The sequence below is a fragment of the Liolophura sinensis genome, chromosome 10 (assembly GCF_032854445.1).
Source record: "Liolophura sinensis isolate JHLJ2023 chromosome 10, CUHK_Ljap_v2, whole genome shotgun sequence".
NCBI classification, from domain to species: Eukaryota; Metazoa; Mollusca; class Polyplacophora; order Chitonida; family Chitonidae; genus Liolophura; species Liolophura sinensis.
The window spans coordinates 24359339-24431427 of record NC_088304.1 but is presented as its reverse complement, the minus strand read 5'-3'; the positions used below and the strand labels follow the sequence as shown (position 1 = coordinate 24431427).

General features: G+C 41.2%; 1 protein-coding gene across 1 annotated transcript; it reads right to left on the bottom strand.

The window, feature by feature from the left end:
* Positions 1–42645: 42645 nt before the first annotated feature.
* Positions 42646–43513, bottom strand: LOC135477009 (prisilkin-39-like). The gene is made up of 2 exons (XM_064757157.1): positions 43402–43513; positions 42646–42935 (listed from the first exon to the last, which is right to left on the bottom strand). The coding sequence occupies exons 1-2, from the start codon at positions 43511–43513 to the stop codon at positions 42646–42648; spliced, it is 402 nt and encodes a 133-aa protein (XP_064613227.1).
* Between the last annotated feature and the right edge of the window lie 28576 nt (positions 43514–72089).

The following is a 72089-nucleotide window of genomic DNA, read 5'->3' as shown; positions in this document are numbered from 1 at the left end:
TACTGGGACAACTAGCTTGGTGCTACCGACCTCAATCCCAGTGTTTTCATCCAAATTTACTTGTGTTTGACACAAAAATAGCATACAGGTCAATTTTATTTGCCCATACGTAACAAACTGACTGATCGCTTTACATAAAGCTGATCTAATGCATGTATATAGAGTCTTAGTTCTTTCGTAATTTGTGTTGAACGTTCTTTCGCAGTTGGTCTTGCCTTGAAACAGGAACTACGTTATGGTTGACTGAATGCCTGTTTCGAGTCCATAGGTTACGCACAGAATGCCACACTTGAAAGAGCAGGAACAAAGACGGAAATGAATAGATGGCAAGGTAAATCTGAAAGACAGCAAGGCAAAAAAAGACCTTTTGTAAACTTTGCTTCTGTGTTAATGACTGTTAGAGAATATCTTGAGGATTTCTACAAAAGTGACGTCTAATTAGATAAGTTATGCCACCCGTCCCTGAGGGATTGATACTGAATTTTACCCCGGAGAAAGAGAGAATGTTACCGGATAAAATTCAGTATAAAATAACACAGGTCGGGGTAACGCTTTATTTTACATTTTAACTCTTAATGAATCGATTTCATCAATTTTGAAATAGCACGTGAAGTGTCCCATTGAAGTAATCATAATAATTTCAGGACTTCTACCTGTGAACGTATTTTGGCATGTTCGCATCTTTGCTAAATAAAATATCAAAGCGAAAGAAGAATGTTGATATATGTGTGTATAGTATTTTGATTGTGGGGCGGGGTGTTCCGGTAGAAGAGTTTTTAGTTTGCATACGGTGGGTGCGTGGACGGACACTGTAGCCCAGTTGAGCATTCTTATACCTTTGAAGTTTGCCCCGAGCTTTCGGTTTCAGCCTTCTTCTTCTTTTATTTGAAGTATGGCATGATACTGAACTGTGCGTGTTACTCAAACCTGCCCACCTGCCAATCAGTGGTATCTTATACAACCAAATAGAGTAATACGATGAATTCTTTTGAAAGTAGATAGACGATCGCGTCCAGTATTTTCACACGCCATTTCAGCGGGGGCGAAATCTCTGCCTTACTTTAATCGAATGTCCACAGTTTAAACAGAAACCTAGTTCACTGCAATATAAAGCTGCATACCAAATACAAATTATTTATCCGTGGCGGATTGACGTGTCACATTGTTCATTCCGACAAATAAATGAATGCAAAGAGACAATTTCTTCGTAAAAATAACGGCGATTGAATCTTCATGTTAAAAACGTTATTTTCTGTGTGCGAAGAGTGACTAACGGCATCGATAGACAGCTTAATAAAGCAATACAGAAAAGCATGCAACTAACAATCAAATGCAATGTGACCAGAAAACAAGAATGGTATATTTCAGAACCTTTAAGTGTAAATTGCTTTCACTTGTGTACCCTTTCCACACTAGAGTCGTCCAGATAGAACACAAGTCAGCTTTGTCACAGAAATAAAAGAGTAATCTTTTTACCAGGCAGACCATCGTATACCGGTAAATTTCTTCCAACCCTCTGCGGTTATCTGTAGGTTAAAAAAATGCCACTTTATCATCTTGTATTAAATAATAGGTATTTTACATGTACGTATATCCATTATGATGTTGATGGCTCATGGACACTTTATTTTCATCTCGATGCTGAAATTATTGTGACTTGCAAATGGCATGACAAAGCACACAGTTTTGTAGGGAAACTCAAGTGGACTGTGGACCAAGTGTATATGAACATTTACAATCATTGTATGTCGCTGCTCTCAACCAATAGCTGCCCTAAATATGCTGATAATATCAGTGCATGTTTTGCTCTAACTCTGTTTGACATTTGGTGCTATAAGGTATATACCTTGTTATTACTTAAGCATTTATATAAGCAGTCGGGGCGAGGGGTACTCCGTGGCTGAGTTGGTTAGCGTGCTAGAGCAGGGTAATGACCCAGGAGCCTCTCACCAATGCTGTCGCTGTGAGTCCAGCTGTGAGTCCAGCTCATCCTGGCTTCCTCTCCGGCCGTAAGTGAGACGGTCTGGCCTCAACCGGCGGATGGTCGTGGTTCCGTCCCACCATAATGCTGACCGCCGTCGTATAAGTGAAATATTCTTGAGTACGGCATAAAACACCAATCAAATAAATAAATAAATCAAATAAAATACATTGACATGTTGATTGAATGAAATATTGAGCGCGTTTTTACTCCTCTGCCAATTTATCACCTGGGTAATTATGGTAAGGGTCTGGGTCTAGGGAAGTCTATCTGTCTGACTCTGTAGACAATAACTCGCCAAAGTTATGCTGCGTCTGCTCTTCACTTTTGGTGACGAAACCTGTTTTTTTCCATAAACGGTTAGGATAACACCCGACTTGCGGTGAACTGACAAGAGGTCATATTTCACGCGTTAGGTGTGACCATGCTGCATTCCTGTACAATCAGGATTCTGCTGGTGGGCTAAGCATCTCGCGGAAACGGTCCCTTTGCATTGTTTAAAGTAAGTGTATGTTAAATGCAATGACAACATAACAGTTTTGAGTGATTTTAGATTAGTGATGTCTAGTAAGTTGTAACTACATTCACTGCATTTTTTTTACCTAATTCTTCATAAGGCATGGTGCTAGAGGGCGTGGGATTTCCCCATGTTTATACATTTACATGAACAGGACAAAACTCTAACTGACGCAAATTGACAAAAGGCAGTATTTCATCGTTGCGGGCAACCATTTGTCATATAATCACACGGTTGTCGCTGCTTTTCTCTCTGGATATAGATCTGTGTTTTATTTAGCCATGGTTAGCTGTTTTATATTTAGTCAATTGTGCAAAACGTGGTAAGATTTGCATATACAGAAATTATTCCTCCTGAAAACGTGGTTATCTTCTTTCTTACGTAAATTTTATTTCTTCCACGACTAAATAATTACGAAGCAGTCAACTGCAGAACACACAGCCTGTTGTTATGGGGCCTATACAACTCCAGGGTGGTGTTTAATCTTCATTAATTCATTCATTCTCATGCAACTGTCTAAATATCAGCCTGACTTGTCTCCCTTAGACATTCGAGTGGACATATAGGTTACACGAGCGCATTATTATCCTTACTATTTTTCACTTTCACCTTCATCCTCAAAATTTACATCTCCTAACTTCCACATGTTACCATACCCTACCACCACATGCAGCTTGCATTATTTTCTACAACATATCAAAAATGAACCTAGTATGATCAAAATTTTTTTGAAGTGAAGTTATGATATTTTGTTACATTAGTAATGTCCAGAGGATGGGTAGTGAGACTGCGAGAAAGTTTTCAGCTCTGTCCAAAATAGGCAAAATTCAATTAAATTTTGGCTAGGTGAAAAAGTTGCAGTGCAAAATATTTACAGTTATTTATTTGATTGCTGTGGACGTCGTAGTCAAGACTATTTTATTTATACGACGGCGAGTAGCATTATGATAGAAGGAAACCGGACGAGAACCCGGAGGAAACACACGATCATCCGCAGGTTGCTTGAAGACCTTTCCATGTACGGCTGAAGAGGAAGCCATTACGTCCTAGACTTGAACTCACGGCGACCGCATTGGTGGGAGTGTCATAAGTCATTGCGCCGTGCTGACACGCTAACTACCTCGGCCACGGAGGCCCGCTTATGTAACAAGAAGTGAAAATATCTGTGACAGCATTACCCACTTAGTGTTCCTTAACTCTTCATTTCAGAGACAAATCGAGGAACTATTTGCCAATTGCTCGTATGTAAATCTGTAGTTAATCTTATACATGGACCGTTAGAATAAAACCCTAAATTGACAACTGGTCATAATATATATCTCAGATGCGCTTAATTACAATTGTTCACGCAACGTGGCGATTTAATTTAACACGACGAATATACTGCCCCTACCCCGGGTCTCTGGACACTTTTCTGTATTTCCTTAGAAACAAAATTATACTCATTGTAAAACTTAAGAAATGTAGATCCATTAAAATGACTAACCTGTGATTAAGCATTAGCATCAGAAGCTTTACGATATTAATAAACCATGTTTTTCTTTCCTCCAGATTTTGTGTGCCCTATGCATTTCAATCAGAATTCTGGTCAGGCGGTGGTGTTACCACAGCCAATCATAGTACTTTTTAGCCTATAACAGACCCATATCCCATGACCTGTATGCGGCATATAAAGGTAAGATAGTCTGGTCAACGGACTGGTTAATTCTGTCTTAATTACTTTATTGGATTGGTGTTTTACGCCTTTCTTACGAATATTACACTTATATGACGGCGGGCAGCACTATGGTGGGAGGAAACAGGACAGAGCCAGGGGGAAACCCACGACCATCCACAGGTTGCTGGCAGACCTTCACATGTACGGCCGGAGAGGAAGCCAACATGAGCTGTAGACCGAATTGGTGAGAGGCTCCTGGGTCATTGCACCGCATTGGCACGCTAACCACCTTCACCACGGAACCACACCATGTTATCTTAATAATGGAGAGTAGATTTACACATTTGTTGCATTTATTTATTTTTGTCAATGGTGTTTTACGCCGTACTCAAGAATATTTCATTTATACGACCGCGGCCAGCATTATGGTGGGTGGAAACCCGGCAGAGCTGAGGGGTAACCCACTGTAAGTAGCTGGCAGACCTTCCCACCGCAGCATTTACCACCTCTTCTACGGTGGGCGGGAGTAGGCCTGTACAATATTAAGTCGATCACAATATTAAGTTACACTATCGATCAAAGCTAATTAATCTCGTGCACTTCTATAAAACTTAGACACCGTGCAACGGCTACACTTTTTGATGTTATGTTGCCGTGATTGGCGGCGCAGAATCTTTCTGATAAAAATGGCTGATTTTTTGAACAATGTCGCACCCGCCTTTCAGTCGCAGTGATTCCACGAAAAAGCCTGGTTGTCCAAATGAAACCATTTCTCTAGACCCGTCGTTGACCCCTGGAAATACCCATTAAGCACACGACAGACCCAAAAGGGACCGATATTCCTAGTTTTAGCCCTTTTCAGGTTCATGTAAGGTATTTGATGACCTTCAGACAAATACGTTATTATTTCATAACGACCTATACTCTGCAAGAACTAAATAAAAAAGAAAATCAGTCCTTTCTCAAACAGAGGAGTATATCCGTACCTTCCCGTAATATACCACAACTTTACTGGATTCCAAAAATGCATACTTCCTCATACAAACCTCCTATTATTTCGGGGTCAAAAAGCTGTACAACTTGTGTCACTCTTTTCACGAAAGCACTAGATGCTACATCTTGTGCTACCTATATTTGTACCAAGAGCAAAACGTTTTCATCTCTCGTAGACTTTACGACAAAAGAGATTGTTTCAATTTTGAAATTGTAAATTACCCTGACTTGGACAGCAATATACCAAAGGGCCCTGCATATGGCGTGGACATATCTCGCCATATAGCATGCGCTAGATCCTGCGTGTTGTGTGGCGATTTCAATATTACTGCAAACACTAGTGTGTCATTGTTATTGCATCAAACGACTTCACTCCAAGTTTCTTAAGTTTTACACTGAGTATAATTCCTCTTATAAGTAAATGTGGACAGATCGTCCAAGTTTGGCTGGCGCTCTGCTTCATGATTGTGTCTAATTCCACGTGACCCTGGGTCTAGGGATATTATCTTCATCGGTTTTAATTGGTTCATCACTTTGGATATATGGTCTGTTGCAATCAAAGCGCGACTGAGATACATGTTTTATTATCGACAACTTATATTCTACCATGGTAGATGATTTGAATACTGATTTCACTCATTTGGCTATAATATACCTGACATTTATCCAAAATCATTAAAAACTGTTGACTGCTTCCTTTTGCATGATTTCGTCCTATCTTCGCACTTTATTATACTTTCTTAGTTCCTTGGTGGTTTGTGTTAAACGTCGTTTTGGGAATTGGTTTTGCGATTACTGACCTGGAACGTCCTTATTGCTTGACGGCTGGTATACGAGTATCTGTTTCACAAGTTTTCAGTGATATGACGACAAGAAGGCATGAAGTGTATGCGCATAGTCTGTGTATTCTTGTCTTCGAGCCAATGGCGCTAAAGTGCTGCCGCCACCAGACATGTCACCTCACATTATACTGAAATCTGGGACAAACAGTCCAGTCTTCCTAGCTCTAAGCTTTCAGTGCTGAGCGCCAAGCGAGGCAGCAACAAGTACCATATTTATAATCTTTGAGTAGTCTAGACCAGTGAGATCTAACAAATTGCATTTGACATCGCTGCATTTTGTGTACCTTGTTCTGCTTAAACCATCGTGTTAGGGGCGTGTAACTTGCTTCTATTTATGCATTTACATGAACAGTTAGAATAAAAGCCTGATTGAGGTAAACTGACAAGAGGCCGTATTTCACCGGTTACGTGTGACTATTTGTCAGCCATCATACTTTCGCCGCTGCTCTTGTTTTACTCTTTATGTCATAATAATTAGCATAATTGGTTAAAAAAACACCAGTAATTACACCTCACGCCCGCTCCAGAAAGCGCCACTTTTCTACCACCATTCCATACATCGAAGGAGGACACAGCGGATTGACATTTTACATCAACGTGTTGAATCTGTTATATCAAGAACAATTTAACAAAGTAAAGAGACATTCAACTTTTTAAGGAACAATTTGTGGCTGATGCTTTCAAAAGCTTTGCTGGCATCTGAAAACATGCAAACACTGAGATACCACTGGTGACATCAAATTTATGATTTTGACATTGGTCAACAGAGCTACCAGATTTAAGTTAAATCAGTTGAAACTACATATGTTCGTCTCAAACTGTAGCAAAGCTGAAGTGAATATTTCAGATGTTCGCCAGATAGACCTTCAATATTTCCTCTAGATTTATTAAATGTTATGTACGAACTATTGCATGAAAAAGAAGAACACAAAAGACTAACACCTTCATTATACTGTATATGTTTACCCTTGCATGTCAAAGTTCAATAAACGCGTCAACTAGTTCTGCAGTAATGATATAAGGCAAACGAATAAGGAAACGTACCGACAAAAAATCAGTCCGGTAATCTTAAATATTTACACATCCTCAGGTTATGTGTTTCGCAGGATTACCCGCACCTTATGCTAATAATATGTGCGGTTTCCTTATTTGAATGAAATGTTGAGGCCGTTTTTACTCCTCTGCCAATATACCACATGGGTAAGTATGGCAAGGATCTGGATCACGGTGATCTATCAGTCTTTTCCCTGTAAACACTAACTCGCCAAAGTTATGCTACATCCGCTCTTTAGTTTTGGTGAAGAAGTCTTTTTTTTTTTCATAAACGGTTAGGAATAAAACCCACAGTGGGGTAAATGGACAAGAGCTCAGATTTCTCGCGTTAAGTGTGACCATATCGCGTTTCAGTATAAACCAGGATTCTGCTGGTAGGCTAAGCATCTCACAGAAATGGTTCCTTTGCATAGTTTAAAATAAGTGTATTTTAAATGTGATGACAACATTACATTTTGAGAGATTTTAAACTAGTGACGTCTAGTAAGTTGCAACTACATTCACTGCATTTTTTACCTAATTCTACAATTCATTTTATTTATTTATTTGATTGGTGTTTTACGCCGTATTCAAGGATATTTCACTTATACGACGGCGGCCAGCATTACAAATTGGTGTAAAGTAGAGATACTTACTAACCAGAATGTGTAGTATCTAACTGGCGGTAATATTGAATCTGTCTATAGTAAGGGACGTACAGCATTGTGAGTAAAACCATTGCAACGACGACAGTGTGATAGTGATAATGATAATGATAGTGATTGTGAGCCTCGTTTTGCTGTGTGAAATTCATAGACGTTGTCGACGTTAGGAGGCAAGATTACGGCGGTAGGCACAGATTTACGTCCCCTTAACTATAAATCTCTTGTTGTAAAAGCAGAATTCCAACATCGTCGATCCCTTTTTGTCTTCAGGGCATCATGAATAATATATACTTAAAATGTACACCCACTATAGCACCATCGCTTAAACAGAATTACGTAGTAAGATGCAGTTTATTGGATGTCACGGGATTAGAAATACTCTAATGTGTTGTCATCACATTTAATAAGCCATCACATTAAACTAATCCGAAGGGATAAGGCCTCATTTGAGGTAAGTTCCGTCGGCGGAATTCTCGATCATGCAGAAATATTACTGGGGATTATCATAACAGTGTGTGGCACCTGATGATGTATCATCTAGAATTGTCTAAGGTCGACCTGTCATATCGGCTGACCCCGAAGAACGAGGCTGATGTGACAGGCCGACCTCAGACAAGGAGAGCTGATACAAGATCGCTGAACACGCACTTTTATGATAATCTTTTTATCATAAATAAATATGCATGATCCGTGGTCCAATCAGATTTCAACTTAGTTATTGACACTGATAGGAGTCCTACACAGTATGAGATATGGATATGGTCAGAAGTTTTCGGTGTATAGAATAAACTTATTTCACACTAGACGTGGAAGTACTAGGGGAAAGACAAAAACTCCTTGCGCATTCACGTGTTAAGAGTTATCAAGGGAACCATCATTTTGAGGTGTTCCTTTTCGGCTGTAAATGGGAAGGTCTGACAGCAACCTGTGGAGGGTCGTGGGTTTCCCTCGGGCTCTGCCCGGTTTCCTCCCACAATAATGCTGGCCGCTGTCGTATAAGTAAAATATTCTTGAGTACGGCGTAAAACACTAATCAAATAAAAAAATAAATTTTGAGGTGAACTAGACTGGCTTTAACTCATTGGCGAAACAACAACAACATATGCCACATCGATCGGCTGCCCACCTCATTGGCTAGCACCGGTATTACTTGATAGTACGATGACTTTCCGCTGCCCGTTTCAATAAAAGGACATCATCACCGTTCATAACACTGTTTATTGCTGTTGTATAATATAGTGTAAAGGGATAAATCGGATCCGAACGCACATACATTTGCGTCAAAACAAGAAATACACACTTATCCGGGTACTATCAATGGTTAGCTGAAAATGTTGTGAGCGAACTACTCCGGTCGCAATGCCATTGGTCGACGACAGTGTAGATTTCTGAAAACGTTTATATTTGTCAGTAAAACAAAGGTGACAGCGAAGCCTGTAGCATGTAACAACCTCGTTGACAGGAGGATGAGAGAGTACATGGCTAGTTGTGAAAATATACATACAAATTTTATAAACCTCGGAGTAAGAGATATACATCAAAGGAAACGTTGTGTTTGTCTAAAATATACTCAGTGCTATGGAGAAGACTAGCCAAACATAACATTTGACAGCGCGATTCATCAACAGCAAGTCCAGCTCATGCTGGTTTCCTCTGAGAAGTGAGGTCTGCCAGTAGGTTTTCCTCGAGTTCTGCCAGGTTTTCTCCCTCCATAATACTGACCACTTTTCGTAAAAGCGTGAAATATTCTTGAGTTCGGTGTAAAACATCCTTGAAATAAATACTAGTAAATACTGCATTTGCTGCAAGAATTATTGTTATCGGGAACTAAAAAGCACAAAAACTGTCGTAACATCAACCTATTCTGTAAGGACAGGTACACCGGAGGAACTATTTAAAAATAATCAGTCCATTCTCGAACATAGGCGTATATCCGTAGCTTCTCGTAACACCGATTTACTACAGCTTAAGAAACTGCATAAATCATCATACAAAGCTGGCTTTATTTCGTGGTATTAAGAAGCTGTACTATCGAACTTGTATCTACTCTCTTAATAAAAGCGCTAAACGGAGTACGGGAAAACGTACTTTTGTGCAATTTTAAAAGTTCCTGTCGTCACTTATATGTGGATTCTTTAAAAATCCAGACGTCTCACTAAAGAAGTACAGATGCCGTAAAAGGACATCTCTACTGCATATTTCTCTATACTCTTTATAATGCTACTCCTCACAAAGACATAATTAATATTTATATCGGGGTATTTATGTCGGGGTTAAATAAAACTGGTCGCTACATTCACGTCAAAGGCAACAAAGCCTTCTTCAGTTCCACTACATTACCATTCATCGGATGTTTTGTATCTCATCTTGTAGCTCGAATTTCTCATTGATAACATCTGTGTAAAATTTGGGGAGACCATGTGTCAATATGCCCCTCTTTGGGCTGTCCTAAACCTGTTCCCGTATAAATACGACTATATGCAGCAAATGTCAGAGAAAACCTCACCATGCAGGCCCGATCTTTCTCATTACCTAAACGATCCATACAAACGATCTGCTAGATTTTAAAAGTTCACGCATGTATAGTAAAGGCTAAACCCAGCACCTTCTTTTGATATAAAGGAAACCACAGACTCTATCTCCAGATGTAACGTGTAAATTTTAACTGGCCCTATAAATCCAAAACGGTTTTCTCTCTCGCCGACTTTACGACAAAATGGATAGTTTCAGTTTCTTACTGAAATTATCCTTACTTGGACTGCAGTATACAACAGGATCCTTCATCTGTCGTATACTCTGTAGTCTTGTAGCATTTGTTAGATCATGTATCTTATGTGACCATTTCAATCAACGTCACAAAGTACCAATGCAAGAACTTGTGTGTCAACGTTATTCATTCAAAGGCTTTTATTCTGAGTTTCTTAAGTTTTACAGTGAGTATGTTTCCCCAGTAAGTAAATATGAAGAGAGTGTCCACAATCTCGTTCACTGTGCTTCACGATTCTGTCCAATTCAGCTTAATCCGAGGGTATGGGCTGTATATTCATCGTGTTGGATCCATCGTCATATTGGATATATGAACAGCTGCAATCAATGCGCAACTGATATACATATTTTATTACCGGCGACTGATATACATATATTTCAAACAGGTGTACAACCAGACTTGTATCTACTCTCTTAATGAAGGCCATTTTACTGATAGGGGTCAACCAGTCGGTGCACTATGCTCTTAACGGTGAACGCCAGGCAAAGAATTTACATGTTCCTCTTTTAAAGTCTTAGGTGTGACTCGACCCAGGATTGACTCTGGATCTACCGCTCCCGAAGCGGAAGCTCGAACAGCTCGAACAGCTATTCGGGCCGGTGTGCCTGGCTTGACATGCGACATACGTCACTCATCGCTGATTACAACATAATGGAACTACTCATGGATGCATGAATTAATCGTGCCGCGCATCACAATAATTCTTAACACATACAGACTCAATACTGCGGTTTGCACATCTATAAGATAGGATCATACTTCACTGCACATATTTTTCAACCTTACATAAAACTAATACCTCAGATAAAGAAATAAATAAAGGAATTTACATGATGAAAACTCGACTGTATGTTTTTTACCTTCTTCTTCTCATGGAATGAATTTCATATACACCAAAGTTGTATATAAACAGAACCAATAATGAAGTATTTGTCAACAAACATATAAAGTATATAAAGTTATAAAGTTACTACTGGTATTACTCTTTATGTGTTACCCACTTACGTCAACTTAATATGGTATTTATTGTAACAAACCTGGCAGTAAACGATGATACGGTGCTAGCCATCACTTTGTGCCACCGCGGGGCAAGAACAATTTATGGCCTTATCCGGTTTCCATAGTAATAGGACAGTTTTATTGTACTATTGTGGTGAGCCAAGTGCTTGATGAAAATGAATTGTTGCTTAAAAAGTAAAAAATAATAAGTAAATTTACCGGAGTAACGGGTGACCTTCGCTTGTCTGAGAGACATCTAACACACACACACATATATATATATATATATATATATATATATATATATATATATGCATGGAACACTTCAGTATAATGTGACTGGGTGAGGTGTCGTGAATGAGTGAGGTGTCGTGACTGGGCGAGGTGTCGTGACTGGGTGAGTGTCATGTCTGGGGTATTCGGCGTGAAATCTCAGTGGCGGCAGCACTTTTGCGGTGTTGACGCCTCCTGCCACAAGAAAACACAGCGTATGAATACAAGCCTCATGACTCCTCGACGTCATTTTACTGAAAACTTATTAAGTACAACGTAAAACCCAGCCATACATACATACACACACGCGTACACATATATACAGACATACTTGATGGATTTTGGTATGATTGCCCCATACTGAAACTGTAATAACCATAATCTGGGGTAGATCAGAAAACAAAATCTACCAGGCCACGTGACACGTTGGTTTCACACATGTAGACATTGAAGTGTGCTGGTCAGTCTTTTTGTACGGTTAACACCTGTCGCCCAGTTTTTTTAAACAAACCCCAACCTATTGTGTCTATGTGTGGTTGATTCATTGCTATTGCACACAATATCGGATCACCCTCATCGCACTAGTTATCGAACAAGGCATTGCACTCATAATCGCACTGGTCACTTGAGATCGCCACTACCCTATGCCAATCACAGCCAGCAACTTTGAGTCACGAACAGCTGCACAGCATTGTACAGTACCGTAGAACCACTGGGTTGTACCTTCCTGTGTCGGAAGTGAGAAACACTGTTTGAGACATCAAAACCACCTGCATGCGTATGTCACCGCCCTCAACGGTACAACCAAATGGGCTTTGGTATGCTGTAATGTCTCTCACTTATAAGATACTGTATAGGGAGTCCATACCATGTGGCAACCGCCCGTTACAGTAAAATTAAGAATGAATCGTAGCATGGTGTATTGGAGACATACCGGTACTGTTTTTATAACTTTTAGTCATCAACATTTTGTTTGATGGCTATAATGGAATAAATGAATCAACCTACACCTACACCTACAACGATGTCAAAGCATGGGACATGATCGCGTTTAAATATTATTGTGACAGACCTATGCTGTTCACCGCTGTCACAAGTGACACCAAGCTTGCCCACGAGGCTGAGTTTCTATTCTGTTTACCCCTGAGATACTACCGACGCTAATATTATATCATACAGTTACCATAAAAATAGATTGTATTATCAAAATGGATTGTTAAAATGTAAGTCAGCACCTGGCCACTGCAAGACTACCATTCAAAGTATCTTAAACCGGCATCCAATAATTTTTTAGATTTTTTTTCAACATAGTAAAAATTTAGTTAAACTTTGCCTTGACACAGTTTTAGCGCGTACCCAGCAGGACACAGACCCGATTGTAATTCTGTGTATTTTAGGGTATAAAGTCTTTTTTGCTCCATTTTTGGTGTACAGTTGCATGCTTCGTATTAAAATGCTGGAAACTGTCTAAACTTTGAGGAGGTGTGAGCTTTATTGATGAAAGTTTGAAATTCTGGGCGAGAGGACACAAGGTGTGAGGTAGTGATAAGGCTGCGAGTGAAATCCCATTGGCGTTGCTAGGCACGCCTCCCGGCTGCCGGCATGGAAAGGTCCAGATTTTGACGGTCAACCTATGTCAAGATTTTTATTGCTTGTTTCTCACAGACTGAGCAGGAGATTGGCCGTTGGTGAGACAACTCCATAGTGAATTACATAACCAATACTGCTCGTCATAATTAAAATTAATTCATAACCACTATAATCAGTAAATCGATTAGATTCATTAATTAGCTGAAAAAAAGATTTTGGCCAGGTATCAAAATGGCTTATTTTCACTATGCTCATTTCATGGTGTTGTTCCAAGGGACACCTATCTTTAAAGTCGCCCAAAACCAAGAAGGTATCAGGGTTTTCTTTACAAGGCTGTCTTTCAGATTATTAGGAAAGCTCCTCTGAGTCAGTCGAGAGGTTATCAGAACGATAGCATGCGTCAATCAGCATGCGTTCAACTCTCCATTCTTTTCCACAATGATCCAGAACATTTCTCACTATCCTTAAAAAATGGACAAATCTAATCAAGGACCAAAAGTTAAGTATATGTGCTAGATTTACGTAGGTGTACATCGTGACAAGAAAAATTGCTCTAGGGGTTAACTATAATTATATACCAACAGGAAAATCGACTTTATTTTTATTCTCGGGAACAAAGTACGAAACAACTCTCAATATGTCTCCACCATATTACTCAAAATGCCGATATGATTTCAAAAATTATCAACATGGGTCGGTAATTTTTTTTCTTTCATGATCAGCTCATATCGTCACACAGGACGCAATTGTTTCTGCTCAGCACGGAATGTTTTTGTAATTAAAGCAGGGTTTACCTTCAATTAAGCCATTGTTGCAGATGAAGGCTCAGTTTCTTACAGTTGTAGGGTAATCATACAAAAGAGTAGCATGTACATAAGACAAAAGGATGATATTTTATTTTTGATAACCCACTAAAAAGTTGCAAGAGTGATTATGTGGAGAAAACGTGTTGTTTTTGTGCTGGTGTAAATATATATCGTTATACGTTAAGGCGTTTTTTAACTGCATGTTATATTAAGAATTACTTTAATGTTTTACATCATGCCATGTTTTAAATGCCCTTCAAAGTGACCAAAGAGATGTAAACAAACTTCATTATTAAAAGACTGTTCAAGGTAGCCATCAAATAATGTTTGACTGATTAGGTAAAATGTGCTATTACTTTTTCTCCACTGAAGGTAAACATGAAAGTTTCAACCAGCCTTGACGTAGTTTTTAAAATGTTTGTTCTTTGTCTATTATGCAAGGAGTCGTCTCGTAATTATCTTGATATGATATTCTAATATATTAGGGTTCAAAGTTTTCTTCATTTCCTATCATTAAAAAGACCATTTTTTAGGTATCATCTCTGAAATAAATTCAGGGACAAAGCAAGCTGATAGAACGTATGAAAGCAGTAACTATAACAAATTTGGACTTATTCCGCTTCTAGATTCGGACGAGAAATTGTCTACGGAACCTTCCACACCTTTGAGGAACAGCATTCAGGTACAGTAGATTCGTTCTAATTGTTTACGACGCTTAATATGTACAAGGGAGGATCCTGTAAAGTCAGTAATTTCCACGAATTTGTGAGATAGAAGGAATAGTACTATTTTATTTATTTATTTACTTATTTGCTTAGTGTTTTACGCCATACTCCAAAACATTTCACTTAAACGAAGGCGGCCAGGATGATCGTGGGTCGAAAGCGAACCTGGGAGAAACACACGGCTATCCGTAGGTTTTGCAGTTTTCCCCACGTACCGCCGATGATGATGCCAGCATGAGCAGTACTTGAACTCACAGATACCGCATTGGATAGAGGCTTGTGGGTCATTGCGCCTGACTGGTGCTCAAAGCACCTTTGCTATTGTGGCGATTTTGCTAGAGACAGTATATTATTTCATATAATTGCATGGGAGGTTAGGGGTTAATTTTCTGCCTTGTCCATAACGTAGACACAGGTTTGACCTGTAGAATGTAAATTTTTATGGGTTAGACATATCCTTTAATTAAATTAGAATTTTTGTGGAATATTTTGAAATATATATATATATTTTTTTTAACATATAGAGACAGGGTATTTTATGCACTCATGAGAGCAAGTTGTTTTTGGCGCCTTAATATAACTTTTGAAGGACACAGTTTCCGTGGACCCCTGTCCTTTCCAACGTAAGAATTTTAACACTTGATGACTTAATTAGAACACCATATTTCACGTATAATACACTGACATGTTGAAGGAGTTTCTCTCCAAGCTTGGTGATCAGATATTGTTTGACTAGGTTGCAAACAACAGCTTTTTTTAGCGACCTTAAGTTTGGCGAAACATCCGCCATTGTTAATATTTTGAAGTGACAAATTCGAGTAGAGTTTCCATTACTTTTGGACATATTCTTGCTGTAACAAACCACGTACGGCATCTTTCCAGTTAAAACAACATTTGTACTCACTGACTGTGGCATGATTTTGGCATGAAACGTCCTTTATACCAAGTTTAAGACACTAAATCATTTTTTGTGGTTGTTGTTGTTGCTTCGCCGCGCACGATCGTCGTTCACGGTGAACTGCCGCTAGACGAGGTTGTCTACTTTACGACATCCTTTAGTGCTAAACTCATATTGAAGAGTTTCAAAAGGGGCATTAACTTGTATTTGCGAAAGTAAATAGTTTCACTCCACAGGCTCATCTTCTTTCTACCTATAAGTTATTGTTCATCTTTCCATTATTAAGAGAAAAAAAATGTGCCATGACATTAGATACGCATGTACATGTATAGTATTTCTATACACAGATGTTGTTACTTTGGTATTAGCCAATCAGTGCTCTGAGTACCATCCTTGGTACTCATGAATATTTATGAGCGTATACTATAAATACTGGGCAAATTCCCACTTTTAGTCCCAGATGATCTCGGACCACCGTCGTGTTAACATCTAAATTTCCACCTAGTTAGCTTTCTAAGGCAGGTATTTTACATGTATATAAGCAGTGTAAAGTGGTAGCTAGATAAGTTGTCAGCACTGAAGTGGGATTTCAGCTTTAGAGCATACCTAGAGACAGTGGGACTGCTAGTTCCAAATTGTGACACAAGTGTTCCCAGGCTGTGGGACTGACTTTCCCAGGCTGTGAGACTGATATTCCCAACCATGATTGAGACAGTATATCTCAATAGTTTGTCACTGGGATTTTCTGGACCAAAATTTTATAATTCCCAAGTATGAGCTGAAACATTTATACTGGGAGAATTTGTGCATAAGTGCCCCTGAGCAATCGTGGGACTGGGATTCCCAGTTTCGGCACAGTGAGACGCCGAGTCCCAGAATTTGGAACTCGTTTTCCCAAGTTATTACTGGACCAATTCTGGAACTGTTACTCCCAGAGAAGACCTGAAAGTATTATTTACTGATAATGTCCCCACACATGGCTGACATATTGTCTATATAACACCAGTAGGACATACCACTATCACAGCAGCACTAGGTTTAATACCTCCCTGAGATATCCTTAACACAGTTATCTGAACCATCTGAAGTACAGATGTTGTGCTTGTACACAGTACTGCCACTTTTACATATATATATATTAACATACTCCTGTCACTCTATTTTAATAAAACTGTTGCTGCTGTTTGTTGAACCTTAAAAATCGGACTTTTCTTGGTTGTTCGAAGTTCAGAGCTAACTAGTGGTTTTCCCAAACATACTACTGAATGACACGGACTGACCGAGCTGACATTCAAAAGAATCCAGAGTAGCGAACGTCTCCAGCAGTATACAGATATTGTTCCAGAGTTCGACACTGGGTGATTCACGCTACCAATATTGTGCTTTCCCCTGTAGTAAATGGTGTGATTTAGAACTGGGATATCTGTATCGTTAAGAAGATATATATATAAAAACAAATCGCTACACTATGGAGGGCACATGTTAACATTTTAGACGTCATAAATATTTGAACACGCGACAAGTTTGGCAAGGTCTCAATCAGGTGATCTTAGGTTTATTGATATTTCATTTATTTGATTTGTTTCCTTATTACACGTATAAAGCAGCGTCAAGACTATTTCATAAACCGCGATCAGATGATGCGGTGCTTCACAGCTACTGGTGAAAGGCTCCTGGGTCATTTTAACGAATAAGGGCCTGTTTTGTTATACTCAACTCGAGACAATTTTTTTCATTCTTGTGTACAGCCAACCATGAACAAGGTTTTATTCGCTGCGGGACTATTGATCCTGTTAGCCAGTCATCTGATGGCAGTGAGCCTGGCTGCATTGGAAGACGCAAAGGATGCCGGGACTGTTCACGATATTGTAAAGCGGGGTAAGTTCCAATTACCAGTTTTATAGCCCACTTATATTTCTTTTTGTACCTATTAATAAAAATTGTGTGTGTGTGTGTGTATGTCCTCTCGAAGACTTAAAGCGTAAAGAGTAAAACCAGAACGGCGACGGCCGTGTGATAACTGGTAAATGGCCAATAACTGATCGCTGGAATACGGCGTTTCGCCGACGACCGGGACAATTGATCCTGTTAGCCAGTCATCTGATGGCAGTGAGCCTGACTGCAATGGAAAACGCAAAGGATGCCGGGAATGTTCACGATATTGTAAAGCGGGGTAAGTTCCAATTACCAGTTTTATCGCCCACTTATATGATGGTTGCTTTTCGATCGAGGATTATTTACAAAACCTGTTTACAAATTTTAAAAATGATATTTCTTTTTGTATGTATCATTAAAAATTGTGTATGTGTGTGTGTGTGTTGTGTGTGTTGTGTGTGTGTGTGTCCTCTGGATTCTGTCTGATATTTCTTCAAATTGTATGTTTCTTTGATATGGTTTATTGATCCTAATGAGAAGTTTTCATCAATTAATGATTCATGCATAATAAATCACAGATTGATTCTACAATATAATATAATATAATATAATATAATATAATATAATATAATATAATATAATATAATATAATATAATATAATATAATATAATATAATATAATATAATATAATATAATATAATATAATATAATATAATATAATATAATATAATATAATATAATATAATATAATATAATATAATATAATATAATTAAAGATTTAAAGCGTAAAGAGTAAAACCAGAACAGCGACGACAGTGTGATAATTTGCAAATGCTCACAAATGAGCGCTGGAATATGACCTTTTGTCCATTTACAGTTAAGGTTAGGGTTCAGTTAAATTTTTGTTTAACTGTTCATGTAAATGCGTAAGTAGTGGCATATTACATGCCCATACCGGACCATAGCTTAAACGAAATTAGGCTATATATTCTGGACCAGAGACGTCTAGTAAATTGAGATTAACATCACTGCACTTTTGGGTTTGTTTTCACCTAAGTCTGGTTAAGCCATGGTTGCTACTATTTATGCATTTACATGAACAGATAGAGTAAAACCTTGACTGAGGTATATTGACAAGAGACCGTATTTCTCTGGGTACGTGTGTCCATTTGTCAGCTACAACACTGGTCGCTGCTCTGGTTTTACTCCGTATGCTGTACCTCTATCACACTGTGGTCGGTGCTCTGGTTTTACTCTCTATGCTGTGCGTCTTTTACGCTGTCGTCGGTGTACTGGTTTTACTCTCTATGCTGAGCATCTATCATACTGACGTCGCTGTTCTGGTTTTACTCCCTAAGCTGTACGTCTTTCATGCTGTCGTCGCTGCTCTGGTTTTACTCTCTATGCAGTGCGTCTTTTACGCTGTCGTCGCTGTTCTGGTTTTATTCTCTATGCTGTATGTCTGTTACACTGTGATCACTGCTCTGGTTATACTCTCTGTGCTGTATGTCTATCACACTGTCGTCGCTGCACTGGTTTCACTCTGTACGCTGTTAGTATTTAAATATGATGCATGTCTTTTAAATTACAACACTGGTTGCTTGTAATGCTTGTGACGTATGGTTTTACTTTCAGCTATTTTCCACAGCAACCAAGACTACTGTTCGTACTACAGAAACCTGTACTACGGATACTGTTATTACCGCTAAGAGTAACAAGGGACCAAGCAACGAAATACAGTAGATCTGAACCGCAGTGGCTACTTATGGAGCAAAACCGACAAAACGACATCGCCTTCTTAAAACAGAAATAAAGCTTACGTCGAAGTTAAATGTACCCAGGAGAATGTTCGATTTAATTGTAATTCTACAACATTATAATGTCAGAGCAATAAAAAGGCGTGTATTGGCTTATTTGTGTCTTGATGTATGTTTGTCTAGCTTTGCCGAGGTTGATTTAGGCTATACATACAGACCTACCTGGCTTTCACTATTCGAATCCATAAATTTGACCAGCATCGTAAAAATGGAAAATTATAAAATGCGGAGCAATTTATTTTTGTTTGGCTATTTAATTGTTGTTTTACACCTTATAAACTCAACAATATTTCACTTATACGCCTATAATACGGTAGCCAGAGCTAAGGTTGTGGGAAACCGGGCAGAGATGTAGGGCGTTAGCGAAGACTGAAATAAATAAATAAATAAATAAATAAGTAAATAAAAAAAAAAAATCAACTATACAAGTAGTGGGGGGAGGGAGGGTTCTGGCGCACGCCCCCCTTGGTAAATAGAGGCCCCCAGCCCCTATTCCCGCGAGGTCCAGAAATTCTAGTATACACACTATAGGTTCTGGCGCACGCCCCCATTGGGGCCCTCCCCATAACAAATAGAGGCCCCACCCACCTTTCCCTACATCCCCATAACCACCCCCCCTACCCCTTAGGCGCCTCCCCAGCCAGCCTATGTTTCGTGGGTCGTGGGATATAGCTCAGTCGGCTGACAGAGGTGGGAAAGGCGCTGTGTGTAAGGGGCGTATTCATATACTACATTTACAAGGGGATGTTTGCTAGCTCTAATACGGATTTGGTCTCCTGTATGTGTAGTATATGAATGTGTTACCTGCATATGGCGCCGGGCTCTACGCACTTCTAAGGAATCTCTGCAACTTTCGACAGTTTCGGGGGCAGAGAGACCTTACCAAGGGGTGTTGTAGATGACCGGAGCCCGCTGTTAGGGTGGTGATTAATTGGTAACAGGCTGAGCTATAAACCAGGCCTTTTGCTTTTTTGAACAATGGGTTCGAACCCCACACCGGGCACCAGGCTAGCCAGACACCCGTCCAACTGGACGGGCAATCCAGCCAAAGGGGGTATTTTTGACGGGTAAAATTTTGAATCAACATTTTTACGGCGAGTCCCAGCCCACAGACCAGTACACTGTTTCAAAGTGTATTAATATTATATGTATGTATACTAGATTGTGAATATTTTTCTAACATGTAAGTTTACATATTCATATATGTATTCCGATGACAGAAATGATGTTTGACATGCACTACTGTGCCCAGAGTTAATTTCTCGACATAGATAGTACATGTATTTGAATTGTTTCCTGTTTTTTGTATTTTACAAAGTTTATTTCTACCTACTGTGACTTAGGTGCTCAAAACGTATGGTGCCACTACTATTTTAGTGAGTGACAGTCACAGATTCAGTGGTGATAATTTTGCCTGTTCTCAGTCTCAGATCTATGTATACTATATTCTGATTTGGTTCCGTTGCATGTGAAGTAGTGTAACTGTGAGTGACATGCACCTGCTGTGCCAAATTACCATGCATTTTGATTGTTTTCCCTTTTTGTGTATTTTATTGTTTATTTATTTCTACCTCCTGATTCACAGCATTCACACTTGAACTGCTTCGCCAAATTGCCATTGTTTTCCTTACATCTGTATTGAATTGTGTATTTTACAGTTTCTACCTCCTATTTCACATTTGGTTGTCCAAAGCATAACAGATTGTAACCATACATAGTTTAATATAAAATTTATGTACTCTTTTAGTGATTCGCACTCAGTGTCAGTCATTGGTGGGAAATGTGTGATATATTTGGTGCCCCTCCAAAACAGTCAATTTCTGGGGTCCAACAGTAATACATTATTTCCAGTGATATAATAGCAATTAAAAGGTCTTGTTTTTCAATGATACAGTGGCGATAAAATGTCTCCGGCGGCAGACCCCTTGCTTATTTACGGCGGCCCCCAAACCCCCTGGACGCCCTATTGTCAGATCCTGGCTAATGCCCTGCCACCGGGGCTCTCGAGACATAGCACGGGGGTTGCCCTGGGCACCTCCCCAGAACATCATTCGGAAAGAGCGTTTTTCAGCTCTTGCCGAGCTAGTTTTCGGCCGCGATCTATAAGCTATTTTTTCGTGCTTTCATCGATCTCTACGGCGTTGAATATCTTACGAGACTTAGCGCGTATCTCCTGCTTCAGCTCACAGTAGTTATTGAGCTCCTGAACGACTTGCCTGTACTCTACGTCCGAAATAACACCATCAGATAAGGCCGTAGATACCTGCTCACGGATGCTGTTAAGTTTAGCCTCAACCAACAGCCGTATATCGTTATGTTTCTTGGCCTTTGCGTGAAGTCGGCGGCTAACGAATTTTCCGGCGGCATTTAAGACACCACAAGATAGGGCCGCAGCTTCCATGGCCAAGACTGCAGGGGTTGCAATTATTGTTGTGAGTAGTCCCACACCTGCAACCCCTTGTCCCAAACCGGCCGTGAGCATGGCCGAATCAAGGGCCTCGGCGGCTAAGACACCGCGCCGGTACTTTTTGTACAGGGCCCCGCGGAGATCTCGCTCAGATTCAAGCTGCCTCCGTATTTCGCTGATATACTGCAGGCGATGGGAGTGCGCCACGCCCTCCGGGGGGTTTTCAACCATCGGCGCTGTCGGGGTCAAGGGATGGTCATCCGTCGGCTCTTCATCCGTGATCGCTGGGTACAATCGTCCCATATTGTCCGTCCTACGAATCAACAACGTCGGTAAGCTCTAAATCGTCATCGGGAATACTAACACGAAAGCTTATAAGTTTTATACCGGACTCTAAATAGATGTAATCGAGTTTGGCATCGCTCCCTACAAAGTCCCGTGTATCCTTGAGAGAGCTCCGGATGACTGGGTCGCCATGGGCCGGTAATTTGATCATAAGTCTGAGCTCCTTTCCATTGTGCTCTGCAGGCCACTTTAGTCTCACACCGGTAATCAAGGGGGAACGGCGCTGAGAGGCCGCGCGAAGTATGATGTTGAAGATAAGTATAGATCCAGGGTTTATTTCTAGCATGGACAAAGATATACTTGTTCGCCCTATAAGAAGTGCGGAATCTACACCTTCGCCCGCAGATGGTGCTAAGCCACCTCTTACACCCTTAGCTAGATAACACTTGCTGACTGGTACCCACGACACAAAAGAGGTTCCGGAGTTGAAAACTTTTTTCACCTTGGTTATATCGGCCTGGACCGTCATCGGGGTCACCTTCACATCTATAAAACAATCGGGGTCGCGAGCTCTGGCAAGGACAAAGCAGTCTTCAAAGCGAATTAATGAGAGTTTTTGTTCTTCAATCACCTCAGAAGGCGACCTGCGCTCTTGTTCTACAGAGGATGAGACATCTTGAAGGGAAGCAAACGTGGCAGGTTCTGCTTGCCCCCCCGTAATCTTTTTGCGGCTGTACTTGCCACTTTGAAACTGGAAGGCGTAGATTTTACCTTCCTGGCCTTGAAGTTCGAACTTCGACACATCTGCCAAGTCGCTTAAAGACAAGCACGCAGACCTGGGACCGGCTGCGTCCACCATACTCATTGTATTTCTAGGGTAGCACTGAGGTACTCTACATTAATATACTTGCCGTTTTTGTCTAAAAGTGCCACGGTCAAGTGCGTTATATAGTCGGCGCGCAAGGCTTTGTACTGTGGGTTGGGAAATGAAACCGTCTTCCCGCAGTTTATCCCTTCACCAGTCACGGTGATGGCCTGAAATAGTGTTGAACCGCCACCGAAATCTGAGGTTATTCTCATGTTTTCTTCATCCAAATGCACCGAAGACTTGCTACAGTATGCCGGAAGCGCTGTAGACTTTGTGTATGGCATAGGCCTATATATGGCCCCCAGCGACATGCTTCTGCAGATCGGCCATGTGGCGAACTACAACAACAAAATCGTCGTGGCCACAGAGGACCAGAAGCTAGGCGCCAATGAGGGTGTGAACGCTAAAGTGCCGCCCACTTTGCACAAGCGCGCACCTTCCCACGGGATCGTTGAGCCACAAGAAAGCGTCCCATCACCCACCGCGCGCGTTCAGAATGTTGCTGCCGCCGGAGGCAAACAAGAACCCCTATTTCCAAAGCAAAAGAATCACGATGCGGAGAAGACAGCCATCGTCGTCGCTGGGGTTGGTATCGGCTTACTGCTGCTACGGACTATGCGTTAAATACTTGCGAACAGCCACGAGCATTAGGCCACTTACTACGACGACTAGAGCCCAGACATTATCGGCCAGCCACCCAGCCGCTTTCCCGAGAAGGTTCAGTAGCCAGGACACGATACTGCCAATAATACCCGGAATCACAGCGGCAGCCTTCCAGCCAGCTTGCCAAGGGCGCGCGCCAGAGACTGGAGATGCTTTTTCACCCATTCTTTAAGACCACGCCCGTCGGATGGAGGTGGTGTTGGCTGGATGCCCCCGCCGGACCCGCCAGTCAGCGCCAACTTTATCGCTAGCCCCAGTGTCGAGATCGCCATCCCAATTGCCGTGAGAATGGAGACCACGGTTATTCCCTGCTCCCGGAAGAGGGTGCGGACGCGCTCTTCCAGACTGGTATCCTTGTGTAGGATGCGATCGACCGTCTACTTGATGCGGCGTAATTGCGTGCGTAGGGCTTCCTGCGTTAAAGAGGCTGCTTCGAGCCGGGCCACCCTCTCGTCCTCGAGATTCCTTATCCGGTCAGCGATCCGACGCCGGGAGAATTCAACAGTGACCTCTTCCAACTTCTGTTTTTGTTTTGCGATGTCCTTATCGAGACTTGACAGCTTGGCGAGGCTATTGGCGTGTTCGCCTTCCGAGGTCTGCAGTGCCTTGTCAAGCCCCAGAAGTTCTCGCATGGGAAAAGGAGGGTCGTTTATCGTTTCAAGAGCCCACCCGACCTCACTATCCGTCAAGCTTGTTTCCAGTGTGTGGACAGCTTCAGCGGCCTTTTTCGCTGGTTGGCTTAAATCCTCCAGTTCCATGGTATCTGCCTCGCCGGCCGCTGCACTGAGTTCTGAACTCGCTGTCTCCAGGGCTGCGACTGCTGCCGGATGCAACGATGTCTGTTCTTTTCTTTTCCAGTCTATAAAGCCCAGCCCCCTTCCCCCCTAACAACATTAACAACTCCTTTATTGGCGACTATTGAGAGGGCTAGCGGTTCACCTCTTCGTTTGTTGATGATGTCCAGTGTGGAGTGGGCCGCGAGTCGCAGACGCCCTTGGACAACCTTAAACTTCGTGTAATCGAGAAAGAGGGGGGTAAGGCTGGGATCCACCTTCGCCAAGGCATCGTAATAATCATTCACGGCGGCCTGCTTCAGCTCTTGTTGAAGGTTTCTGGCGGCTGCACCCCGGCTTTGTTGCTCGGGAACATCATAACCTGCAAGGAGAGGGGTCTGTTCGTCGTCGATCTTGTTGTCCTCTTGGGCGTCGTCGAACGCCGGATTATCAAAGTCGAAGTCTGCCATAATCCTCGTATTGAACATTGCAAGGTATACCTTCAATACACACAATGGATGCATACAGACGCAGGCTAAACCCTTTCAGAACACTCCGTAAGCCTCGGGGGGTACAAGGTGTACGGCAGTCCTTGGTCGTCACCAACAACCCGAGTACGATCGACCAGAATCAACAACTCTTGGCCGCTTCCCCAACCTCGGCCGAAATGACGTCATTGTGCCCGGTACCGTGCACTTGGCCTTCTCGATTACGATCAATTCATCCGACCCGAACGCTACAGTGATCGGGAATCTCGGACGCGCAGTAGTCAAGAAAACCACGATCAGAATCACCGGAATGAGGTAATGTCAATCGACGACTCTGATGTGTTTCATTGCTACGGCGACTTATGGCTGACCAAAAACGAACGGCGGAATGCGGCATACCAAGGCATCGGCAGCGAAAACATGCTTAAACTTCGAGTCGAAGCGGAGGACGCAAGTGACGACGATACTGGAGAAAAAGCCATCGCTCGCGCCTTTGGCAGCCGGTTACATCCCGCTAGACTTTGAGCTTCTAGATAGCCACATGCCATTCTACCAGAGTACCTTGGCCGACCGACTGGAGTACGAACTGACGTTCAACGATTACAGTCGGTTCATCCAGGCAACAGACGATGCCGACGCGACTTACACCATCGACAACATCAGCCTGGAGTTCGATATGGTCACCGAAGAGGAGCTCGCTAGACAGATCCGCACCCAGTTTACCGGGGGCGTCTCCATTCTGTATGATCGCGTCCTCCACCACCGAAAGTTTGTGAAGGACAAGTCTGATACTCTCTGGAACTTAAACCTGAACACGCCCGCGAGAGCAATGAAGGGCATCCTCATGCTGTTCGAGACTAAATGAACCCCGTGGAAGAGGAGGTCGGAATCCTTCTACAACACGAAGATCACCAAAGTAGAAGTCACAATAGAAGGGGTCCCCAATCAGCTGTACAGTCAGGGCATTCGGGCATACCTGCAGTGGGACCCTGAGGTGGCCAGGGTCGTTAAAGACTTAGGCCTGGCAGACGTCTCCCTGGAAGAGTTTTTGACGCACAAGCACGCCTTCTGGCTTGACCTTCGGCCAAGCGACGATGACGAGCTGCATGGCAGTGGGAGGCGCGTTCTGAAAGCCAGCGAGGGAATTACGATACAGGTGACAAAAGAGAGAGAGGAGCCCGGCGTGTTGAACGTATATCTCTATGTGATCATGGACGCAAAGCTGCACATCCAGAATGGTAGATTCGTTAGCGCGCTTTATTGATGACGCCCACTGCGCGATTATCTGTGGGCAGACGAACTGCGGCAAAACAGTCTTCGTGCTGTACATGCTTGAGGGGCTTTTCCGCGGTTTCTTTCATCACATTGTGATCCTGTGCCCCACTCTTAACCATAACGAGGCGTACAGGCGGCGATGGATACTGTCTGACCCTGAGGTTTATTGTTTTGATCCCGGCGAGCGGTTCAACGACTGCCTGAGAGCTTTCTGCAGATTGTTCGCCGGGGAGCCCACCCTATACATCATCGATGATTGTAGCGCGTTAGAGGCGATGAAGAAGAAACAAAAAATGCTGTCATTCATGGTTTTCTCGGGCCGTCATGCAAAGCAAAGCGTCTGGGTCCTCACTCAGAAATACAAAGCCGTCCTCAAAGACTTTCGCGAGCAGACAAGGTGGGTGGCTTTATTCCACTGCAAAGATCTGCACTCGTTCAACGAATGCCTGGAGGAGAACCACATCATTGAGGCCGAGAGCAAAAAGGCAGAGATTCGATGGAAGTTCAAGAACAATCCGCATTCTAAGCTCCTGCTAATGACTGATACGCCCGCAACATCTAAGAATATATATTAGGCGTAGTCGCCCCTACATTAATAATGGATACCGACGAGCTTATAGACGATATTCTGGGCGCAGAAGAGGAGGAGGAGGAGGAGGAGAAGCCCAGCCAACAGCCCAGTAAACATGCACAGCAGCTCAGGGATAGGCTGGCGGCACTTGCGGTGGGTGGGCAGGTCAAGCGATATCTGGGAAAAGACGTAACAGGCGCTGAGATCGACGCCATGAGCGACGAAGACGTTGTAAGGCTGAACTCCCGGTACGAGGCTAAGCTCGGTGCGCGGATGGTTGACGGTCTCAGCTGGCTCCTACCAATCTCACCCGAGAATCGACCAATGCTCATGGCACAGCTCGCCACCGACCCATTTGTTGAACAGGCCCTTAGCAGTGCTAGCTGCTGGCCATACTACTGCTATGGTAAGTACTTGGCACCGTTAACCATGGCGCTAACCACTACTGAGCACTGCTCATTTAAACACCACTGCTCTGCTAGAAATGATGATCCAGAGGAACATGAGTACAACGAATCCGGAAGGCCCGAAAGAAGGGGAGGGGGTGACAGCGGATTCTACGAATGACGGCCCTGCGAAGAATCCCAAAAGAGTCGCTGCGGGTCGGGCGGGTGCTGCAGCGAGAAAGGCCAAGGCTGAAAAGCTCAAGGACGAGCTTCGCGAGGCAAAGGCTGCTTTGCTTGGCGCAGCTGATTCCACCAAGAAACAGCCGAAGGAACCGGATTCTACGAAGGAGGGGGGAGCCACATATTTTGCGAAGGAACCGGATTCTACGAATGCACACCAAATCACCCGCTGGGGGGCGCCCCTAGCGTTATTAGGCGTTGGCGGACTTGCAGTGCTTGCAGTGCTCTCTCCTGGCTACTGGGTACGTTCGTCTCGGCCAGATGTTCCTGAAAGGAGCCCTCCCGAAGCTGGAATTAACACCCCGTGACGTCGGCATGGTCATTGTAGATGTAGGCCTGGCCATGTTTTCGAAGGACCTACTTATTAAACAAGGGCTCCTTCCTCCCAATATAATCAAGTAGTAATGGTCTCCATCGCAATGATGATGGGTGACGCCCTTGTAAACGCTTTGGCCTTCAGCGGGAGCAACTATATGTTTTCGATGCTGAGGAGTTCCGGTATAGAGCGGAGGCGCCATGACCGCGCTGTAGGGCAGCTCCAAGCCGCCCAAGAAAAATGGGCCCGAAAGCGCACTGAGCGCTTGGACTGGGTCAATGATGAACTCCGCCGCCAGGGCCACGCTGTCCAAACGTTCCGGGATGTCGACGCTGCAATCTGCGAGTATTCTAGGGTCACGGGCAAAACTCGCGATGCACGCGACGCGCTGCTGGGCTCAGAGCCACAGCTCTCCGATTTCTATGTGCCTAGTGAAGATCAAAAACACTGCGAGATGACTTTCGTCATCTTGCGGATGTGTGTGGTTGGGGGTGTGAGTTACGGAATCGCAAAACTCACCAAGTAATCCGAACTGACTGTGCCGGACTCGCCATCAAGCTCCTCGCCGTATGGCAGGCACGATCTTAGTAGTGAGGTGCTTCTGCGCCGCGACGATTAACATCTTTTTCGTCGCAAATCTCTTAGAGGGCTGCTAGAATACCTTGATGACATGGCTAGTAAGGTGTCTGCTCGCCTGGCAAATATCTACTACAGCCCTCGTGGGTACTGGAAGGGCCGCGCGGCCATCCAGAAACTTGCCACTGCGGCTAAAGTCTCCGAAGATGTGGTCCGGGCCTGGCTGAAAAAGCAGGCTATCTGGCAGATATACCTGCCTCGTCCCCGAAAAATACCGAGGCCTATGTTCGATGTTTCCACGCCCAATGACATCCACCAGGCTGATCTTCTATTTCTACCACATGATCGGCGAGGCAGAAAGATGTATAAGTACGCGCTGACAGTTGTTGATGTCCCTTCTCGCTACAAGGAGGCGGGACCTCTGGCTACTAAAGATTCCAAAGAAGTCGCTGATGCTCTCTCTCGCATTTACAAGCGGGGGCCCCTGAGATGGCCGAAGCCTCTCCAGGTTGACCCTGGGCGCGAGTTTATGGGTGCAGTGAGCCAACTGCTGGCCAAACACGATGTCACAGTCCGCCCAGGCCGTGTGGATATCCACCGAGACCAAGGCATAGTGGAGCGTTTCAACCGTACTCTGGCTGAGCGGCTCTTTGGACATCAGTACGCCCAGGAGATGCGCCTCCCTCCCGAACACCGGTCTACTGAATGGGTAGCTCGGCTGCCCTCTGTTGTGGCCGCTCTGAATAACGAGACAACGAGACTGATCGGTAAAAAGCCGAAAGACGCCATCAAGGCAAAAGGGGTGCCCCATAAGCCTTCCTCGACGGTTCCAGGTCGTCCCGTTGGACTTAATGAGCGGAGGATCCCTGAGGGTGTAGGCGTTCGTTATCTCTATCAGCCTGGAGAGCTGGAGGGCGGCCGCCGTCGCGCGACTGATCCTGTGTGGTCTCTAGAGATATATCAGCTTGGGCTCTCTGTCACAAAGCCTAATGAACCCGTGCTGTACTATCTAGACGATACGTCGGATGGCCCCCGACGTTGATTCGTTCGTGAGGAGTTGCTTGTAGTGCCTCCTGATACTCAGCTTCCCCCGGATGGTGTTCTACGGCGTTAGTAGTTCCTCGAAGAGGATGTCCCATCCTGCCCATCATCCTGCGGGTTCCGCATCTCTATGGCCGTAAGCCAAGGTGTGGACACCATCTTCGGCGATCCAGCGCTTACTATCGAAGGGGGACAGTGAGACCTTATTCAGGTGCTGCCCTTAGATATGGTGGTGCTCTGATCGCAGCACGTCCATACCGTGTCGGAAGATCTTCTCGAAGAGGACCTCTTTGTACTGCTTATGGCGGATGCACTTTTCCACAACTCCTTTTTTCACGCCCTTGGCCTTCTTATTGTTGGCTCCGCCTGCCTCCAGAATGGAGTACATCTTGGGGCGCAGACCCATGTATTCGGCGATCGGCCGCCCCGCGCACTCGTCCTTCATTTTCCCAAAGACCTTCATAATTGCTACGCTGTGCAGGGGATGGTCTTGTGGGTAATCTGAGGTGTCGTACAGGTTTGCATTCTCAACCATATCCCTATAAACATCCTCAGTGTGAATCTCGAGTAGCAGACTATCCGTGTCAGTGTAGAGGAGCTGGCAGCGCTCTCCGTACTGGGCCTTCATGTGGTTGTAGTAGAAGTCGTACATCAGGTGCTTGGAGAGATGTAGAATGCTCATGCCCACGTAGATAGGTCGGTTTAGGATTAGACGGGTCTTGTGCATCTGAATTGCTGCGAGGTCATCATCAAATATGTTTGCCCGTGCGAAGCTCGAGCTGGCTATCAAGCGTCGGAGCTTGTCGTCTTCTCCACAGCGTACCAGCTTGACGTCCACACGCTTCCGGAGGTTCTCCATGGTTTTTCCGAAGACCGAGATGTTCATTAGCTTGTACAGGTCCTTCTCGAATTTACTCGCGGCCGTTTTTCGGTGCTCGGTGTTCATCCTGATATAGGGTTCCCTCCAAGGGCTCTGGGCGAATCTCAGGGTCCGGTGAACCTTTGTCAGGCGCAATCCCAGAGATAGATACAGCTGTAGGTTCCGGTAGTGCATGACGTACTGTTCCTTGTTGCGGATTATGGGGACCAGCTTTTCGACCTCGGTAGGCGCTGTCTTGCCTAGACGGCTGTGCTGATAGTCAGACATCCACTCCTTCTGGACCACCAGACGCTCCGGGGCTAATGGGTAGCTGTTATGTGTGTTATGTAGGTCGGCCGGATACTGTAGGTCGGCCTCGAGGATGTAACCGGAAGGACTGTCGTGGGGGTGGGTAGCAATCGTTTCACCCAGACGCTGCGCGTCACCTACCCACTGGAAGCCGCCCGTTGGAAGAAACTGACTCATAGCCCAGCCATATAGATTATTGGCGTCTAGGTTTTGGATGTAGCTGTTTGGGCTTTCGGGGTTGTATCCCTCCCCCTGTGGATTATTGCCTTTGGCGTATCGCTTACTTACCATGGAGATACCTCCTTGCAACCCCTTCTCAATGAAGAGATGTTGGTCGTAGTCGGTCAACAGCTTCAGCTCTACCCCGGTCTTCTTGAACAGCGCATCCCACGAGAGACCTGGGTGAGCAGGGTCCAATCCATACTGCCGTAAACAAGTCTTCCGGAAGGCCTCAAACACATCAGCCAATAGGAGCACGTCTGTGCGGCAGTAAAGGTCTGTGTAGTCCCCCAGATTGGTGCAGTCAAATGCCTTCCATACCTGTTGAGCGTGGATGTAGTCCTCATTGCTAATGCCTCCGACTTTGAGCTTACTGTAGAAAACCTCTTTGGGTGGGAGGGTGGACTCGTCGAAGCGCTCCCAGGAGTCCATATACTCATAGGGGTAGACACCCTTGCGCATGAGTAGCTTTCGTTTTTCTTCGGCGGGCTCATACCGGGCTGTGATGTGGAAAGCCTCAGGTTTGTTGGCCTCAACCAGATTTTCACGGGAAGTCGGTAAGAATTGAACGCTGTCGATGAAGCGGAGCTGCCCCAGCGAGAAGGAGATGTACTTTTCCGTGTTGTTGGGGATACAGGAGATGCGGCCCTCCACCTTACTTATGGCTTGCATCAGGAGGTAGCTGTCGTAGCCCCGTAGGTTGTGGAAGACTACTGGTAGGGCTGTCTTGGGACCCAGCCGCAACTTTAGGTTCCATGCGTTATGTGCCGCGCCTCTGTACTTGCCCGTGATATGGCAGTGATCGCGCACAGAATCGGCGCCCAGAGGCTTCTCACACACGTCACAGGTTGTGGCGTTGTTGTGGGCCTGCCAGTCTTGGGGAGTCATATTCATGGCTATAGGGTTGGCTAGAACATTTTGATTTCCTGCTCCTCCTGTTGGAGAGCTCTGAGGAAGTGTTCCGTCGCGTTAGGGCCTCTGTATTCCACGTGGCGTTTTGTGTAGCCGTTGCAACGCACCACAACATAGCAGTAACTGCAGGGCTCGTGGTGCTGAGTCTTTTGAGTGCTGCTTTCTGTAGGTGATGGCGGCGGGCCTTCAACCTTTCTGGTTAGAGCCTCGAAGTCGGCATATATGATGAACGGAGCCGGTAGCTGTTTGTGATGACCCTGAAAGATGAACTTGTTCTCCCCCTCCTGGGGCATTTCCACCCTCACCGCCGTCTGGCCAATCCCTCGGCATTCCGGTTTATGCGCCTCGAGCAGATCCTCCCTTGTGTAACCTTGTAGGCAGCGCTCGCAGAAGTTTTTGCGATTTCGATTCTTACTTTCTTGGAACAGGAGACGATCGAGATCTTTTATCCACGTATAATGGAATTTGCCCGCCTTCTCAATCAGCAGCAGATTGATTCGGGGCGTGTCGCCGGGCTTCTTGCTGAGGCGGTGCACGATCACACCCTTGTCCCACCCGAACACGTTGATGGCGAGGTCGTTCTTTTCCTCCACTTTAGGGATCTGAGAGATGGGCGTGGGGGCGTCGATCCCCCCAAAGTCAAGACCATCATTGGTGGGATATTTTGTTGGTCTCTGAGGGTCCCGGGCGGCTGGAAATAAGGCAGATCGGAGTGCCCATCGGAGGCAGTCGTCTTCTTTGTTCTTCACATTGATGACTGCTTTCTTATTACTCACAGCTGCAGGTAGGGGGATGTAGGACCCCCCTCTCGGTGGCTGATACCTTGCAATGTCAAGCCAGAGTGTTTGCACGCTATTGACAACCCACCCTGACCCTCGCTGTGTCCATTTTTCCAGCACCTCCTGGATGGTGGGGAAGGCCTTATCTAGAGCCCCGTCAATGTCGCCAGCCTCTAAGACGAGGCTCCTGTTTGCTGTGGAGTACTGGGCTGGTATACTCTTCACTGCCATCGGCGTTGCCCTTTCGCAGCTGAACCCTGAGGCCTAGTTGGAACTTAACCCCGTTGAGTGCCAGGATCTCTTCTTCTAGCTTCTGGCGAATAATGGCTCGAATTTCTTCTAAGAAGGCTATTGGGTCCGTCCAAACGCCTTCGGGTACGCCCATCTGCCAGGCCCGGAGGAGATTCCTTATAGTCCGGCCGATGTTAGTGAATTCTGGTTCCATTTCGCCCAGTATTCCGCCTAGCAATTCATCCAACTCCTCGTTACTGAGGAGGTTCTTGGCGTCTTGCTTCAACCTTTCATTACTGAGCGAGTTCAACTCAGCCACAGCCGTTTAATGCCTGTCGAGGATCCCCTGCAATTCTTCCAAGGCATTGCGGGACCGTGGGTACTTAGGCCGCACACCTAGGAGTGTCTCAAACCCCTCCCGTAGTGCTCCCGCTTTTTGATGGTGGTTCATTGTACGCGTCTATGTAACTATGCACACGACTCTCTAATTGTAAATTTCTATAGCCGCCAGCCGTTTGAACTCGTCCAAGAAAGCCTTGTGCCTCCACTTCCTTTCTCGCGTCTGGACCCTATTATGTCCGCAGGCCATGCAAAGCCGAAATCGGTTTTTAACGCCCCGACCACAGCGAATACATGGCTGGGTGCCAGGACCCTGCCACAGACGGTATAGGTGACCCCCGCAGTACTCCTCCAGACAACTCTTACCACAGAGCTCCGTGGGGCCGATGAGAAGCCACCTGCAATTATTGTAACCCTTCCGCAAGTTGTATACACGCTTGGTGTAGAAGCATACCAGGTGCGATGGGTATGTCTAATACAGCCCCAGAAGCAGGGAAAGGGGGGGGGGGGGCTCTATTTGTTCTGGCGAGGGCCCCAAGGGGGGGGGGCGTGCGCCAGAACCTATAGTGTGTATACTAGAACTTCTGGACCTCGCCGGGAATAGGGGCTGGGGGCCTCTTTTTACCAAGGGGGGCGTGCGCCAGAACCCTCCCCCCCCTACTACTATACAGATGTGACAGCATCGTTGGTCATGTCAAATGTAAATCTGACAGCATGTATATATGAGGTCATTTCTGTGAGCTCTAGCGATACACCAACAATAATGTTGAGTTCATGTCTTATTGACCACATTCCTCGACAATATCAGATATCTCTGAAAGTGGAGTACGGCACAGTAAGGTGAGCGATTCCTGACCAGAAGGCATTCGATGTGAGAATTCATTCCAGCTGGTCTTGAGGCGTTTTAGGCTGTACTAAGAAATATTTTAGCTCCATGTGGCGTGGGGACAACGTACACAGCCCGGTGTAATTCCACAACCATATTCAGGATGCTGCCAGACCTCACGTACCCCCGGAGAGGAAGCAGGCATGAGTTGGACTTGAATTGGTGAAATGCTCCTGTTGTGTAGTGCTACACTAGCACGATAACCACTCCGCCAAGACATCAGAGCCTTGCGTTACTGTCATTTTTTAGCTACCCACTCTAAATGTTTGTGAAACATTGATGACAATAAGTCCTGAAATACGCTGGTGGAGCCTTATGCACAGTCAAACTGTAGTTATATTCCACTCGTCTTATACACCAATACAGTGCGCATAGTCGAACTGTAGTTTTAGACCACTCGTCTTATAAACCAATGTAGTGTGCACAGTCGAACACAGGAAATTGTGTCATTAGTGCGTCGAGTTGGTTAGCGGGCTAGCGCAGCGTAAACGTAATGGCCCAGGAGTCTCTCATAATGTAGTCGCTGTGAGTTCAAGTCCAGCTCATGCTGGCTTCCACTCCGGCCGTACATGGGAAGGTCTTCAACAACCTGCAGGGAATCGTGCGTGTCCCCCAAACTGTGCCCGGTTTGCTCCCACCATAATGCTGGTCGCAGTCGTATAAGTGACATATTCTTGAGTATGGCGTAAATCACCAATCAAATAAATGAATAAATTAACGTACAGAAATTTCTGTTGCTGTGCATGTGCAAAAACTAGTGTGTCAAGGCTATTCCACCAAAAGTCTTTACTGTAAGTCTCTTCTGTTTTGCAATGAGTGTGATTCTGCTTTATGATTGTGTCTAATTCCGCTTACCCCGGATCTAGTCGAGACGCCTCCGTGGCCGAGTCTTTATAGCGCGCCAGCGCAACAAAATAACTAATGATCTTTTCACCAATGCGGTCGTTGTGACTTCAAGTCCAGCTCGCACTGGGTTCATCTCCGGTCATAAGTGGGACAGTCTATCAGCAACATGCAGATTGTAGTGGTTTCCCCTGGGCTTCCCACCATAATGCTGATCGCGGTCGCATAAGTTCACTTACAAACCGAGGAAATAAAGGGTCTTAAGACAATACAAATAAATCTTTGCTTCGAAGCAGACGTGAAAAGGCACTCGGGCTTTGCATCATCTCATCATAATATGAGGAAACCAGGATTTCCGGTAAGAATCTGACATTAGGTGTCCGTGAAAGCATGCTGCCCTCATAATAGGATTTATGTGTAACGTTTCCTCGTTTCATATAAAAACTACCTTAAATATCCAATTAATCAATGGGCGGATTGCCGTGCGGACAAAATTACACCAGTCGTTCAGCTCATAGATGCATAAGCACAATTCAGGAAACAATGCCGCTGAAACTGTTTACTCAAGACTTCACTATCAAACGCCCATATTCAAAGTTTCTTAAATTTTGCCAAACATATCTGCATTAATTGCACCTAAAAATCGAAGCGCACAGCGCTTTGTTTTGTAAGTATTATCAGTTTCTACTTAATCACTAGGGGAGACTAGTGGCAATATAAACATAGTTCAGTTTTAATAACCACGGTGAGATTTCCTTAACCTTTTTCTTGTTTCAAAGCGTTATATTTTGTATAATACAAACAGGACCTTTGCAATGTCTTCAGCATGAAGTTTTGCTGACTACTGGTCGTACTGATTTTGACGCATCGTTTTTTAAACATGTATCAGACACCGATATCATAGACAATGCCTGAATACATTTCTACTTCCATTTATTTCCGTGACAATCTATACATAAAATAATATACAATTATATACTTACACACCTTAGAAACGCATAACACAGAAACTTTTATATAATTCAGGTAAACAATAACTACTAATTGTGACAAACGAAACATTTGTGAGGCGTAAAGACGTATTCTGATTAGGACGGTTTTCAAGAAAACAAGGCAGACACACATGCAAGCATATGCAAGTTATGTTTAGAAAGGAATGATTTGCACCAGGACTGTACGAAGAGCTGTCGACTAGTTAAAAAATTTAACAAAAATCTCTTAGTCGTTATAACATACAGCAACTTGAAAACAATCGTAAAATTGTAAAACTTATTTTTCGTTGGAAACCGAAATTATATTTTTATGCTTTTATACCCACAGATTATATTTTTGTTTTTATTCTAAGGATAGCATTTCATAATTAAAAGTGTTCATGATTTATGGCTTTATTTTAAGCCAAATACTTGGTCAGTAATCATGTATACATAATCGTGAGATTATGTGAACAGCTTCGGTAATAACTAATTGATATATTGTTACTTTTTTGCATGTTCTAAAAACTGGTTTTCAAAAAATAATAAAAACCTGCAAAAATTAATTTTAATTTCAATAAAAGTATACAAATGTAGCCATCCAAGACGCCATGCTTTAGTGTACTACATATATTTAAAAGCAACAAATAGGATCCTCCTTTCTGTCAATCAAAGATCATTTACTGTGACCTAGTGAAAAACAAATTCGCTTGATTAAATATGAATGCAGTTGTTAAAGACAGAACTCTTTGTTTTTTGGGGTTTCTGACGACTTTGTTTTGGTGATGTAAACTGACACAATTACCATATCACGAACTGTCAGTGTCCATACTCAGTACTATTAAGGAAATCCGTGGTATTTGTTTTTAGTTTTATCACGATTCCATTTTGTGCACACCATATTTCCGCCATTCAAGGATAAAAGTTATTCAAATAAGTTTTTTTTCAGTTAATAAAGGCTTTTGTTCTTGTATAAAAACTGTTCAACAGATGAGCACATTAGTCTAGAGATCTGACTAGTTTAAAGAAGACGTTATATCCGTGGAGAGCGGTGGGGAAACCTAGCGTAAAGGTGAGATGAGTATGGGAAGGTGTATATATACTGCGGTCATTTTAATTAAACTAAATGATTCAAACAAAAGCCTGACGGATAGATTCTGCTCTGTCAATTTTCTATTTTTTGTTGAAGTTTAGCTTATATAGATTTCTCCAAGTTGTAACGAAACCACAGGAACTTATCTTGACCATTTATGCCTTACCTTGTGTAGCATCAGACTGTCTCACAGTGATCTCCTTTCCAATACTATTTTCATGACGGGCGGCTATCACCAACGCGATCGCTGTATGTCCAGATCAAACTGCCTCCCTCACCTGTCGTACGTGAGAAGGTCTTCCATCAACCTGCGGGCAGTCATGGGTTTCCCCGCGGATGTGCCCGGCTTCCTCTCAACACACTGCCGGCCATCGTCGTATAAGTGAAATATTTTGACAATAATCAATCAGGAAATAAATATTTTCATAATTCAGTACTTGTTTAGTACCCGAGATAAAAGGGCATGGCTGTCAGTTGCAGATTTGTTATTTACAGCCAATCATGAACAAGTTTGCATTTGCTGTGGGCCTGCTAGTCCTGTTGGTTAGTCAGCTGATGGCAGATTCCCTGAGTGACTTCCACGACAACAGTCTCCATGACAACCGGGAGAAACGAAGTTAGTATTACCTTGCGCGTATATATCTTCTATTCACAAACAAATGAAATGCCTCGATTCGCAATATTTACTATCGTTTCGAATATTTTGATTTGGATCGGAACATTGTTCAGATATCCAATGTTCACACAGAACGTCATGTTAGGTTCAGTTGTTCAGGTCATGGTATGGCTATTGCGGTGCTGCAACCTTTAAGGAACTGGGGCCACGTTCACAAAGATGCCGTACTTATACGATATCGAATAAATAGGACAATGGTACGTTAACAGTGACGTACAAAAGATCATACGACATATGTACGATAAAAAAGAATGTCGTACGCCGCTTTGTGAAAGTGGCCCCTGTCCCGGTAACCAACGTCCATCGTAATAATGGGAATTTCCATATGCCGTCAATGTTTAGTATTACATTCCTGTCGGGGTTTTCTCCAGATGTAACGTATAATGCATGATTTACAGGTTTAACTTAAAAAAGGTTTCCATAATTTTTGCTACAATCACATGTAATTCTTATACCAAATAGATTTGTTTTTTTATGGAGTATATTGTTTTACACCACCGCACTCAAGAATATTTCACTTAAAGGAGGAGAGAATGAAACCGCGCAGAGCTCGGCGAAAAACCGCAACCACCCGCAGAGTGCTCATAGATCTTCCCACTTACGACTCATGCGGAAGCCAGCATGAACTGGACTTAAACTTACAACGACGGCATTGGTGTATACCAAATAAATGTACCTCCAGTATTTACCTTTTGCTGGTGTTTAAGATCACGCTAACATAGTTTCACAAGTCGCTAGCTACCTGGTCTAGTAATATGAATTGCAACACATTTAACGTAAATGGTTTACAGTTAAACAAAATTACTCAAAAGATTGTTAAACACTGTCCTGTGAAATATGAGAATTATTTCTTCTTTTTAATTTTTCTGACAAATTAAAAATAAATGATTTGTTTTCAAATAATAAAGACGCTTGTCCGAGTGGCATATACACAGAAGGTGAGCGTTCTAAATTACTAAATTACCGGGATCAAATGAAAATTCCCATGTATAATTTTGGTGACCAAAAATAACCGTCTTACATGAAGTTCATATAAGATCGGTTCTCTCCACCAATATGCCTTGCACTCTGGCATCGATTTGCGGTTGTAGCAGTTTCTTGCAATAGGCTGATGGTTGCTCCGGGCGGTGCGCTCGGTTTCCCACATGCATAAAACGTTTGATTTTGTTGTAGATTCTCGGTCGAAAAGTTAGACGCTAATAAAAAAAAATCAGATAACTGAATCGCAAAACTGTTACCTGTATTTTCCAGCTTCCTCTAGGTACAACGACGGCCACTACAGGTACCAGGATGGATCTCTTAGGCACAAGAATATTATCACCAGGGAAAGGACATGTGACTTTTACAAAAGGCAGGCCGAATATTACGCCAATAAGGAGAGGAAATACTGCCGTCCACATTATGGATAGGACAGTCTATATACCCTGTAATCCTAACATAACTTGAGCTGATACAACTACGTGGAACACATCCAGTACATTATATTCTCATTTATTTTATAACGGACGTTTTTTTGTTGTTTTGTTTGCTGTGGTGCATTATGGGATAATGTAAGCAACTTTTCAGATTTTTTGTGACACGCTTATGCATGGACGCCTAATAAAGAAGTTAACTGGATATATACTTTTGATTGTCACGTTTTGTTATAATTTTACACAGAGAATTATGTATTTCACTTGCGTACCCATCTCTTTAGTAGCTTGAGACTCATACAATGTACATTACCGCTTTGTCAGCCAGAGACATTGGTTTGCCTATAAGTGAAATAACAGTGCGGGACGGAACCGAACAGAGTATGTCGTATTTCTAAGATCTTTTAGTGCTAGCGCTCTAAATAGCCTCAGTGCGATCGTTGTGAGTTCAAGTCCAGTTCATGTTGGCTTCCTCTCTTGTCCTACGTCGGAAGGTTTGCCAGCAACCTGCTGATAATCATGTGTTTCTTCTCACAATAATATTATCTTCTCACTCATACACAAAGAAATTGTTTAAGTTTTACACACGGGTAACTCCCATTGGCCAAATGTTAGTTACTGCGTTCATAAAGTATATTAACCCTATATTATTTCCGTGTTATGTGAACTATGCACATACACGTGTTAAAGCTTTGGCGTTAGGTTATGCTTCAAGGCCTTAGAACAGTGCAGTTCACGTGGGTTGTGGAGCGATTTTCCTCAGGAAGTCTCCATCCCTGATTGTATTTCTTGGAGAATATGTCACCCTACCAATTTTGTAGCAATTTTCAAGGTGAAAATTTTACAAACGGAAATACATTTATTCTAAAAATTATTCTATTTGTGTTCGTGCTGAAACCAGCAGAAAGCTGGTCTGTGCCGTTTTATTATAACAAACGAGACTGATGATCGTCACTTTCTTAATATGTCCTCAATATTACATCTCCAATCTAACTTCCAATACACTTCAAGGAGCAGCGCTCGATGTCATCTGAACAGCCGTACAGTAAAAAGAGAAACAAGAGTTAACTGCTTTACAAAAATTAAGAAAATTCTCCTTAAGACGTGGTACGGTACATATTTTTACTAACGAATTATGAACGGGCCCATCTTTAGTCAATTTTAAACACGTTCTTTACATGACCGTTACATGACATGAATGTTAACACGTGAATGTTGTAGCAAACGCAAATGTCTCAACCCATTTCTAAGGCAGGGAGAGCACGTGTGCCATTGACGTATTAAGGGCCTTGAGAAAAAGAATTTGTGATTAAAATCTGTATGAAAGTCGGAAAACTCATTCTTCAACAGTGTATATATTTTGATATTGTCATGTGTATACATTTTTCGTTTTGGTTTAGAGACCTCTACCTGTTCTCATATGAATATCCATATGCATAAGATAGTACTGAGTAACCTTTATAGGACCTGATCTTTCTCATTTGCTACATTGATGATGTACATGATCTTCATCAACCCGTAACTGTATATGATAAAGGCTGTGCGACATATATATCTACCTTCACTAACCGACCCGGATAGCGCAGTTGGTAGAGCGTCCGCTTCGGGACCGGTAGATCCAGGATCAATCCTTGATCGAGTCACACCTAAGACTTTAAAAGAGCTTGGCGTTCAGCAAGAAGGGGAGAGTGCAACGACTGGTTGACCCGTATCAGTATAATGGCTCGGGCGGGGGCCTTCGGTAAGTCGTCTCAGTGAAGCAGTACTAAATAAAAGAGCGGTGCCTGCAACAAAGAGGCACATTACACATAGATGCACCCTAAGGATTCCGTCGTCGTCATATGACTGAAAAATTGTTGAGAACGACGTTAAACCCCAAGCACTCACTCACTCTACCTTCACTGGACTCTCCAAGTGGTACATCTTACCTAAACTTGTATTTGTACATAGACCAAAACGGTTGCCTGTGATGCCAGATTTACGACAAGGGGGATAGTTTCAGTTATGACATTGTGAAATATCGTTACTTGGACAGCACTATACCGAAGGGTTCTGCAGATGGCGTGTAGCATTCCTTAGATCTCATGTGCTGTGTGACGATTTTAACCACTGTCACAACCTGTTATTACAATTCACTCTAAGTTTCTTAAATGCTGCAATGGGTACAATTCTCTAGTATGTAAACATGGACAGAGTGTCCAGAATTTCTTGCACTCCGTTTCAAAATTGTGTCCCATTTCACTTAGCTGGGGCCACTTAGCTAGGGGCTTGGGGTTCGGGGCCAGGAGCTTTACATTTATTCAAGATCGCCACGTTGGGTATAATAATAGTTGCAATCAAAGCGTAACTGTGATACACGTACCTAGTTTGATTAACGACAACGTATGAACGAGCATGGTACCCGTGTTACTTAAATGCACATTCCTAGAACAATCATTCTAAACTACTTCGGACTTATGAATTTATGGCCTTAATTTATTGCATTTATATTGATTGTACAGGCAGTATATAACCCAGTATATACATGGTATCTTATTCACATACATGTGGCGTATTCTATAGCAATGCGTATCATTGTATCGTCTGTCATATGGTCAAGGGGAGATAATTTTTCCGTAACTTTTCCGTGTGTAGTGATAGAAACATGAGTGCGCTAAATAATTTGCAAATCTATGATCCTGCGCCATGAAGACCGAGGAATTACATTCGGGTGGGACATGGTAAAGGTCTTAATACTTTGATTTTAGGTCACCAAAATCTTTCTCCCATTCAACTTGTATACTAGTAAACTTCTAATGAGGTTCAGAAAAACAACACCGAGGTCACTGGGGTCACGGTGATGAGGCAGGAGGTCATGTCAGAAAACACAACAACAATAATTAATTATATAAATAATAATTTACACGCATGCATTCTGTGTAAAGTGTGTAGAGTATGATTCTAATTAACACCTAAAACAATTTTATTGATGAATGCTGATTAAATAGTTCCACAAGAGGAGACAAGTGATGAGGCTAGGCATAAAAAAGCCAACGTACGTCTCACAGTCTTCATAGGTCAAGCTTGGATATTCGTATAAGTGATGTAAAGCGAAAGGTAGAGAGTGACGCATGCGCTGTAAGGAGTGCGGCGAGACCATCGTTGTACGGATATAAGTCCACTTAAGAAATAAAAAATGATTTATTTATTTGTGTGTTTATTTTAGGGGGCCTCCGTGGCTCAGTCGGTTAGCGCGCTAGCGCACCGTAATGACCCAGGAATCAGTCACCAATGCGGTCGCTGTGTCAAGTCAATGTGTAAAACAGCAATTAAATAAATAAATACATTTATTTTGTTGTGGTTTAACGCGATACTTAATCATTTTTCACTTGTATGCGCGGTTTACGGATAAAGGGACCCGGAGTATTTCGGGTAAAACAGTGTTTACTTAGTAATGTGGTGGATATTATCAATGCAATCAAGAATATCATACTTCTACGACGGCGGCCAGCATTATGGTGGGAGTACACCGGTGACAAACCACAACCATCCGCAGGTTGCTGCATGACCTTTTCACGTACGGCCGGAGAGGAAGCCAGCATGAGCTGGACTTGGACTCACAGCGAACACATTGGTGGGAGGTTCCTGGGTCATTGCGACTTGAGAAATACAATGAACATCAGTAAAGGTTCAATTACCTTTTATTTCAAATCAATAATTGGACAACGACTTCGGAAATGGAGATCCAACTAAACAGCTATAAAAGGTCCTACAGGCCACTTCCAAAGATGACCCTGGGCGTCAGATTAATTAATGCTTTTTGAAGTCACCATATCCAAATTTTCTTCCTTTAAAGCCACCTCTTTTCCCGCCAAATCCACCTCTTCCTCCATAAAAACCGAACTTTTGGTCGAATCCGTATCTTCCCCCGTAACCCCCTGGGTAAGGATAGTCGTAGTTGTAATAGTCATAACCTCCGTAGGGGTAGTAGTAATGGGGGTAATACGGGTAGTTGTACACAGGGTAATAATATTGCGTCGAGTAACCCTTGTAGCCGGCAGGTCGAGGTTGGTAACCGGGTTTACCTCCATAGTTGGTACCTAAAAAAAATACAAGAAAGAGACGTCGGTTCTAAACGTGTCACTGTTGATTTATTTGATTGGTATTTTACGCTCGACTGTGGTGATGGGTTGTATTTAGCCTACTACATAAACGAAGCACTCGATTGGAATTAATTCATCTTGAATGACAAAATATGTTACTTTTAACATTAAACGATAAAAAGATGCTTGGGATCAAAGGAAGACAGTAAACACTGTAGGTGGTCAAGAGGGGTGACGGGGAAGCATTGAGTCCATTTCTCAGTTTGCGTATGAGGAGATATTCTGGTAGGATTGGATATGCAACGTATGCTTTAACATCGGCAAGTTTGCATGAGCCACACTTAATTTCGATATGCAAACATGGAAATAGAGATTACATGTAGACGAAAAGCATTATTCTTAGTATAAGTTTTCACCATTTGTAAGCTTTCTTACGGAGAATATTTCAAACCACATTACTTACTTCTTTTCTCGATGTTGTGGCCCACAGCCTCGTCTTCCGCAGATAAAGCCGCCGCCATTGATTGGCTGACAAAAAGGACCAGCAGTCCCGCGACGAACAAAAGCTTGTTCATGGTTGGTTTCTGAAAGAAATTAAGTATCTTTAATTAAATTGCAAAACCTCACCAGTGACATAAACTCCTTCCCGGGGTTGGGATCGACAGTACAACTTCTTTGGGTAATCGCTCAAGACTTTCTGAAGAATCGGCGACTTACTTTCTGAACCATGGAAAGATTGGCCAATGAAGTGTATCAAGGAAACAGAAATAGACGAAATACTTGGTTGAAACACGGACTAGTTCCGAAGCAGGCGGTTATTCATGCAAGCATGACGGGATAGTTATTGTTGTGTGCATATGTACAAGATGACATCATCAAACAAGATGAGCTTGTCATCACATGCCCGGCGAAACTGAACTTGGTATCACAGGGGCAAAGAGAATCCGCTGACTATTTCCCATGACACTAGAATTTAATGGCCCCAAATACAGCGGGCTGAAATGTGCATACTGACTGGTTGTCTTCTAATTTGTTCTTTATCGAAGAACAGATTCTGCAGTAGGATGAAATGCTAATCACAATCACCGTATTGGCAATTGTAAACCTACATTGACCTAAACAATGATCGGAAAGGTGTATTCGAATACTTTGATACTTTCTTATTTATTTATTTAATTATTTATTGATTTCACTGGTGTTAAACGATGCGCATTAGAACTTTGCACTGATATGCACATAAAAACCACCGCCCTTGGCCATAGAGCTGACAAAACACAGGCGATAAAGCCGCAATCAAATCAGAATGTAGTAAAATATATAACTGCTTAAAGAGTTAACCTTGACTATAAGAAAATCCAAAAGATGATACAGCAATAAGCTTTAAGAATTCATGCTACAACAGAAAAATCTGAAAAAAGACCTAGTACTGCGCTAAACATAATTTGGGCAAGTCAAGGAGTGTAAGAGACATGTTCTCGATCTTCTCTGAAAAAGCGTTTTTTTTATAACCACACTATGACAGCCAACGGTTATTCGATCAGCTTAATAAATAACTTGTACTCACCAGGCCTTAAACTCTGTGATCAATGCAGGTTAGCACGGCTTAAGAAAGGACTGTTTTCTGAGGAGTTCCTGGTCATCTTTTATAGCCCTCAGAGAATCCTTGTTTCTTCGGCGTCATCAGTTTTGTTTCGTGTTGACCTTGATGAATATTACACTCGTGAACATCACAATTAGAGCTACGCGTGATAGACACACTTATGTAAAACTAATAAATACTTGGTACCAAGTTGTGTCTAAATTAGCTGTAATTTACTTTAATGAACCGGTACATGTTGTCTCCCCAACCCTCTATCCCTCTACCCCCTCCCACTCCATACGTTAAGGATGTTATTCAATATTGTCTGTGCACGATTTGCTACAGTATCATATACATTTATTCATTGCGTGTTGATATAAAATATTTGATGTAACTAATATTCGTGACTGTACAGGGAAGTACTGCTACATGGTGTTACTTAGATTGTAAATTTTAAAGTTTCGGGTTTATTATTTTCAGCACCGCCGTTTTCATCGACAAAATTCGTCTAAAAATAGAAAGTATTGTATGTATTTTTACAAATATAAACTGGCATATTACTATTTATCACAAAATTCAAGAGATTCACTTTATTACAAAATATCTTTCCTTTATCTTGCGTGACTGTACTAACTCGCTGTAGTGGCGAAGTGTAGCCATAATATATGCAATCAACCATCCGATGTCGTCTTCACACGAGATTACTCATTCATTCACGTGATCAGACGTGGTTTTACAGTATAAATCTGCAAACTTGCAGGAACGGTAAACGCATGAGAACAATATCATTTTCTTCCAAGTTTTTTTTTGTTTGTTTTTTTTTGTTCTTTTTTTTTTGGTTTTTGTACATCCTGTCACTAAATTCACCGCATATTATGTCAGTCTTGATGGACATTGGTTATTTTGCAGATAAAATATACATGTAACTATTAATATCAGGCCTCTTACGTTTTCAGTATGATCAGTCAACGCACGTGACACAGTCCATTAAACACGTACGTTTAGGCTTATAACAATTAGACTATAGGCTAGAAGATTTACTACACGCGATCCGCTTGTGATCCACTAGTTGATCACAGGAATGACTACATTGATTCATCGGTTTCATCGTTTCAATCCCATGGACATGTTCTCGTGATTAAAGCATTGCATCTATTTTTGGCTTCTTCATAAATGCGACGGCGGTCTTGTTAGCACTGGCAATCAAGGCCATGTACGTCTTTAACTATGTTGTATATGTTTACAGACCATGGGATCATGCTGAAGGCGTAACATGCAGTTAAGCTCAGTTAAAACAACAATTATTTGATTGCGCAACGATCCCACTGTATGCACACTAGAAATAAGAGTTCCGAATAGAAACACTCATTCTGTTACAGTTAATGAAGGCACCTGTGTGTTCATTCACATGTTAAACACGTCTCTTCAGTTTCTAAACATAGTGTTTTATGACTGTAACAGAAATCTGTTTATCAGCGAACTAATTTTTTTAGTGTGTTGGTTTTATAAGAGTGGTATTACAAATTGGAGCTTAGTTTTCTGATTTCGATTGTGTGTCATTCGTAACTAAAACTACAATAAAATTTGGAGTTTTATGGTAAAGGAAAAATACATAGCAGGCTACAAGTAATGTGTCCGTTGTTATGTGCTATGAATTATTCAATCCTTTACCGACGGAGGTTAAGCAGTGGACGACGTTTGTATGGGATTTTCCACAGTATAACAAATGTCGTTGAAGACCACTTGTCCACAGATATGACGCTCTAGTCTGTACGTCAGTTGGCTAGTCCCTTTTTTCTTAATGCTCTGTCGCAACGCTACATTCACGTATATCTATGTATGCTAAGGGTATACTTAGCAATTCTTCAGTCATATGACGACAAGGGGTCATTAAGTGTGGCTACATAAACTGTGTACCTATGTGATCAATGCAGGTTAGCAAGGATTCAGAATGGACTATTTTCGGAAGAGTTCCTGGCCATCTTTTATAGCTCTCCATCAATCCTTATTTCTTCGGCGTGAACAGTTTTGTTTCGTGTTGACCTTGATGAATATTACACTCGTGAACGTCAGCACAGTTAGACCGAGGCATGAGAGACACGCTTATGTAATAGTGATACGTATTTGGTAAGTGATTTTTGCCAAGTTGGAAATAATAGGCGTTAGTGAAGTGAGAAGATTTACCTTCTATCCAAAGCCAATATTATTCTGACACGATTTTGGTAAAAAAAAACAAGCGCGCTGACATAGGACATTTCCAGGAGTTGTTTAATATTTTTCAATGTAATTTACAATTTACAAATCATACACGAAATTTCTGTGCGTAGGGATATCCCTATGATAAGCATAAATGACGGAGACCACAAAATGATTAAGGGAGGCTATAAATACAGGAGAGAAGACAAGTTCATAGGGCGGGATTAGTTTTTTTAAATGAACTAACCCTGATTTATTTGTTATGGTAATGACGTAAGGCCAGTGTAGGAAACAGCAGGTGCTCCGTCAACTGATCTGAAGAATTTGGTGATTCCTGTTAACTAAAGTCTTATACTTCTTTACAAAAACGGTATCTAGATAAGTATGTTTGTTTGATGTTGGATTCGTAAAAATAGACAAAACAGAAGAGAATACAGGAAAAAATATGCTGTATGGAACTGAGCATGATGGCAGCTCCATGTTGGCTGGTGTACATGTACAAATGACCTTTGAGGCGTGATTCCCCTTTCCATCAAGGTCACCAGGGAATTTACTTGATTGTTCGAGAAGACTCAATTCAATACCTCCGGCCCATTGCTAATACATGTTTGACCGTTATTTATTTATGTAGTTATTTATTTGATTGGCATTTTACGCCTCACTCAAGCATATTTCACTTATACGACGGCAGCCAGCATGATGGTGCGGAACGGCAACGACCATCCACAGGTTTCTTTCCCTCGTACGGTCGGAGAGGGGAAGCCAGCATGAGAGGAACTTAAACTCACAGCGAGCGCATTGGTGAGAGGCTTCTGTCATTGCACAGCGCTGGCGTGCTAACAACGGAGGCATGGGCGTTACATGACACGAATGTTAACACGTGAACGTCGTAGCAAAAGCAAATGTCTCAAACCATTTCTAAGGCAGGGAAAGAACGTGCGGTATTGTTGCAATTATTCAGGACCTTGAGAAAGAGAATTTGTCGGAAAACCCATTCATCAAGAGTGTATATATTTCGATACTGTGATGTGATGTGTATACATTTTTCGTTTTGTTTTACAGTCCTCTGCCTGTTCTCGTATAAATACCCATATGCATAAGATAGTACTGAGTAACCTTTATAAGACCCGATCTTTCCCATTTGCTACATTGATGATGTACATGATTTTCACCAACCCGTAACTGTATATGATAAAGGCTGTGCGACATATATCTACCTTCGCTGGACTCTCCAGGTGGTACATCTTACCTGAACTGGTATTTGTACATAGACCAAAACGGTTGTCGTGATGCCAGATTTACGACAAGGGGGATAGTTTCAGGTATGACATTGTGAAATATCGTTACTTGGACAGCACTATACCGAAGGGTTCTGCAGATGGTGTGTAGCATTCCTTAGATCCCATGTGTTGTGTGACGATTTCAACCACTGTCACAAGCTCTTATTGCAATTCACTTGTCTCTTAAGTTTCTTAAATGCTGCAATGGGTACAATTCTCTAGTATGTAAACATGCAGAGAGCGTCCAGAATCTCGTGCACTCTGTTTCAAAATTGTGTCCAATTTCACTTAGCTCGGGGCTAGGGGCTTGGGGTTTGGGGCCATGGACTTTATATTTGTTCAAGATCGCCACGTTGGGTATAATAATGGTTGCAATCAAAGCGTAAATGTGCTACATGTATGTATGTGCGATAAGCATATTTATTTTCACGATCTATTCTAATAACATTAAATTTATTTACCATTCTAATTGTTCCTATCCCAAGTTAATTTGGCTGTCTTTCTTTCATGTTACTGACACAGTTCATACGTTATCATACAGCTGTTAACTGGTCTGTTTCTGGGTACAATTTCGTTTGTGGTTTAAATATCTAATTCACTTCAGACAAGACCCGTGCCCGTGACAAATCTGTACAATTCTGAACTACTTCGGACTTATGAATTTATGGCCTTAATTCATTTCATTTATATTGATTGTACAGGCAGTATATAACCCAGTATGTACATGTACATGGTATCTTATTCACATGCATGTGGCGTATTCTATAGCAATGCGTATCATTGTATCGTCTGTCACATGGTCAAGGGGAGATAATTTTTTTTGTAACTTTCCCGTGTGTAGGGATAGAAACATGAGTGCGCTAAATAATTCGCCACCTATTTGCAAATCTATGATCCTGCGCCATGAAGATTCAAATGTTACATGGCAAGTGTGTTAAGATCTTGATTTCAAGTCACCAAAATCTTTCTCCCATTCGACTTGTACACTAGTAAACTTCTAATTTCATTGCGTCTTTCTGCCAGCGAAAAACAACACCGAGGTAACTGGGGTCACGGTGATGAGGCAGGAAGTAATGTCAGAAAACACAATTGTTATGTGCACAGCTTCCGTCGGCTTCTAAATTTAACCTGCCACTGTTTACAAATGCTTCTTCAGGGCCTGCTGTCTACCTCTGCCTTACAATGTTCCAGAATACCCTCAGTTCGGGGCCTGTTTGTTTACAACAAGTGTTCAAGAATTTTCTTATTCTAGACAATTCCACCAGGCTATATAAGATCTATGAAAGCAGGTCAAAGGGGGAGAACGGAGAATTATTGAGAGTTTGGATGCTTTCGCTGTGTATTACTTTAGTAAGCCTTTTGTGCTAAATTTTGGTGTTTTTATAGCCTCTGGCTTTGTTATATCCTATCTCCACCGAGCACTTGTTCAGTCTGAACTTGTATGTTTAATTTGTGCTCTTGTGTACACATTGGTTATTAGTACACGGACCCTGTCTGTGAAATTTTGTGTATATTTCGTCATGCACTCAGTTATACTGTGGATTTTCCCTCTTTTGAATCTTGCCTCTGTGCATTTTAAGCATTGTGGAATATATGCGTCCGTTTGAACTTGGCACCGTTGTACATGTAAGTACTTTAGTATTTGTATAGATACTGCTATCCTTTCTTGTTAAACTTAAGTACTTTAGTATTTGTATAAGTCTTATTATCTGTTCTTGTTAAAGCCAATAAATTGTTGTAAAATAAAATCTACTGGTTTTGGTTACTTTTTTGTGCGGCTAAACTGTCGTGTATTTCGGACAAGCCATCTCTTTATAAAACAGACAGTTTGGGTCGTAACACAAGGCATTCTTTACCTAACATAACACCTCGCCCATATACTGTGCCTATAGGACACTCTCCCGCCCCTTCTGTCTTCTTATGTCTGAACAGCCACTAGTGTCAAGTTAACATTTTGTGTTTACCTGTTAGCAGGGTAATGCGGACAGTATTTCATAATTAATTTTGCCTAAGGGGATGTAAAGGTGCTTAAAAAAATCTGTATTGATGTCGGTTGCAAAACTGTTATATACAACTATAATAATATATTATAATTGCAGCCTTAGGGAGTATTAGCCCATATTAGAGTTTCAAAAAAGTAATTTAAATATCTCTTCACGGGCAACAGATTCATGATAAAATCAGCTCCGCATATGGGTTACTCAAACTCGATGCATTTGAATGTCTCGTATACAGCATGAGGTACAGTTTTAACAGCGTTATTTCGTTCTCAACAGTATGAAAAAGAAGAACCTTGAAGATAAACAATGTTTTGACGAATTTGACTGATCATATTATTTGACTTCGGTTTTACGCAGTAACACCAATACCAACTTTAAGACAGGTCATCGCACGATGATTGCACGAAGGTATTCACAGCGTTGTCGCAACCAGCGCTATGGACATTACGTTGCTCTTTCAGTGATATGACCATATGACATGAAGGTAAAAAAGCCTCGTGTTTGTGCGCCCACGTTTATGGATATGTAAAACCGGTCATGGGGTGTGGATTGTTTGACATCCTCAAGCTCAGGAATTCTGCACTTGCCTAACAACAACCATGTTTACAGCGGAAACCGGATAGAAACAATGGGAACCCACTGATATACTGACGAAAACGAGCCAGCGCAGCGCGAGTTAAGGCAGAACTGGACGGAAACATAATTCGTCTTCTCTGCCATCCTACCACAGCTGTGACGGCTGTCGGTCTTTCTAGCGATGATTAAAGTCTTCCAGAACTTCTCTAAACTCATATCGGGGGCTTCCGTGGCTCAGTCGGTTAGCGAGCTAGCGCAGCGTAATGACCCAGGAGAGTCTCACCAATACGGTCGCTGTGAGTTCAAGTCCAGCTCATGCTGGCTTTCTCTCCGGTCGTAAGTGGGAAGGTCTGCCAGCAACCTGCGGATGGTCGTGGGTTTCCCCCGAGCTGTTTCCACCCACCATAATGCTGGCCGCCATCGTATAAGTGAAATATTCTTGAGTACGGCGTAAAACACCAATAAAAAAAAAAAAAAAAAAAAACTAAACCTCATAGATGTAGTCTCGTATTATATCGCTTGTCTCGCGTTGCCAATGGGCCGAGGACAACATTTACTGTAATTGAGTTGGGCGTAATGTCGAGTGCTTTATTGGGGCGTTACTAAAACTATGTGGAATTTGGACAACAAAATCCTTTATTGGGGTTTTCTTTTCACTAAGAAGTGCCACAATATTTGGTTAACGTTTGCACAGTACTTGCAAAGTGTTCGTGTCATTAAGTATTACGCTATAGAACCGGTGATTTATTTGACTTAAGAGCACCTTATATCCATATCCCAGGAGGAATAAATTGTGCACAACCCGATAAGTGCACCCGAGAAATTTTTCATTGTAATACGAACAACGGAGGCAGAGAAGTCTAATCGTGAAGATTATTGTATTTGTGGACTGGGCTATATTATCAAACGTGGCCTGGTGGTTAGCGTGGTAGTGGAGCCCAACGACCCAGGATCTATGCGTCGAAACAGACATTCGTATACCAGCCGTCAACCAACAAGGACTTTCTGAGTCAATAATCACATGACGATTTCCCCAAATCACGTTTAACACAAACCACCAAAGAGCTAAGAAAGTATATAAAGATTCTGAACTCTCTGTCCATATTTACTTAAAAGAGGATTGTACTCATCGTAAAACTTAAGAAGCTTGGAGTGATGGCGTGTTGGAACAATGTTCATACACTAGTCTTTGCAGTAATAACGTGTGACGTTGATTGAAATCGTTGCACAACACGCAGGATCTAACAAGATATGTTTTGGTCCAGTTAAAATGCACCAACTGGAGAGTCTGGTTACCTGTCAATCCAGCGAAGGTGGGTAAATATCTTTCAGTAGCCTTTGCAATACGTTGATAGTTTAAACTAGCAGATCATCTTTATACCGTTTAGTAAATAAGATAGATCGGGACAGGAGAGAAAAGGAGAGCCCTTAATGGTGTCTGCATATAGTGTGGTATTCATACAAGAACAGGTATAAGTCAGCCAAAAGTGAGCATAATTGGTACTCAATGAAATACCTATACACTGTTGGTGTATAATTTCAGCGATTTTCACATACATGTTATTAATTTTGTTTTGATAATCACTTTGTCACATAGACTCAAGCCCTGTGGGGTTTAATTTGCCATCACATTGTCATGCAATATTGAATGTTATGTACTTTACTGGTGGTGAATAAAAATCTGAATCTGAATAAGAAACTCAGCCAACTCGATGAACAACCAAACATCCCTTGACTGGTAACCCTTGTATGTAGTGTAACAAAAGAAAGCTTTGTTGCCTTTGGCGTTGATGTAGCGGGGACCAGATTTATTAATTAGTGATTAAATTCTATCAATTAAATTTGTGTGAGGTATTGTAGTATAGAGAGTAGAGAAATCCAAAGTAGATTTGTTCTTATACGATATGTGTGTTAGAGCGCCCAGTTGTTCAGTCAGACGTTTTGAGTTTTTAAGAATCTGCATGAAGTTATTGCCTGAATTTTTTTTTCGATTGCACAACAGTACTTTTTCCAAAATGACTCTTCTTCTTCTTGTGCCTTCGTTAAGAGAGTAGATACGAGAGCTGGTACGACAGCTTCTAGATCCCGCAATAATGCGAACTTTGGAATCCAGTAGAGTTGGGGTATATCGGTGTGACGGGAAGGTACAGGTATAACTAAAGACGTACTGTATAGAGAGTAAGATCAGAGCAGCGAAGACAGTGTGATAGCTGGCAAATGGTCACACATAACCGGTGAAGCACGGCCTTTTGTCAGTTTACCTCAGTCAGGGTTTTATTCTAACTGTTCATGTAAATGCATAAATAGTAGCAATTAACACGTCCCCTAACACCACGGGTTAATCAGAATTAGGTAAAAAAAATTCAGTGATGTTAATTTTAACTTGTTTGACGTCACAGGTCTAGAACTACTCAAAATGTTGTGTTGTCATCACTTTTGGCGTACAATTACACTCCTCTGTTTGAGGAAGGACACATGGTCCTGGGTTTGCCCTTTGCACTGCCCGGTTCCTTCAGACTATAATGTTTGAGGAACGCCGTGTTATAAGTGAAATGTGCTTGCGAATGGAACAAAACACCGATCAAATAAACAGATAAAAAATATATTTATCAGAAATAAAAGGCATTTGCCCTTAGAGTCTTAGCAATAATTTACCTGTCAGTATTGCTCTGTCCTTACTTCGCTGTATCTCTCTATATCGCCTTAGATCTCTCTAGCTATGTAAAATAGGGCCTATGTGGCTCAGTTGGTTAGCGCGCTAGTGCAGCGTACTGACCTAGGAGCCTCTCACCAATGAGGTCGCTGTGAGTTCAAGTCCAGTTTATGCTGGCTTCCTCTCCGGCAGTACGTTGGAAGGTGTGCCACAACTTCCAAATGGTCGTGCGTTTCCCCCGGCTTCGCCCGGTTTCCTCCCACCATAATGCTGGCCACCATCGCATAAGTGAAATATTCTTGAGTATGGCGTAAAACACCAATTAAAAAAAAAATCTATGTAAAGTCTTTCCATCTGCAATGTATATGTTAATAATGAGACAGCGTAATAATCTTTTAACTGATGGATACAACAAGTTCGATGTCCCACCACCCGTTACCGTGTCAACGTTACTTTTCATTCCATTCCCAGTGAGAGCAGTCGTGACGTCATGATGTCACAGATGGACTGAACATTTGTAACCAAGTTGTGGGACATCCATTTGACCTATTTGCAACAATAATGTCTATGATTGGCCAGTTGCCTGTTCTTGATTGACACTTTGGAAATGTCTATTGCATGATGAGACTAGGAATCATCGTGATGTTTACAAATGGCAGAGTTTTTCGTAATTTATATCATCCATACTAGTGATATACATAGAAGATATATATGCTCTAGGATATATGATCTAAGAAAGAAACACAAAATGCACACAAAAATGCTCGTACAATAAACAATGCTTAGAAGATTTATTTTACGTAAAATTGTCAAAACAACTACGCATAGCGTCTGACAAAACAGAGTTAGAAAAATGTCAGCTGATGATTATAACGGAGAAACTAAAAGATTAGATGCGTCGCGGAATATTGATGTGGATCTGGTACATTTAATTCATTTGTTAATATTGGCCGTAGTAGGATCCACTGTGTCCTTTGCGATAATAGTAAGTCGGCTTGTTGCGGTAGTATGGCCTGTACTTTCTGTAGTAGTCATACTTCCCGTAGTCATACTTCCTGTAGCCATAATTCTTCCCATAATAATATTTTCCGTAGCCACCACCTGAAACGGCAATTGAAAAAATTATTCATCTGTTGAAGTAAAGTCTCCTTTGTGGCTGTGTTTACAACATTGTAAGAACAACGGAAGTCTTGTCTGTTGTAAGTTCTGCCATCACTCATACTGTTAGCGGAGACTGGCTCGATTTATAGTGAACCTTATACCCCGTCCCTGTCAGCCGGATTCATCTCCCCTCAGAGGATGCCAGCTATAGTTTTGTTAAAAATCCACTTGCGGGGAGACTCAAAGTGACATATGTCCTTTTGGGTGCTGACTTTTCGATTATTGACCTGGAATGTCCTGATTGGTTCCCGGCTGGTATAAGATTGTCTGTTTCGACGCTTATTTACTTACTGCCGAATTTAAGAACTTAAGAGATAAGTTATTTGATAGAGTATTCTTAATACACTAGATTTTTAATCAGTAAATTTTGAGGTTCATTAAAATCATCACAGTTTACAAACCTCTTTTAACGAGAGCGTGAAGGGGATTTTCCTCATCCGCCTCGTCGCCCGCCATAGTTTCCATCACCAACTGACAAATCAGGAGGGCCAACAATCCCACAGCAAGTGTAGTCTTATTCATGATTGGCTACAATTCAAGAAAACAAACATGGTCTGTTATGTACTGTACATTTATATGGCCTGGACCAAAGCGTCGTCAAGGTTACAATGTCTGTCCCAAGGTGTACGCCTTATCGCCATTGTCGGCGAATTATGTTAGCTGATCAACCAGACGCTTGGCGAAGAGCGCTTGATTGCTTGTGGCAATCCAGGTTACTCCAGCCTGTCTTGACCACCGTCGTAAAAGCATGTACATAATGTAAAACAGTACACGGATAGCCCTTTCATGTTCCTTATAGCGAACACGCGTCGCTCCCTTCTCTTTATATCACTACCATCGCTGGAGTCGAACAGTCACTGGGGTCACGGTGATGAGACAAGTTGTGATGTCAGAAAATACAATATCTCTGTCTCAACTTTTGTTTCAATTGATACTTCAGGCACGTGCAATCTCTGTCTACATGTTTGTTAAATAGGACTCTAACGGTCACCTGATACAGTTTGATTGATGAATGCTGATAATAGGTCGGCGTAAGGAAACCAGTGATGAGGCTCAGCCCAAATGAGCCCATATGCGTCTCATAGGCTCCAAATGTTCAGCTTGTCTTGTGGTGATAGTGATGTAAAGCGAGCGTAGAGAGTAAAAGCTCTTCTAAGGGCATAAACGACGTTAAGGTGTGGTTGCTTATATGCTTGATAACGATAAATTATTTCCACCATCACGTAGTTAAAGGATTATTTTGTTTTTCATAAAAAAAGATTTTGTGGGACACATATCCATATGAAGAATTAAAAAAAAATTTCGGAATACAAGAAACAAATTACGATAATCTAAAAGCTGTACTATTCGGCGATGTATTTGTGGGCTAAACATTTAAAGATCTGCATCCTAACGTGAGGTCATAGTGATAATAACTGTTTGACGATGCTGGTTGAAAATAGTTCGTCAGTAACTTGCCAAAGGTGTGTGGTTTACACCGGGTTCTATAATACTATAAAAAAAAGGATGGCGCTAAGGAACAAACAAACAGATAAGTAAAATAAACCATTCACTTATACAACTAACCGCCATTGTATCGTACAGGAATGTTCGTCAGTAACGCGCACAGGATCAAGAGGTTTTGCTTGAGCACTCGGATGTCCTCCAACCATAAAACTGACCACTGTATAAGTTAAAACGGCCTGTTTCTGGAGATACCATCATACCAAGACACAAAACTCACCTTAGTAGGCTTGGTGATTCTCCTTTGTCCTGTTTGTGGTTGACACACCGAGATCCTCAAGCTGTCTGACTTTGGATCGGCACCTGCACAGCTTTTATACCTTGTTTAATTCCCGGTATATTTTTAGCACATTTGGAACATGTGACTTCTTTAAAGATTAAAAAACATGATATCTTTATATTTTTATACGTCCCGCTAGTAGGCGGAGCGTATTATGTTATGGCGATGTTGTCAGCCTGTCTGTCTGTCCGTCCATCCGTATTCGTGTCCGGGCTATAGCTCCAACTATTTTCTGTGTTGACTTTTAATTTTTGGTGGACTTTTACATTTGTCCATTTGCGCGGTTACAGTGTAGATATATATATACATCTTACAGTGTATATACATTATATACATATACAATTATACAATATATATATATATATATATATATATATATATATATATATATATATATATATATATATATATATATATATATATATATATATATATATATATCAGATTGCCATTTCCCTGTGTTTACTATAAAAATAGATATGATTTCGTGTCTGAGATATAACTCCAACAGCTTTGAAAAACAGTTTTAATTTTGGTGGATACATAGATACGCAGATGACGATGTGTAGCGATACATTTGTTGATTGGTAACCAGATAGCCATATTCCTTATATATACTATGTAGATATATACGATTTCGTTTCTGGGCTATAACTCCAACTGTTTTCTGCATAAAGTTTTCATTTGTGATGGACACATTTGTCCACTTGTGCGGTTTTCATGGTAACCACATATCTATCATCAACACCCGTGAAGATTCTCCTCAGGAGTTATGTTCACCACAATGCTGCTGGTATTCTTTTATACATTTTAAACAAATGGATATGTTGGGACGTATGTTGTGTTCACCTGAGCTCTTGTCTAAATATGTTATCAAACGAATGCTCTTTATATTAGAACTCTTTTAGTTTTTCTGAACCCTGCTTGACTTTAATAGCAATATTAGGCGTATCTGAATGAACCCTGAAGCATCAAGTTGAACACGTAACGGAGCACAAATCTCCACTGGGGTTGCATAACTTAACATTTGTGTAAAATACAATTCAAGACGTCAACAGTGTGATAGCTCAAAAATATCACCCGTAACCGGTGAAAAATGTGCGAAAGGCATTACCATTACCAAGATATTAAGTCATCAGTAGTGTTTGATTGCTATTAAATATAAACTGTGCATTGTGTTCTGTAGCTAATAGAATTTATGCATAGAAACAGACATTCGTACAGCAGCCATCAACCAATAAGGACGTTCCCGGTCAGTAACCGCAAGGCCAATTCTCAAAACGACGTACAACACAAATCACCCAAAAAACTGAAACAGTATATAAAGTAAGCATTAGAACGAATTTTCAGGAATTCCTGATCTGTGCACCATAGTGCACCAAGTGAGAAAATGAAGGCTAGAGATCGACATGACGTTTTATGTAAGACCCAAGTTTGAAATAGATGTATATGCTTCTTGGCAAACAAAAACAACTCTTGAATACCAGTATTTCTTGGACGTTAAGTTTTAACAGCAACACTCAACACAAACCGCCAAAGAACTAAGAAAGCAAACAAAGTAACAAATTAGAATAGAATGACACCCTGGACGCATAAATTTGACGAGTATCCAGATCATGTAACATACTATATACGTACTGAGTTTCTTTCATTAAAGCACGAATCTCAGTTGTGCTTGATTACAACTGTATATAGGTATATGTGAAACTTACCGGTCTTATTCAACACGATGTATGATGTTTGATAATCGTGATGTTGAGAAATATGAGGATGCCAGATGATGGTTAATTTATTTATTTACTTGATTAGTGTTTTACGCCGTACTCGGGAATATTTCACTTATTCGACGGCGACCAGCATGATGGTGGGAGGAAAGCGGTCTGAACCCGAGGGTGATGGTTAATGACGATGATTTATCTTGACGCATTGTTAAGAAAGGTTTAACCTTACAACTAAGCCTGGTGATTGATTGACTGATTGATTGATGAAGAGAGGACCGTTGTGTAGATGTTAGAGGTGCTTAGCTTTTAATCTCTGTGACACATGACACGCGGATTTAAATCCAGTTTTGAACAGGGAATTTGCAGATCCCCATGCACCCTGTTTGTTGAGCCTTTTGGATAATAAGCGGTCGTGTGATCGTTTGCAGTCTAACGTTCGTTTAAAGTCGACGTCTCTTCCACGAATATCGTGTACATATCTGCTGATCACATGTGGGAACGATCTTCATGATAACTTGCCAAAAACGTCACGGTTACTTGCCAAAAACATCACGGTAACGTGCCAAAAACGTTGCGGCAACTTGCCAAAAACGTCGCGGTAACTTGCCAAAGGTTGGTGGTTTACTCCGTGCCCTCGGATTTCTTTCACCCACCAAGCCGACAGCTATCGTTAAAATGTGGCGTATGGCGTGGAACACCAGTCAAATTAATAAAGAGCTAATCATCTGGCAGATTGCTTGGAGACCAACTTTGCCTTAAGCTGCTGACATGGCATGGTAACCTCTTAGAATCACGAGACAGACATTTCTGTGTTTGCCGAATAACCTGCATTGTAAAGAAGATTATCTAACAGAATATCAAATTAATGTTGTGTAACAAAAAAAAAACTGTTAGGTTAAGGGAAAATTTATTTACTTGCAAACTGCGTCGTCCTGGTATTATGACTTGAAATTAAGAGTTTACATAACTTTCAGTTACTTTTTGTGTGTAAATATAGCCAACAGATTGGTCTAATTCACCCTATGTCGTGTTCGGGGAAATCCCTGACGATCCCAGATCAACGATCAGAATGACAATGATGTAAAACATCAGTCAGACATTATTTATTTGATTGGTGATTTACGCCCTACTGAAGAATATATTTCACTTATACTACGGCGACAAGCTTTATGGTTGGGGTGGGAGGAGAGCCTGGGGAAAATCCCAGACAATTTCAGACAGGAAGCCAGCATGAGCTGCAGCCGAATTCACAGCGATCGACTGATAAGGGGGCTTCTGGGCCATTCTGATAGCACGCTTGCCGCTAATTATCAGGCAGTGTCCTAGATTCATACAATGAAAGACACAATAAGTGAAAATTGACGCGCGTATATTTATAACAGGGATGAAAATGTATCCGCAGTAAATTTTTCTTCTCGTTATTTTCGAAAGCCTAAAACTGTAACGTTTTTCAATTTTAGCAAAGTAAATGTTTATTTGATTGATGTTTTACGGCATACTCAGCAAAAGAAACCCCTCTCGTCACGGGATGCTGAACAGTTTCATAGAGGTAGTGCATCCGACCGATTACAAATACATAATGAGATATGGTCAGAAGAAAGAATATCACACAGGGCTTCAACTGTGTAGAGAACTTTCTTAATTACATTTACAGAGCAAACAAAATAGTCCAGTCACGATGTGATAATGTGAGCCTGTGGGTAAATAGTCAATGTAGGGCGCTCATAAAGTATGAGTAATACAGCAAAATTTACACTTGTGAACACATCCGTTTTACCTGTCTGCAATGATTATTTCCAATGCAACCTAATTTAAGCTCACTCAGTAAAACTGACTCAAGGCAAGGTGTCTATTTCGAGAATAAAAGAATTGCATTTAGACACTAAACGGGATTTCTAAATATTTTATCGTGTGTTTTCTTTCTTACACATTGCAAATTTATAATAAATTCATATTACAAAAAAGTGTATTAAGGCATTGTTTGTGTCAGTTTTTTTTATTGCTTTTTATGTTTTAATGAAAAGTATATGAGAAATACTATTTATGGGAAATCAAACACCAAAGCACATGTATTAAAACTCTTGTAGTTTAGAAAGACCAATGTTCGATTTCGACATTTTAAATGACCGGAATCGATTCAGGTGACATCAAATTATACATCTGCAGTTTGCAAGGAGCGGCTCTGGGGACCTACCATAAGGCAATGCATGGGGTGAGAAGGAAGGTATACTAAGCTCTGTTGTAATAGATATAATCAAGTACACAGCCAAAACTTATGGGCATAGTACAAACGGCTATTTGACCACTCTAGTAGACATGTCACATGTTTTCTATAAAACACCAATGTCTTGGAGAAAATGTTGAAATGATTAACTGAAAACGTCAATGTTATAAACATGATGCCAGCCTATGTTTTAACAAAAAACGTATGCGCGTATAGTCCCACCATATACATGTAATACGTTTATGGATAAGACGTCTGCGTTCAAATGAAAACAGTTAGGCGTTTGCACATTAATGTGTGTGTTTTTATAAATACATGTCATGTGCTCTGAATATTTGCAGTATATGCTTTTAGATACGAAAATTTTTTACACTGCAAAGTTTGCACGGGATTTTTTTTATTTTTGCTTTTTTTTGCTATGTCATCGCTGAATCATAATGCATCAAAATACACTGACCCAATTAAAATCTTTCATGCATGGATGGCTATGTATTTCGTAATAGTTAAGTGGAGATAAATTAATTCTTCTTTGCTTGGAGTCATCTTCTTAAATTTATTCAGATTAATAAAATCGTTGTGTAGAAAACTGAAACGTAGTGATGAGGTTTGGTAATGGTGATTCTTTTTCCATTTCTTGGTGGAGGGGTGAGAGGGAAAGAAAATATTCTTCAGTATTCTTCCCATCCGTATCCGTGGTCGTGAAAAGAGCCAAAGTCTTTTGTAACCAAAGACTACCGTGAAATAAAGGACTGACTGAAAAATATTGTTGGTAATACTAAATATAGACGTAAGATTGAACTACTTCCATGGGCGTTCCTGGTCAATTATCGCATGACCAATTCCCGAAACGGCGTATGACACAAACCACCAAAAACTAAAACAGTATATAAAAGACGTATTGGAAAGACGTAAGGTGTATTCTAGGCGACTGAGTGAAGTCAGTATTCAAATCGTGTACCATTCTAGAATATCAGTTGTCAATAACAAAACATGTATCTCAGATGCGCTTTGCTTAGAACTGTTCACATATACACTGTGATGTTAAAATAGCTGTTGCTCTCACTCACACTATTTGTCTATTATGCAGACAAAGACGTTCATACACATTTTTCACTTTTTTTCTACTTTTTCAGGTTTAGTCGTAAAAAAATGGTAAAATGTTTCCATCGAAAGTTTTAAAAGTCATGCAATATATATTTAAGCTCTGTAACTGAACTGGGTTTTGAGAGAAATTTGAGAGGCTGATCATGGCCCCCCGACAGGTTATTAGCCCAGAAAATAATGTAACACATGTTGAACTTCAGTTAAATTATCAAAAATACACACTGAAGATAATTACTCCCACCAAACGGCCATGTCTGTGTTTTTACATGTTTCTTGGGCAACAGACGGTTTAAATTTTTTAGAATGGGGTTTAGCCATTATCGACATGGAAAAACCGTACACAGTTGCCGAATAATATTCCTGTGCAATCATAGATGTCTACATGTAAAAAGCTAAATTAAATTCTGATGCAACTTTTTGACAATTTAAATTAACTCAGGCTTTCTAATGACACCCTCGATTTGAGCTTTCTCAATGTCCAATTTAGACCTGCGTTCCGCTTCAAAGCAGTTTTCGTTAAATCCTTGTTTGGTTAGCTACGCCTAAGGATAATCCAATTTTTAAACACCAGTAGTTATGGAATAAAAAAAAAAAAAAAACGTCTACAAAAACATCGATATGTATCTAAAATTTATAACATGTCATTCTGATTAGATGTATACCCAAAAAAAATTTTGTGATATACATTGGGCAATTTTAGAAGGTCAAATGTCAACATTTTTATTAAATAGCTAGAAATTCACCTGCAACAGACAAATGTGCTCCTGAAACAATACGCAAATTTATATGAATAATTAACTAAGCAGGGATAAATTGATAGGAATCATTGGCTAAACAGGGAGAGCTTAACAACAAGAAAAAGGGGCAATAGACATGCAGTTAAAAGATTTAACTGAAAATGCATGCATACATTCAAAAACTTTTAAACCGATTTTAAAACTTTGTCATGACGAATCACAGGCCTTAGGCTTAGGGCGTGAAGACAGGTTTGCACTATAAGACTCTGCCGAAAAAAGACAAGAATGAAGATTTATTTTCTCATTAAATGATTTTAAGATTTATATTTGTGTCTGAGTGATAAACATGCGTAGTTCTTTTTTTTTTGAGCCTATCTAATTTGAAACCATCATAAGGCTCCAAACCACATCGACCAGTAACAGGCCCACAGCAAATTGGACTGAAAATGAATCAAAAATCGATTTTAGTTGATAGTAAATAAGTATGTTTCTGTGACCAGTGACGTCTCATATAGTATTGTAATTAACATCACTGCATATTTGTTTTACCTGATTTTGCTTAAAGCATTGAGCTAAGAGGCGTGTAATTTGCCCCTGTTCAAGTATTTACGTGGACAATCGGAATAAACCCCTAAACTGACGACAGGCAATAGGCCCCTGTTTCACCAGCCACATGATTATTGGTGATCATAGGCCAAAAATATCGTTGCTTCTTTAGTTTTACTATCTATGCTGTAGCACTTTATATTTAATGTGTTCTGCATTACTATCTGAATGGGTATCTCGCAGCTGGTTTCAGGCGCTGCCCTGGGCATTGAACACTTAAAGCACACCCATCAGATTCCATCTGACATCTTTCGAAGGTATTTTGGAGCTGGGTGCTTAACGAGGAACAGGGCAACTATGTCTAAACCGATTTGATACCAGCCAGTGGAAAGGACAACTACTGTTGTTGAATTACTGGTTTTACGCTCATATCCCTTACGGATATCTTAATCCGTCAAGTCAGTGCTTTATCTATACTTGTTACATAAGCAGTAAAACTGATTTTTACATTGCGTTGTGTTTCTATTTACGTGTGTATACATAGGTTTTATATTTGTGTTTTTACACCAATATATACTTTAATAATTCTAATTAATTCCAGTTCTTAATTATTGAAGTATAAAAATGAGCTATTTAAAAGTAACAGCAAGGAATAAATGGGGCTTTGGGTCAGTCCCCAGTGTCCCCAGAAAGTGACCAGTGGGTTGTTTCTCGGCTTCCTGTTAATTTCATGGACTTGTGTGAATTCTAAATATTGACCCAACTACCCCGAGGAACTTGGGGGTAATGAAGACAGCCGATAAAGATTCAAAATGACAACATAACCATATGCAAACATATATACAGGCAGAGAGAAGAGAAGAAAGGTGTCAATAATGAGCATGCAGTGGCTGAAGAAGGGTTCTGGATAAAAGGGAATACTGGCTGAAAAGAATGAGGCGTTCTCTTTTAAAGGAGCAATGGTGAAGTAACTCCGTGTGATAATGTCATGTTAGGTCGATATTTGGGTTTAATTCAAAATTATGAGGCAACTAACCATTCAGTGGATTGTATACGTGCGCAATGAACTGTGTTAACAATGAAGGCAAAAGAAGAGAGATGAAAACATGAAAGACAGATAAAGCCAGAAATCTATACGCAAGCCTAAACAATGACTGCCGCAGTGAAAGAAGGTACTTACCCTAATTCCTCAACCTTTCCACATAGGAAAGAGCAACTTTCAGTGTAATGCTTGCACATTTTTAACTTGATTTGGAGACAAAACTATTCATTTATTTTTTTTATTAGTGTTTTACGCAATACTAAAGAATATTTCACTTATACGACGGTGGCCAGCATTATGGTGGAAGGAAACCGGGCAGAACCCGGGGGAAACCCACGACCATCCCGCAGGATTCTGTCAGACCGTTCCACTTACGAGACAAAGCTACATTGGTGGAACTGGCCAATTTCAGGGCTGCACAAAAAGTATAATTTTATCACTCAATGCAGAAACATACCTTAAGAATATGCTTAAATAAACATCTTGCAAATATGGGGAAAAGGTTGAAGAAATACAGTAAATGAATTTATGTACACCCACATCAGGTGGGAACTATAATCACTGCATCTTTTTGCCGGCACTTGTTTTAAAACCCTTGTTAGGAATGTTAACACTTATTACACACGGAAGTTGGCATCCATAAGCAATGTCTCTGTTCTTGTATAGTATTTATTTGATCGCATGATTTGTTTGCAGACTTTTAAATCTGTATGTCCAAAATTACATTCGTATTACCAAAACGACGTTTAACACAAACCACCAAAGAACTAAGAAAATCTATGTGACAAAATAGGGAATCAAATACCCGCCGTCATCCGAAATGGACGTTCCAGGCCAGTAATTGCACGGGTAATTCCCAAAACGACGTTTAACACAAACCACCAAAGAACTAAGAAAATCTATGTGACAAAATATGGAATCAAATACCCGCCGTCATCCGAAATGGACGTTCCAGGCCAGTAATTGCACGGGTAATTCCCAAAACGACGTTTAACACAAACTAAGGATTAAAAAAGGTATATATCTATACGTCAAAATAGGGAATCAAATACCCGCCGTCATCCGAAAATGGACGTTCCAGGCCAGTAATTGCACGGGTAATTCCCAAAATGGCGTTTAACACAAAGCACCAAACAACGAAGAAAGTATTAATCTGTGCGTTGAAACAGGAAGTCATACACCAGGTTAATAATCGCAAAGCTAATTCCCAAATCGACGTTTAACACAAAGCACCAAATATTAACAAAGTATCAATCTATGTGTCAAACAAATACTGGTACACCAACCGTCAACCAGTAAGGACGTTCCAGGTTAATAATCCCAAGGACAATTCCCAAATCGACACTTACCACAAAACACCAAAAAACTAAAGAAAATATATAAAGTACGAAAGTAGGACGGAAGCGTCCAAAGAGAAGCAGGCAACAGGTTTCATTCATGCAGGATAGACGCAATTAATACGCGAATGATGAATGATTATTACATTATTACAAAAAAACACGTTGTTAATGATATCCTTCCGGTTCAAGCCTTTGCATTTATTACAACCATCTCATCCATATAGACAGATACTGATACACCATTCAGGATCTTAGGCGTATAATTCTGATTCAGTTCTGGCTAGAGTTGTCTAAGCATCACCCTGATTAAATACATTCATCTGTTTTTCATTGTCTTACAAACTGTGTTTTATACATATCTACCCTTAAACAAAGACATAAATAAAAAGTAGCTAATTAACTTTAAATCAGACAAGGAATACAGTGATTTGTATTCGATATGAAAGAAACAGGATATTTCACCTCTAAGCCATCGCTAGCCCGTATTTTTCAAACTAAAGTCCAAAAAATTCAAACACAGCTACAATTAAATTGTTACAATGTAGAAAGTTTAACATTTGTATGCTGATTTTTTTCTGCAGAACATTATACTAACCACAATTCGAGCTATTTCCTGTTCTGTGTTTAGCTGTATAGGCACTTGCAACTTATGTGTTAAACTGCTTGGTAAATACGGGCCCTGGCATGCCTGGTTCACAATGCCCATGGCACGACTAGGCTTAATTATGTCACATCCTATTTATTGTGTACACAGATCATTTCATGTCAACATTTCCATGCACGATTTAAAAGTTTGAATGAAAGTAAACAGATACATAACACTTCAAAAATGTTTGATTAAACGTGATATCAGAGCACTCAGTTCAGGGCAAGAGGTAACTACACCACCCACGTGTTTTTTCTCTTACTGCGCATAGGCCACTTCCTCTTCATATTTTTTATGAACTGTAGTGTGTTAAAAAGTTTCAATGCGAAATAATTTCTAAATAAGAGAATACCTGGTTCGTATCAGAACGCGCTACACTACATTTAGTAAATTCAGTTGGTTAATTTGTTATCCCTTAACAAAGTCTAATACATTCATCCACCCAGTATACTGTGTGTGCGAGTTCAACATACATCAAAAGCTCAGGTGAACACAACATACGTCTTAACAAATGCACTTGTTTGAAATGTAACAATAATACCAACAGCATTTTGGTGGGCATAACCGCTGCGCGACATTTTCATGGGTGTTGATGATAAGTATGTGGTTTCCATGACAACCGTGCAAATGGATAAATGTGTCCACCAAAAATGAAAAGTCTCTGCAGAAAACACTTGGAGTTTTAGCCCGCACACGAAATCATACCTATTTTTCTAGTATATATGGAAATGGCAATGTGGTAACCAGGACAACCGCACAAATGAACAAATGTGAGTAGCAACACATCGTCATCTAAGTATATATATATCCACGAAAAATTAAAACACTACGCAGAAAGCAGTTGGAGTTATAGCCTGAACACGATGTCATATGTATATGTATTTACATAGCGTATCTAAGGAAAATTGCTATGTTGGTTACCATGGTACCCGCGGAAATGAGTAAATGCGTGTCAAGACACATCGGCGTTTGTGTATCCACTGAAAATTGAAACTCCCCGTGGAAAGGAATTGGTAATATAACCCAATTGTGGAGAGACGGACGGACGGACAGACAGACAGACGTATAAAAATGATCACTTAGCTAGAAGTGATTCTTTCTTGAAAAATGTAAGAAACGAAAAAAAACATAAAGAAGATATATATTTTGTCGAAAATAGATGAAACAGCCCAAACTTCGGGCACCGCATTACTTTCCGAGCACAGCGCCGCTTGAATTACCTTAATACGGTGAATTTTCTAAACAAACTTGATCATTACACTATCAAGGAATAAATACTGGTCAACTACAACCAACAACTGGAAAGTCTGTCTTGAGTTTTATTCTAGGAATCTCTTATTAATATACATTGGCTATTCATTGTCGAAGGAGTTATCTGGGTGAGTATAAAACCTTCAACTTAATGATTGACTAAAAATGTTGTGTCCCTATCTGATAATTTTGTAACCATTCTCGGTGTCCGGATCATTAGAACAGGCCTGTGAATTTGTGTGCACATCAATGGCAATTTGAAACTTAGGAAACTCCCCGACTGGTCTAATCACTTTCCTTTGGTACACACTAAAATAAAAAACCGGAAAAAATAAAAGCTAGACTTAGACATTACATTTTATGTCTCAAGAACCTAAGGTGTTCGAGTCACGAGTGTATGATTCTCGGCAAGCAAAAAGATGTTCGTATAAGAATCGTCAACCAGAAAGAAGTTTCTCGTCAACAATGACACTGCTAAATTCCCCCCCCCCCCAAAATGGCAATTTGAAACTTAGGAAACTTCCCTACTGGTCTAATCACTTTCATTTGGCACATACTTAAAAAGACGGAAAAATGAAAGCTAGACTTAGACATTACATTTTATATCTAAATATCCTAGGATGTTCGAGTGATGAGTTTGTGATTCTCGGCAACCAAAAAGACATTCGTATACGAATCGTCAACTAAACAGAAGTTTCTCCGCAACAATGGCACGCAACAATGCCAGATTCCCCCCCCCCCCTCCAAAAAAAATACGGTCAACACAAACCGCCGAAAAATAAGAACGTGTATAAAGTACTAAATCAAGACGCCGGATGAATGCAAGGAGTCAACTGTTTTCAATGTTGTTGGAAGGGCGTAAGGAACGTTCTAGACGAAAACAAAAAGCAATGACAAACGGAAAGCAACACGTCGACATTACATTTTACGTCTTAAGACGATATGACTTTTGGCGATATTTATGGTTCCAAGCAACCAAAAATGCATTAGTATACGAATCGTCAACCAATATTAAGAAGTTCCTCTTCAACAATCGCATGATCACTTTTCAGAACGACGTTCGACACAAACCACCAAAGAACTAAGAAAGGATACAAATTAAGATAAATATACATCCAATCAATTTTTCAATATGATGAATGATGGATTGTGATGGTGGTGACGAAAAATGATTGTAACGATGTTGTTTCAAGACGGAGTGATGGAAAACCTCACAACCATGCCTGGTGGTTGATTGGTTGATTAATTGATTGATTGGTAAGTTATTTAATTCATTGGCCGATTAGAGATTAAATTTGCCTTCAGCTTCTCACATGACACAACAGAACGTACAAATAATTTGACAATCCGTCTTCGTCTTTTTTTCTTTATGCCGATTACATATTCTCGTCAACAAGATTACCTGACAGGACAGAAAAATTAAATTTCGCAATTATGTTTTTGTATACGCGTTGAAAACTGCCTCGTCATTGCATTATATAAAGTTCAAACTTACTGACCCACATCTGTAATCGTAACAGTTTTGTTTGAGCAACAAAGTCAACACAAGTGCAACACTGAAAAAATAGAGCAGGAAAAAGAGGGCGCAGGCATTTTTCTTGTATTGGTTTTATGCACTTGCTGTTCTTTCGTAACTTACTATTGGTGGAGGATTTTTCTCTGTGTTATATCACCGGTCAATAGACCACTTTGTCGTACAACTGCTAAATTAAAGAATAATAGTAATTTTATCAAACAGTCAATAGATTGTCTCACATGTTTGGAATCTAGCACAGTTAACTTCAGAAGATAAACAAATGTCTTCTCCATACAAGTGATATGTACATTGTACCTCCTGTTTCCTTTGTAGTTGTGGATTCGCGGATTTTGATGAGCTTCACTGATTCTTTGGAGACGCCGCTACTAACAGGTTTGTTATTCTAAATACTGTTCTACGTCTCGGTTTTATAACTCAACAGTTTATAGAAGAATATGCTCTGTATCAGATCAATCACTAAAATACACCAGAAACACTCTACATGTCTTTCTTTAGATTCAACAAATAAAACAACAGTTTACTGAAATAATTTATTATTGTAATAATAACTCGGTTATATATGTTTTACGAGAAATGCTGATTTTTGAGAAATGTCATTGTGTACAGTGTGTAGTATGTATTTGCTCCATGCTGTGCAGCTCTCAGTACTGCCAATCCATGTGCACTAAAAGTCTGCTGTGCTGTATTTTGTTCAGCCGATTCATGCGCACTAAAACATCCTAAAGTGCGGTACCTAGTACCGTCTACCCATGCACACTATACCGCAGTCCGGTGTGTATCTTTCCAGTATCGTTTCAAAATTATAAAACTTTATTTTAAATCCTATATTCTGAACAAAGAAAAACTTCACTTGTGTTACTGTTTGTTCCAAACATACCTATATAGAACAAAGCGTGTCGCTAGTCGATAAATCTGGGTTATGGACATAATGAGCGTACACCAAAACAGGGTTAGGCATAAAAGTGGGCTTGATGCACCCTCCATGGTCAACAGTAGCATGCTGGGGTAACTTTTTGCTTGCATAGGCACTAGCCATCTATATTCGAACTCGCTCCGTACCACGTGGCCTCTCCGACATCAAGTTGCAAAGCAACGTATTCCCATTGACCGCCTAACACCGTGAACACAGCATCAGCCATCCTGGCCCGTGGCGATCTGATGTCGTACCCGTCTCTTGCACATGTGGCCTCAGATAGTGAAATGTCAGTCTAATGCATCTCATGGAACGTGTAACAGCCCTGCCGGACTGTGTGGCATGAGAATTGTTAATCTCTTAAGGATTGTTAACGTGTTTTCTTTTTCTTATTCACTAGCAAAATCTTCACACGTCTTAGTCCTCAGCCACTTGAAACTGTGGTCACGTAACCTCATACAAGTGGAGCACGTGCAAGTACATGTTGCATACATCCCGCATAGTTCACCACAACTGCGATGATGCTCCAGGTTACACCTGACCCTTATAGTATTCGCCCATATTAACTACCTTGTTCTACATGTTTTCAATATAATTCATTGCTCCAAATGTGAAGTTTATGTTTTTTGGTTCAGTATATATGCTATATCTGAATCAGGATCTTTTTTCCTCGGTGGTCTAGATCTTAACAGTTCTGACTACTGAGACCATTTGAGACCATCTTCACCATTGCTACAAATTCTGCAAATGTTTTCTGATAATGTGGGTGAAACCAACCATAAATTCTAGTTTTTCATTTCCTAGAACATATATTTAGGTCGTTCTATATTCATGGGAACAACATGGTGTGAAAATTAAAACCTAACCAGTTTCTGTAAAGTTTAATTTCACCAAGAAACACACTTCACAAGATCAAAGTGTATCCTACAAAGAGTCCTTAATTTTTACGTTGACAGAATTACGTAGAAGATTTGTCGCATGGAGCCACATAGAATCACAATGAGAGTTCTCCAAAGTTAGAGTAACAAAAAGTACCATTGCCAACAATTTGTCCACACTGAAAACGCTGACCTTTGAAACTCTTGTCAAAATTATGGATTTCATCTGTATACAACGACTACAGAAGGAAATTTAATACTGCAGGTAAGTAAAACCCATGCTTAAATTGTGGAACATTAAATTATTTTTGTTAGTCTGACATAACTGGCGGTAAATGAAGTTCACCAAACACTGGTTTATTGCGAGGTAAAAGCAATGATCTATTGCCAGGTAAAAATTCACCTTTAGAAATTTCTGTAAGCCAAACTGCATTCAGTTACAACTTCCATATTTAGCAACAGTATCTACAAGCATTTTTCATAAAGAGAGTAGTTTTTGGTTCACAGTGGACCTATATACTGAAGGGGTTCACAAGTGGTGGACTCATGTTGAAAACATGTGTAACATTTCAACCTTATGTTAATGTGATTGTATGTTAAATGTGATGAGAACACAGCATTTTGAGTCATTCTAGACCAGTGACGCCTAGTAAATTGCAATTTACACCGTTGTATTTTTTGATCTAATCCTGCTTAAGCCATTGTGCTAGGGGGCGTGAAATGTGCTACTACTTATGCATTTTTATGAACAGTCAGAATGAAAACCCGCACTGAGGTAAATTGACAAGAGGCTGTATTTACCCGGTTACGTGTGACTATTTTCCAGCTATTACACTGTCGTGCCTGATGTGGTTTTTAATCTCGAAGGTGTACGTCTTCAGATATATTCCCAAGATTATATATATATATATATAATGAAAATCTAACAAACCGCTTCGTGTCACAATACTAAATGGAACAAACCACTGGACAATCTATATGCAATAACATTCAGCATGTTTGTGGCGTAATACATGCAGTGAAGCTGACAAAATCCCTGTAATGTTCTCTATGTTGTAGTCTTTAATATTGCATTCCTGCATAGGCCGGGATTCTGCTGGGGTACTAGGCATCCGGAGGCCTGGTCACTTTGTTTTGTTTTAATGTGACGAGAATACAACACTTTGAGTAACATTTAGACCAGTGACGTGTACAAACTTGTTATTACATTACAGCTTTTGTGTACGTGATTCTGCTTCGGTCATGGGCAATAAGTTGCCAGTACACATCATTTACATGTATAGCTAGAATAAAACACCTAACTGAGGTCAATTTACAAGAGGTTCGATTTCATCGGTTATGTCTTAGCATTTGTCAACGATCACACTGTCGTCAGAGCTCTGGGTGTCATCACCATGTTAAGTGTCGTTAAAACCACTGTTACGTACAAGCGGCCATTTGGTATTGTAAAGTTTTGCTGGCACGGCATTTCTTCAAAGGAGATGCTCTTTGTTAAAGCCTTTCACGCATGTATGGCTATATATTACATATATAATCGTACACGACAGGTGAAGATACATTATTCCTTGTTTGCTCGGGGTGTCGGGTATCAATTACCACTTTTAATCTGACAAGTAATTATAATTAATAAAATCGTTGAATAGTTGTTTTTACTGATTTTTATATAATATTTAATTAAATCAAATCAATCAAATTTGAGTTTCAATCAAAAAGATACAAATAAAAAGAAGCTGTGTACATATAGATGAAATTAACTTAATGGGGTGTCTTGAAACCTCATTAATCCGGTAAAATAGAGAACATGATAATTGTTAAACATGATAATCAACGCCCAGGTCAGGGTTTGATGCCAAATGCGTCTTTATAACTGTAAACAGACGATGTTACGACCTACATGCACTGTCGTTTTTAAGGAGTTTGCATCAGAATAATAAAAATTTAGAAAAAAAACTTTTCGCCTGTAAGTAAAAAAGTAATGCCGGCA

Excerpts from the sequence above, each read along its gene's own strand:
- LOC135477009 (XM_064757157.1), bottom strand. The coding sequence starts at position 43,513 with ATGAACAAGCTTTTGTTCGTCGCGGGACTGCTGGTCCTTTTTGTCAGC. Across the intron at positions 42,936-43,401 it reads CCACAACATCGAGAAAAGAA|GTACCAACTATGGAGGTAAA; the intron begins GTAAGTAATGTG and ends TATTTTTTTTAG.